This window comes from Lactuca saligna, chromosome 9 (assembly GCF_052625555.1).
Source record: "Lactuca saligna cultivar CGN05327 chromosome 9, ASM5262555v1, whole genome shotgun sequence".
In the NCBI taxonomy this organism is placed as follows: domain Eukaryota; kingdom Viridiplantae; phylum Streptophyta; class Magnoliopsida; order Asterales; family Asteraceae; genus Lactuca; species Lactuca saligna.
The window spans coordinates 49,013,422-49,085,510 of NC_136425.1; the positions used below are offsets into that span (position 1 = coordinate 49,013,422).

At 36.8% G+C, this 72,089-nt stretch overlaps 3 protein-coding genes across 3 annotated transcripts; 2 read left to right on the top strand and 1 right to left on the bottom strand.

Annotated features, from left to right (window-relative positions):
- Positions 1 to 3,491: 3,491 nt before the first annotated feature.
- On the bottom strand, positions 3,492 to 5,131 carry LOC145018357 (uncharacterized). The gene is made up of 4 exons (XM_078976254.1): positions 5,007 to 5,131; positions 4,575 to 4,769; positions 4,397 to 4,495; positions 3,492 to 4,315 (listed from the first exon to the last, which is right to left on the bottom strand). Exons 1-4 carry the CDS (start codon positions 5,070 to 5,072, stop codon positions 3,581 to 3,583), a joined length of 1,095 nt encoding a protein of 364 aa, XP_078832380.1. The 5' UTR covers positions 5,073 to 5,131; the 3' UTR covers positions 3,492 to 3,580.
- Positions 5,132 to 22,652: 17,521 nt separating this feature from the next.
- Positions 22,653 to 29,012, top strand: LOC145015310 (Tetratricopeptide repeat (TPR)-like superfamily protein). Its single transcript, XM_078973766.1, has 22 exons — positions 22,653 to 22,880; positions 23,395 to 23,490; positions 23,571 to 23,777; positions 24,014 to 24,136; positions 24,240 to 24,323; positions 24,413 to 24,463; positions 24,542 to 24,634; positions 24,821 to 24,961; positions 25,032 to 25,112; positions 25,201 to 25,445; positions 25,525 to 25,696; positions 25,779 to 25,894; positions 25,971 to 26,028; positions 26,106 to 26,171; positions 26,258 to 26,464; positions 26,549 to 26,600; positions 26,684 to 27,057; positions 27,142 to 27,236; positions 27,363 to 27,599; positions 27,684 to 28,318; positions 28,395 to 28,598; positions 28,687 to 29,012. The coding sequence occupies exons 1-22, from the start codon at positions 22,878 to 22,880 to the stop codon at positions 28,860 to 28,862; spliced, it is 3,516 nt and encodes a 1,171-aa protein (XP_078829892.1). The 5' UTR covers positions 22,653 to 22,877; the 3' UTR covers positions 28,863 to 29,012.
- Positions 29,013 to 30,861: 1,849 nt separating this feature from the next.
- Positions 30,862 to 33,629, top strand: HD1 (histone deacetylase 1). The gene is made up of 7 exons (XM_078973638.1): positions 30,862 to 31,048; positions 31,515 to 32,490; positions 32,575 to 32,805; positions 32,898 to 32,965; positions 33,073 to 33,130; positions 33,204 to 33,272; positions 33,364 to 33,629. The coding sequence occupies exons 2-7, from the start codon at positions 31,522 to 31,524 to the stop codon at positions 33,457 to 33,459; spliced, it is 1,491 nt and encodes a 496-aa protein (XP_078829764.1). The 5' UTR covers positions 30,862 to 31,048; positions 31,515 to 31,521; the 3' UTR covers positions 33,460 to 33,629.
- Positions 33,630 to 72,089: the final 38,460 nt, after the last annotated feature.

The window sequence follows — 72,089 nt, forward strand, 5'->3', positions numbered from 1 at the left end:
TCCATAATATGATCCTGCTTATCCTCTAATGTTGAAATGGACAAAAGATCATCTAAAGACACAAATCATTGGCAATCCAGCTACAAGTGTTAGCTATAAGTGTTTTAACTTATGCTCAAGAAAAAGAAAGACAAACTTTGATAAACACAAATACGATAGGCATACATTGTGTACGTTTAGCGTACTAGGGAGGACCCTAGTATGATGGGCGTACACCGTGTACGTGGGGTGTAGGGAAGTTCAAACCCTAATTTTTAGGGTTAGGTCCATATTAAGCATCATTATAGTCTCATTTATCATTCCCTCATCAAGCCCCATCTGAGAATTCAACCCTTTAGCAAAACCTAAGTGAGAACAGTGTTTTGAGCTTATTTGTGTGCCTTTTAGTGCTCTTGAAGAAGGAGAAGTTGGTGCAAGAACCTTGAAGCTTTGAAGCAACTTAGATATAGTATTTCCCACTTGCTAGCAACCTCCTGGAAGTAAAAATTTCATATCTTGATCACTCTATCTTGTAGATCTAGTCATTTCTTCATTTAGGGCATTTTTGGTCCCAAATATGGTGATTCTTGAGCATGGCATGCTCTTAACCCAATAAGCCATCCTTTTAGACGTTATGAGGGGTCTTGAGTCATAAAAATGTGCTCTTGATGCTTAGTTTTACTACATGCATGCTATAGAAGGTCTTAAGGCATTAAGATGTTGAGATTTTGTGTATTAAGCACTTAATGGACATGCAAAGTCATAAAGTTGGAAACTTTATGACTCTTGCTGGTATTTTAGCCTTGGATCTGTAATTGGATGTGTTAAGTCGAAGAAATAAGCACTTAATAGGTTAAGAAGGGGACTGTTGCATATGTTGGGCGTACCGAAGGGTACGCTGCATGTACGTTGATCTGGCCCCGACGCCTCAGATAGCTAGTACGCCCCACGTACCTCCAGACTACGCCCCGCGTACAAAGCTTGAGTCTACTCGGTTGTGTTGACTCGTTGAATTTGACCAGTTTTGACCAAGGGTATTTTGGGGGAAATTTTATCAATTTAGAATGGAAATGTCTTGAAATTTTGGATTTGGGTTAAGCCGATATTTGGGAGCAGAGTATCGATCAACTATTCGTCAGACTGTGAGGTGAGTTTTCCTCATTGTACTTACGGGTCGAAGGCACCAAGGCCGGCTCATTAGATTGATATCCTGGTCTACCGTATGTTTCTATGTTGTAGTGATATGTTAAATCTGTATCATGGTATATAGGATGTTGCTATGATGTAATGTTTAGTTAGATCTGTATGACTACCTGTAGGCTGTATATGCTAGCTATTGATTGTTATGGTATATGTTGATATGCGATGGTGTACTGGGTTGAGGCGGTCCTGCTTTGTGTTGAAGGCCAAGATACCCAAGGCGGTCTGGATAGACCGGAGGCCTGCGAGGCGGACCAGGTCGAAGGTCCGGAGAGCAATCCAGATAGGTTGAAGGCCCAGTGAGGCAGTCCGGTCTTGTTGAAGGCTCTGTGTGCATGTTGTTGTTTGCTATGTTTATGTGGTGGTACTTTGGGGGAACTCACTAAGCGTTGACTTACGGTTTTAGTTTTGTTTCAGGTACTTAAGAGGATCGTGGCAAGGCGAAGGCATGACCGTACACATCCTTGGTTTCATGTTTTTGATCTTGGGAGACTCTGTTTTTAGATAATGTTTTGGAAACAATGGTTTTGTAAACACTTCTTTTTAGTAAATAGGTTGTTTTGAAAAGTTTAAACTTGTTATGATTTTTGAGACGTTACATTCTCTATAACTCTCCAAAGCCTATCTGAACCATCATGTCATCCAAAAATTTACAATTGAGATTATCAATGGCTCTCTTAAAATCGGCTTGAATATCATCATTTTTTCTTCCTTTTTTTAGCCAACCTCACCACTTCATGTACCATTAGAGGTCCTTCCACAATGTTTCTGCCTTTACAAAGGCAGTTTGTTCTTTGGTTATAATCACAGGCAAAACCTTTTTATGTCTCTTGGCTAAGGTTTTTGAAATCACCTAACTCACACATCCTATAAGGTTTATGGGCATGTAATCTGAAAGGTTTGAGAATCATATTTTCAACTATTCAAACGACACTCTCTTTATTTTAACCTACATCATGTTTCATATTTTTACCAAAAATGGACCCAAACGTTTCAATTTTTTGTGCCGCACCACCATGCACCATGGCCAAGGAACTCACATTGGTATGTGCTTGGGTTGGAGTTTCAAATGATAATTAAATTGGTACCCCGCAAAGGTTTTCTACTTTTTGGAGCCGCATTACGGATATGCTTCACAATGAAATGGGTCGTGAACCTTATCGGACACACCACCAACTCAACTCAAAGTGGAAAGATTTATACCAAAAGGTATCGAAGTTCAACGGCATCCATAACCTCTTAAATCAACATTTGAATGAATGATGGTGAATCTAATATTTTAGAGGCGGCTAACGAGCAATACAAATTGGAAAATAACGGGAGGGACTTTATCCATGAAGCAACTTGAATATTCTTTAAACTTGTGTTTTTAGTGATGTTTTTTAAGTAATTCTTAGCAATGTTTGTCGTTTATTAATATGTAATATTTATATATTTATTACTATGTAATGTTGTTTTTATTAATGAATCATGTTATATTTATTTTTATGTTTTTTTAGTAAGTAAAATGTTTAAATTAAAAATTATTATTTGTATTAAAAATAGATGAGTAGGTGAAAGTGAAAGAGTAGTATAACATAGGTTGAAAGAACAAGCGAAAGATCTAGTGAGAAATAAAGTGGCTGTGACATGGTACATAATGGAATACTGGAAAGTATAGAGTATATTACATAACCAAAGTGAATGAAGTAGGCATCTAGGTGCCTTATTTTTTTTTTTTTTTGCCTTAAATGGTATAAATAGTAACTCTTACGTGCTTTCACTTTATCAATCTATTTTTGTAGAATTATCTTTGTAACTTCTCTGTACAATCATTTGGTGCCTTTATTCACTTTCATCACCGTGTGTTCTTCATAATTCAATCTAATTCTATAGTTTGATAAGTGATCTGGTATCTACAGTGTTTATCGATGATTTTGGAACAGAAAATGCAAGTCATATCGAAATGTTGTGGAGATGTTTTACTATGATTTTGTTTTTTTGTTTTTTTTTCATTAATGGCTAGTGTTTTTGGTTTATTAATAATCTTGGAGGAAAACATTTTGTTCCTCATCTTTCATCAAGTTGAAGAGGACAAACATGTTGCATGAATCTGGAGGGGACACAAAACAATGTATTTGTCAAATCATTCAAAATTAATTTTTTGATATCTAAATCAAAAAATATCTGGAAAAAAATTACTTTCTTCCTTTAAAATCATCATTCTGTTTTTGATGAATATGAGTTTCATCTTGTTTGAATTTTGCGTTTCATCTGATTGGAGTTGTAAATCTTGGGCAGAAACTTCAAAACTTCGATATAGATAACACTTTCCAACACAACACGCAACCCAATTTCCGACATATATATATATATGATCATTAATCAAAGAGCTCTATTGATTTCTGTGTAAGATCAAACATTATACTTCCCAACAAAATCTGATGTACTGAAAGAATAATAAAATGAAATTAAAAAAAAAAAAAAAAAGACATTTAAAAGTTACCTTCTGTCTCTGCTCGGCTTCCTTTTGAGCTCGCAACTCAGCCCGTTTTTGGGCATTTTCAGCATTTCGTGTCTTCTTCTCAATTGCCTCGTTCATTTTTCTCTTTTCCTCCAACCCCACTTGCTTTTTCAAATTGCATTCGATCTCTTTTTTAATTAGTTCATCTTCTTTCTTATCAACCTCCACCATAGTTTTTTCCATTTCTTCGTCCTCCGTTATCTCACTCAAACAAATGAACTTTGAATCTCTTACTACAAATTTAACTGGTTTTGTGGTTTTCATTATACGATTAGTCTTTCTAGCCGCTTTCCAGATAGTTTGGTTCTCAGGGGTTGGAGTCGTCTTTTTCCTTTGTTCTACTTTTGAAAACAATAAACCGGATTCGGTTTCACTTGAGATAGAAGAAACTGAATTCGTAGCAATTATTTCGCAGATATCACTCACACACGAAACTGTCTTTTTTCCTTGTTCAACTTTTGAAACTACGGAAGTGGATTCCAATTTACTTGAGATAGGAACTGCTTTCACAGCAATTCTTTCATTCATATGACTCTCAAGCGAAGTTTCAACAAGTGTACTTGGTGTGGTCCTACTAATGTAGTCTTTCCTGAATTCTTCATTTGAGTTCGATTCTTCCATTATTTTTTCCACCTAAAGTAATTAAAGAACATGTTAATCACAAACCACATACTAAATCTGAAATTAGAATATCGAGAAGATAAGATAACGAACCTGATTAACACACGGGTGTTGAAGTGCAACTTTATCTCCACCAGATGCAAAACTCCTTGCTGCAGTCGCATCTTCTTTGTACATATAGAAAAGTTTTTTCTGCAGATTCAATCAACAGAAAATTATAATTATTATATTAGGTTTCATTTTGTGTAAGATGCAAAAATTTACAACAAACCTTGTCATATAAACGTTTCTTCAAACTATATAAATGTGTATAAGCTTTTTGGCAGACTTCTTCTGCAACTTGGAATCGGGCTCGTAGTTCTTTTCCCTTTTCGTATTCTTCATCATATATTTTTCCTATTACTAAGGCACCCATTTCAGCTTTTAAAACATTATCTTTTAAAGAGTCAACTTCCTCCTTTATATTCTGCATTGAATAAAAAATGGACCAAGTTTTAGGAAATCTAACAGCCCTTTTAGCCTCCCTGTTAGCCGTTAGGGAAGCATTATTGTCAATCAAATAAAATTCAAGTTACAAAATAATGAGATCCGGCAATGAGTTATCGAACTATAACAAAATTTGATGATCACTGTAGCTCTAGAAGAAAGAAATAAAAATGTAGATTATGTAGTGTATAAATAAAGTAGTGATTGATATACGTACATTCAGGAGCTCCTTTATTTTCTTTTTCTGGTTTTGAATCTCTATTATGTGCTCCACTTTATGCATATGCTTCAAGAACAAAAACAAACCATGAGTTAGAACATAAAGTAATGCATGATAGAAAATATGCCATATTGTATTTTGGGTAGAAAAAGGAATGGAATCAATAATCATAGCATCATACCCAGTTATCTATATCTTCAGCCTCGGTGACTTGTTTCATCAAATGTAGAATAGATTCTAAATCTAACCCTTTTGATTTACGTAACTTCTTTGCAGCTGTTACCTCCAAGTATGCATTTTTGAGTACCTCGTAATGGGCTTTCAATATTGCCTATTCAAGTATATAATATTAAACTTTATAATAAAACATGGTATTAAAGACTTACAAAACAAAACTCTTAATTACCCTATTCTCTTGAATTTCAGCCCCGATTGCATATCTGCACATTATCTTCTCATCAAGTTGCAACTGAGCATTTTTAATCTGCTCCTTGAGCTCTTCATCATCAAATCTTGGAACCCTGTTATATGGTTGAACCACATCATTCATGCAGTGAGTCGCCTTGTCAGCACTTTTGTTTTGTATATCATCAAGAATTCTGTCTGGAGTGTTAATGGGTTCAGCCTCCGTGTTCAAGACTTCCGACACAAGATTTAGGTTATTGGGATCTTTCTCATGAACACCGAATGAGCCAAACTGAAAATTTATTTCAGGGCACTCAAATGTATCTGGGAAGATTACTATGGGTTTCTTTACTTCAAATTCACTTTGTTTATCATCAACAACATCAACACGCTGATGCTCTGTAACTTGAGGAACCCCATGTTTTTCAAATAACATCTCCCCATTCTTGTTTTCTGGCTGTTGGGTATTTGTTTGAGTTTTATCAACACTCACTTCTACCAAGTCTGAAATTATAGTCTCATCTCTAATTTGATCATCGATAGCTTCTGTCTCAAATTGTTCAGTGTCTTTGGCCATTTGTGTTGCATAATCTGGGCTCAAAGTATCCGTGTCTTGGGATTTTGAGTCCTCCAATGGTTGAGAAGTCTCAGTTGTAATCAAACTACAGTCTGTGTTGGTTATTTTCCTAGAATCAATATCAACTGTTTCCACTACTACATTTTCTGAATCATTTACCTTCTCCACTTCAAGATGATTCCCATTTGTTTTTCTTTTAATATTCACTTCTTCGTCGACACCTTTCACCTCACAATCTTTTGCAGTTGCAGACTCAAGATCAATGGAATCAGTCTCCAATCCAGAGACTTCGTTTCTAAAACCCTTGTCAACGATCACCTCAACATGTCCAACGAGAATATCAGAATCACCAGAAAGAAATTTACCATTCTCAGTTCCAACCTCATATACACCGGCCATTATGAAACAGTCACAGTTTGTTTCCAGAAAAAGAATAAGCAACAATAAAATAAAGATCGTTGAATACCTACAATCAAATATAAGAGGGGTTAATTACGACTTACGATTCAAATAATTCGTATACGATGAGGAATGAACGGTGATCACGAGCGTAAAAATAGGAACGAAGAGTTGGATGAAGAACACGCGGGAGAGGAATCTCTATCTTTTCTTATAATTTTCTCGGTATTTTGTTTTTGGAAAGCAACAATGTATATCCTTAATAGAAATATTTAACTTTTTTTGTAATTTTTAAAGTTTTGAATTTATATTATCCGTATTCATAATTTATACTAGGTCTAAACCCGTGGAACTCCACGGTTTAAAAATTGAAAAATAATTATTCTTTTGATAGTGAATAAAAAAAGATATCAAATTTTAGAAATAATGAAGAATAATGATATTGTAATTACCATAAATAAATCAAATATAATAAAGTATCATAAATTAATTAATTAATATGATGGATGAAATGTGATACACGAAAACTAAATAAAAGATGGTAGAAAAATAATGTTTATAAATTCCCAAAAACTTTCTTATAAACAACATTGGAAGTTTTATTTGTGAGACGACCATCCTTGTCTAAAATTAACAATTTTAATAAATCTCTGCTTTGAACTCTAGATAAAGCAACATACAATTGGTCATATGAAAAGACGGGATGTTTGAGAAACAAACCAACCTTGGATAATGACTGCCCCTGACTCTTATTAATGATCATTGCAAAACATACAACAATGGAAACTATCTTGTTCGGAATTTGAAGGGATTTTCTTTTCTGATGGAGTTTAACACATTCTTGGAATAAAAGTGCGGTTTCCAATATTAGTTCCAGATATGATACGTGACTCAATAACACGTTTGCCCAATGATATCATCTGGAGTCTTGACCTATTACACAATCCATTTTTCTGCTCAATATTTCTCAGCAACATGACGAGAACACCAATTTTTAAAACTAACTTATGGTTTGGTAAACCCGATACTTTCAGACCATTTAAAACATCAGGTGAATATAAATTTGCATCAAACTGATCATGGACAAATTCAGATTAACATATACTATCTGAACTTAAGTATTTAACCCCATCTCCTGGAAACTTCGATAGCAAACGGTCATTTATTTACCGAACCACTTCATTTTTTGGAGCAAGTATTGCTCTTTCTTGAAAATAGCTTATATTGTTGTACTTTTCCAAAATTGAAAGATATACGAAGTCGATTAATGAACCTATAGGATTATGTGGATCATTAATGAGACTTTGAAGTAGTTGGACTTTGAACTGTAGATAAAAACATGTCGTAAAGATTTTTTTGGATTTTTTATTATCCAATTTATAATTTTCTAATATTTCTTTCCTTTCTAGTATTAATATAGTACATGTCCTCCTTTGGTTATATCAAACAATAATAATATAGTCAATTAAATGTTATAAGTAACCATGATTATAATTTTAAACAACAAATATAAAATTTTTAAATTTTTTAAGACATAAATTATAAATTAAAAGTATCACCATTATCATTCATGTTTGAAACATCCTCCTTAATAAATAATTATTTTTTTGTCACATGTCAATTTCTCAACAGTTTTGACACTTATCATTTTATGGTATTTTTGAAATAAATATTATCCACTTGTTAATTTTTGGTTTGTTTCATTTTTTAAAATTAAATATATATATATATATATATATACATATATATATATATATATTAAATTGCAATAAATACATTTCTTCATTTCTTATTTTAAAGCTTTACATTAAAAAATATTTTTTGTTTACACTTTAATATTTAATATTTTTTTTAAATCAACCCGTGTAATACACGAGTCTCTAACGTTGTCCTTTCTAATAAATCAAAATCTTTTTGCCATATGTCATCTTCTCCTTCATCTGGACACATGTCGTTTTTCTATAATTTTTGAATTTTCTATTTTCCACTTGTCATTTTATTGTATTTTTTATTTTATTAAATTAAAATTTCACATTTAATATGTAAAGTAATATATATATATATATATATATATATATATATATATATATAAGGTGTTTATTAGAAAGAGTTTATATATGTAATATATTCAATGTATTAAAGCTCATTAATTTTAATAATTTAGAACTTTTTTCATTTTTTTTTATAAATTCAAACTTCTCAAATTGTTAAAATTTCATATGTAATTTTTTTTTTAAAATAAACTCATATAATACGTGGGTCTTACACCTAGTGTGTAATATGTAAAAGATACTTTATGGGCCATTGAGTAGATCACATAAATTCTTATATTTTTTGGTTAAGAAATTAATTAAATGATTTTATTTTGGTTTTCATGTAGCTATATATGACATTTAAAAGACATATATGAACAAACTACATAACTTACACAACCAACGCATCAATAACTAACAATTAATTTAGTATTAACTATAAATAGTTAGCTATTTAAGAATTGCGTTGTTTTTGTCCAGATACCATTTTAGTGATGAATCATACACCAATGTTTTAAATTAATATTTATATGTAGAAGGATTTTTTGTTAAATAAATATTAAAAATATATTTATGGCTCAAATTAAAAGAATATTATCATATATAATCACATGATGGATTCCTAATATAGCATTGTACTTTGAAAGTACATTGCTATAAATGGGAGGACATTTCGTCTAGACACAAACATCGAGAAACACACACACACACAAATTATGGCTTTCCAAATACGTCATAATAGTTTTAAACAACAATGCTATAACTGAGAAGCCTTTTCAATATTACAAAAATAGTTGTGTAACATATAGGCAAATTTCAAATAAAAAGTACTTGACAAAAAGTAAATAATTAATAATATTTTAAAAATATTATTTGGAAACAAAAAATATAGTCAAAAACTAAAAACAAACATATGTTAGCAAATATGGATTCAAGAATTTGAAACAAAATTGACATGAAGGACCTGTTTTAAAGTCAATCTTTATGCCCTGCAACAAATTCAATCAACCAAGATTTGACCAATACAAATAAATATTGATTAAAAGGAAATGAAATTCACCTATAATTCTATCAAAATATCACCATATTGAAGACCAATTATGCAGACCATAAAAGATGTGAAGGAACTAAGCGTCGATGATTCCAATTGTCATTAGCCGTCCATATTTCAATAAAATTAAACATATTTTTGTGAATCAAGAATCTTAAATAGTTGACTTTAGTAAATTACAAGAACAACCCCTCTTCTTTACACGAAACCATAAGTTTGGTCCATTTTGAAATCTTCACGTACTTAAGTTGCTGTAAGATTTGCATGAAAACAATATGTATATCATAGATGACTCCTGATAAACAACGACCATAGATTGATTCAAATGCACTTTCGTGTTTCTAAAACCAAAACATAACAATTCATATAGATTTAGAGTAAAGAAACAACTCTCTCTTCTTTATTAAATGTAACTGCAATAAATTGATGTTATATTTCAAAACAAAATCAAGATAAAAATCAGTAAAAAAAGAACAATGAAACTTATGATATACCTGTAACAATATCTCTAATGATGAAGATGAAATCGGCAACCAACTTTAGGACCTGTGAAAATAAACACATATACACAGTTATAGAGGGGGGATGGTTTCTGGGTAATCAAAATACAAAAGCTCGAACTCAGAAATCCAGGAAAGAATATATGAGAAATCAAAACAAAATAAAATAAAAAGCAACACAAAGATGCTTACCAATTTACCGGTTCCTCTTCATTTGAAGATGCAAAATCAAAACTAGTTTACCGGTTCTGCTTAGTTACTATGTATTCCATTTTTGTCCATTTATCAGCAACATACCACAATCTGAAAACAACCGATATAAAAGAAAGACTAAAATGTACAACCAATCAAATTCACAGGTGCAATAAAAAATGATAAACAACATTGCAACAAAGATTAATAGAAGAACAAAAATTTAACAAATTTGTATCATATTACTTACCATAATCTCATCTACTGTCCATGTTCTTGGCTCTGAAAAAAAAAAAAAGAGTTCTTGACTCTGTAAAATAAAGAAATGAGGTCATCCTAAATGACTTAATAGGAATCCATATTTGATCCTTAATTCAAATGTATATGAAAATTTGAACATAAAAATAGAGTAGAGAATACCTGACACATTGAAGTAGACTTTCGATATTTGCTAGAGAAATAGAAATCGATAAGTGCCCTACCAGGTAAGGGGTTGCCTTTGTGAAACATAAGTTGTTTCTTAAATTTCTCTTGATAATTCTTCGATTGGTGCAACAGTTTCGCTAATCTCATAATAGGGAGGATTTTGATTGGTGTATCATCATTAAGCGAACGATTGCCTGGCATTGCCAACTAAACCCTAGATTCAATTGCAAGATGACTATGACTATATATGAAAATTAGACAAAAATCATGCCAAGTTTTATTATCTCTTTACTTAGGATGAACACGATTGCAAGAAAATAAGATGAAAGGGAAGAAGAAAAAAATTGATTTACCCTTCTATATGATTAAGCCGACTTTATATCTACAATTTGAAAAAGAGAGCAGATGTGACTTTAGGTTTTAATCAACTTCCTACATTCAAAAAAACATAATTTTAAGGGGATAATGAGAAACAACAACATCAAAGTGGATCAAAATCAACCGACATCTTCATTTGTCAAAATCATGCCATCAAATCAAAAAAAACAAAAATGCATACTTAAAAATCATGAAAACAAAATTAAATACGCTTACAGGTTTAACAAAACCACACGTTTGGTTGAAGCTGTATATGTAACAAATTGGAAGATGCGTTCGAGGGATATACAACGTGGAAAGAAGCCCTAGTCCACCGATTTCAATTTTGGATAGAATTACATTCCTGATTTGCTGAAAAACCATCTTGATTTCAAAAGAGGTTAAAGAGAATTCAACTTCGAAATTTCCAATCCCAAAAATCAAGCGATCAGATAAGAAAAATATGGCAGAAAACCAGGAAATGAATCAATACCATATTTAATGCACTGTGAGGAATATAATATCATGGCGGAAGAGATTATATCAAAGGGCAAAGCTGGAACTTCACATAGATGGGGTGAGCGGGAAAATTTGCTAAGGGGGTGCTCAGCTATTGCCACGTGGCAACTGGGTACTGTTTTATTAGAAGAGAAGATTCTTCAACGACCTTTTTTAATTCATCCACATAGTTAACTGACTATTATGCCCCTGAGTTAAAAATAAAGAGATATATTAAAGAGAGAGAAACCCAATGACTTGTTTCCAAAAACACGCCACACGCCTCCATCTTCTCCTTCGGCGCAACGATCATCCTTTAGGATTACAATCTTGAGCATAACATAAGATAAATATAAATATTACAAGTTATTTAATTTTGTAATCAATCCACCATCCATTTTACTACGTAAGATAAAATAAAGATTGCTCTTTCTAACTTGTTGCAATCTTTCGGCGCTACATCAAAAGACTTCATGAGGATCCTAATTAAGCAGCAGGGGCAAAAGGGTCTTTAAACTAAATACTTCATGCCATCATGAGGGAAACCAAGAAATAATCTTGATACTCCATGGCTCACCCAACCACAACCAGTTTGAAACTACAACTTGTAATGGGGAATCACAGCTGGGCAAAAAAAAAAAAACAGCCAAAACCAATATGCAAATTTCAGCAAGTGGATTCTCTGCATCTGATCAACTGTTCCAACTATAAACTTCTACAATCAAATATAAATTCCTTCCATAATAACTAACTAGCATGTAACTGAGTCGACCATACTTGACATAAACAAACCCAACAATATTATGCTGTAACTGTAAACCTACCAAACCTGTAGGTTATGGCTTTTTACACACACAAAAAGAATTGAAACCACACAAAGACCCAACCCCAGACCAATGGGACACAAAATAATTACAAAAATGAAAAGAAAAGGGATCTGTATTGCTCAAAATTATTCCCATATGAAGCCAACCGAAAAGATTTTGATGACGAAGAAACATAATTATGATGATTTATGGACCGAAGCTTAACTGTTTAAAACTCCAGAAAATACGAATGAACAAACTAAAAAAAAAAAAAAAAAAAAAAAAAAAAAAAAGATATAAATTGTCTATACTGTGAATTTTACCCAGCTCCAAAAGAAAGAAACCTCAAACCTGGATGGGATAATAATAAATAAATAAATAAAGCGTGAACAAATTTCCGGAAAGTATTCAAATGCGTTTTTTTTTATTTAAATGGGGGGCATAATTGTCACTTATCCATAAAATTATGTGGCCGAATGATAAAAAAATTATGAAAGAATCATCACCTTTTTATAATATATCTATTTTTTATATTTTGTTTTAATTTTATGATCATGCTCCATTTTTATTTTATTTTTATCATGTTTATCTCAAATATTAGAGAAATTATACAGGAGATCTTTCGGATGCCATCCTATATTTTTGTCTCTTTTTTTAATGGAGATCAATATGCGAAAATATCTTTGTTAACCGTTACCATTATCTAATTTTCATACAACGTTTATTAATAAGATTTTCTAAATAAGAAGTATTAATTAATCACAATTATTACCATAATTAAATGTTAAACACATTAATTATAAAAAATATTATCATAATTAAATATAAAATTCATTAATAATCTTTATAATTAATGCATTTCACATATAATTATGATAATAATTGTGATTAATTAATACTTATTATATGTGCCTTTAGGGCACATATTAGATAAAATCCCTTAATAAATAAATAAATATCTACTCTAATAAATAAAAGTTTTTACCACATGTCATCTTCTCATTTATTTAAATACATGATATTTTCTAAAAATTTTAAAATTTCTATTTTCCACTTGTCATTTTATTGTATTTTTCATTTTATTAAATTAAAATTCAACATTTAATATATAAGGCAATATATATATATATATATATATATATATATATATATATATATATATATATAAGGTTTTTATTAGAAATTGTTTATATATGTAATGTATCAAATACATTAAAGCCTCATTAATTTTAATAATTCAAAAAATTTCTTATTTTTCTTATAAATTTAAAATTTTCAAATTATTAAAGTTTTATATTAGTTTTTTTTTTTTAAAAAAAAAAACCCCATGTAATACATGAGTATCACACCTAGTTGTATAATATAATAAGAATAGTAACATTATTTGTCCCTAAAGTATCGTCTTTCCCTTTATTAGACCAGAAGACATATGTGTTATTTTAACTTCATTTCATTTCACCTCTTTTACACTTCAAAATCTAAGAAACAGTCAACTTTCATTTCAATTTTTTTTTTCATTACCAAATTCATAAGAAAGAATTATATAGACGTTGCAAGTAAACGAGCAACAAACTGTGCCGCAACTATAAGTTTTAATATATATTTTTTATTTTTAAATATATTTTATATCAATATTATACATTTTTTTGTCTAGAATTAAAAACCATATATGTATGTGTGTGTGTGTGTGTCTATATATATATATATATATATATATATATATATATATATATATATATATATATAATTTAATTAAATATTATACAAAAAATTAAAAATAGCATTTTCTAGCCATGATCGATCACAATCAAATTAGGAGAGAGCTAGAGTGTGGGAGGCTACTCTGCGTGGGAAAACTCTTACTTAAAGCCCACTCAGGATGTGATGTTCCCTAAAGTGGTGAAAATCCACCTCATCAAACTGCACACATCTGTTCAAATGCACGGTATGGTCTTACTATGATATGTATCTTTCTGGTTTTTGTAACCTATTATATACAAGAAAAAAGATAAAACTATTGAATATGTAAGTTTTTTTCCAAGAAATGGTAAGAGAATTAATCAAATCATCAATATAACCGTAGATTTCTCAGGCCCTACCTGTAAAATCAGCAATATAGGTTGTGTAATTGCCACAGTGAGATATGTAATCCACTTATTGAACTCTGAAATTGATTGAATCTGATCATATACTATGTAAGTCACTTTTCATTTTAATACATACATTTTCGCAACTTTCTATCTAAAAAAATAGAAGAAAAATGACAACAATCTACCTCAGACATTAAGTTTATTTGTCTTTTATAAGTTTCTTCTATTTATTTAGCATTTTTTATGTTATTTGGTTAAATTTGGAGTGGCAATATAATGAGCTTCTGATATTTCTTGGTAATTTCCAATCGTTGCACTACAAGAATAACTATCAATGGCGACGACACCTATCCTGATGACTAAAGTCAATGCTAAAAGTACGGTTATGCTGACGACATGTCATTGCCATAGCTTTTGCCAACTTTGACCAAAAATGTTTGACCTGAAGCGTTATGTTGACGACATGTTGTCGCCATTGATCCTACGGGAATGACAAAATTTTTCGCGGTCTTTTGAAATCCTATGTCGAGAAGTCGTCGGTATAGGTTACGACAAATGTAATTTCCATTTATTTTAATTCCATGGTGTAGAAAATCGAAACGACGCAGCTTTGGGAAAGCTATCCCGACGACTTGTCGTCGGCATGCCACGTGACCATCCGCCTGAAATATCTATCTTGACGACTTGTCGTCGGCATAGCTTTTTAATTTTTAATTTTTTTCATTTCAGCAAATAAATCAAACGACGTCATTTATCTAAACCCTATATCGACGACAAGTTGTCGGGATAGGGTTTCACCTTCTGGATCAAGTCATATGCGACCTCAGTTGCAGCGATACACCCCTCCCTTTTCTCTCTTGATTTTGTCCGGCGATTTCGTCCTTCCGGACATTCGTTTCACCGGCGACATCAAGCAACACATCCATCTCGTTTCCCATTCAATTTCCAATGTCCCATCCCCACCCCACCTCTCTTCTAATTTGAGTGATTCTGGTTCAAAGTTGCCACCACCGACGACCACAAAGTCCATCGGTGACCACCTTGAAAGAGTTTATTCACTGGTAATCACTGAATTTCGATATCATTAAACTCGGCCAAAGTGGCTTTAATTACTAGAACTTACAAAGAGATAACAAACTATAGCTAGTAAAAAGGAAAAACTAGAAAAGCGGAAATAGCTTAAGACTTGGTATTATCACGTGTGCAAATCCCACTTGACTTGACCCAGCCAACTTTATATGAATTCTTTTATTCTTGAGGTAACGACATCTAAAGTCCATCAAACCCTCCCTCAAACATGACTAGGTTTCCATGTCTTGTTTGCCTTTGAGAGAATAAACACCCAAGCTTTCTCTTAACCTTAGAAAATCATCATGATGCAATGACTTGGTTAAGATGTCTGCCACCTGCTCCCTGGTATCAACATACTCCAATGCAATTGCTCCATCAGCTACCAATTCTCTTAGGAAATGAAATCTTACTCCAATGTGCTTACACTTTCCATGGAAAACAATATTCCTTGACAGCTGTATGGCTGAAGTGTTGTCACATTTTATCACACTTTCACCCTTCTGATGCACACCAAGGTCTTCCAGTATTTCTCGAGTCCAAATAGCTTGACAGGCATATGACGCAACAACTACATATTCAACTTCTGTGGATGATAGAGCTACTATTCTTTGTTTCTTTGATGACCACGAGACAACTGCTCCATCCCAAAAAATCACATTTCCAGAGGTACTTTTCCTGTCAGTGAGATATCCAGCGAAGTCGCTATCTGTAAAAATTTCCATCTTGCCCTTGCCTCATTTCTTGTACCAGATCCCATAATCCAAAGTTCCTTGTATGTACCTCAGTACTCGTTTGGCTGTTGCAAAGTGAAACTTAGTGGGTTTAACCATGAACCGACTTATGAAACTCACTGCAAACTGTATGTCGGGCCTTGTGGTAGTGATGTACATTAAACTACCCACCAATTGTTTAAATAAAGTTTCATTTGCTGGTTCACCTTCATCATTCTTTAGTCTGCATCCTGGAACTATTGGGTTTATGATTGGACTGCACTCTAACATCTTGAAGCGGGTTAGTATTTCAACTGCATATTTTCTCTGTGAAATGTGAATCCCAACTGAGTTTTGTATCACTTCAATGCCCAGAAAGTACCTCATCTTTCCCAAGTCTGTCATCTCGAACTCAACCTTCATGGAGCTCTTGAAATCATTCATCATCTTCTCATCATTTCCTGTGAAAAGTAGGTCATCGACATACATATTAACAAACAATAGCTTTCCTCCTGCCTGTTCTCTAATGAATAAAGTGTGCTCAATCTTGCTTCTAGTAAAACCGTCATGAATAAAGTGAGCCTCAATGCGACTATACCAGGCCCTAGGGGTCCCCTAAATTTTAGGAAAAATCCCCTAGCACCCTAAGGAAGCCCCGAGGCTCCCAGAGTCCCGAGAAAAAGGGTCCTTCGGTTTCAAAACGCTGCTCCAAATACAGTTCCGGTTTTCTTTAAAATCTGTTGTAAGTGAGCTACGCTTACGCAATTTTTAATATAGCTTTCAAATAATTATAAGAATGTTATTAGGTCCTTAAAATAATTCTTTGGGTTATTATTATGAGTTATATTGAGTGTTATTAACGCTTATATAAAAATAATAATAGTCAGACTAATTTATTTGTCGCGGCTATCGTTAGACTAAACCCTAGTGGTATTAGTACTAGGTTTTATCGAAGGAAAATTGTTTTGAGAGTATCGAAGCGCTATCCGAGTGCTGAGTCACCACCTTTCAAGTGAGTGCATAGTTACTTTTAGCTTTCACATAGATATGAAGTATTGTATATAAATTACATGATGTGTGTGCATATTATTTGTATACTTGCTATCTATGTTGGATGAACGATTTTATAAATTATTTTTTTAAACGATATAAACTGTATATGTATTTTATATCTACAAAATGTGTTTGGTAAAACATGGGTAGATGTAATAGTTGTTGTGTGACAAAATAAAATAATGAGAGGCCTCGTTATAGATGTTATTGATGATCCAGTCATCTAGCGGAGTATAGATTACGACCACAGACTATTCTAGACAGTCCAACGGAACGCTAGCAGGCTCGCAACCTGTAGGTGTTTATTTGAACTGTATCTTTATTTGAACTGTGTGCTCACCAGGTGTACTCCATCCCCATATGGTTGCCTTAAGGACATTTATTGCTGAGGAATCCCCTTAGCAGTAGTGTCCATCCCGATGATAGTCCTTAGACTAGGTCCCTTGTGTTAGATGTTTTAGGGACGTAAAGTGAGGATAACGGGAATGGGTAATCGAGTTTGTTTGGTGTGATAAAGTTAATAAACTTATTTATTGTGGGTTGAAAACCATATGTGCTCACCAGGCTCCCAAGCCTGACCCACTCAGTTTCTTGTATTACAGGTAGTGGCGCATGAGCATAGATGTGATGTCTTGGGATGAGAGATTTATGGATTTTAGGCCTGTAAATACGGAATAATGTAGTAAGGCCTATGATGTATTGTTTATGCTTATGATCTGTATCGAACATGACATCCCGAGTCTTTTTAATGAAATACATTTCTACGGAAATGCTTTTGAAATATCCTTATCATATTTTGTTTTGGGACAAATTCCGCACACTTTATTTAAATTGTTACTCTGATTTTTAAGCAAAGCATAAACAAAATCGGTATTTTCTAGCCGTGAAAATAGGGATGTCACATTTTTAATAAACAAACTAATCAAAGTATGTTGCTATTAACATAACTACAAAGGTTATTAATAGCAGCATATTTTTATTAGTTTCTTTATTAAAGCATTCTATTTTTATTTTTTTGTTTATATTTAAAATAGAAAACAAACTAATAAAAGTACGTTGTTATTAAAAGTATGATGCTATAATAGAAAAAACAAAATAATATTTAATTACATTGCTATAATTGAAAAAAAAAACAAAAATAAGATGTTATAAGTACTATATATGTGAAAAATAAATGAAAATAGAATGCTTTAATAAAGAAACTAATAAAAGTATGATGCTATTAAAGAAAACCTAACTACAAAGGTTATTAATTACAATATACTTTTATTAGTTTGTTTATTAAAGCATTATATAATTAACAAACACGTTGAATCATTGATTTTTAGTTTAAGCCTCTTCTTTATAATCATCAAGAGCCTAGAAATACCCGCCCGAAATAGATTTAGAAATTAACATCGGGTTGTCCTCGTTTTGGGACTACATTTTGAATACTTTATCTCATTTAGGATGTAAATGTGTATTGTAGGATTATTTGTTTAAGAAAAAATTGGGTTTTCATTTCCTTTTTTCTCATCGGGTATATGTTTCTTTATATACTTGGGAGCTAAGGGGAAATGTTGCTAATTTTTTCTCAAACAAAGAGCCATGCACTACACATTCACATATGAGATAAGGTATTCAAAAAATGGGTTTAGAAGCCTACACTTGTGAATATTATATCTGCTATGTCCGATGTTTACTTCTCAGGTGTGTATTTCTTTATATACTTGTAAATACTCTATCCATTCCGTCCAACTTTTTTCTCACACAAACAGTCATGCAATACATATTCACATATAGCCAAAATACAATTAACTTTCAATAACTATGTGTACAATGTAATTTTTAATAATGAAACAGTAACAACGATCGATAATAATTGGATTTGTGAGAACTGAACGTCTCCAAAATTCTTAGAATGTCTTAAAAACTTTATCGAGATTGATGGGAAACATGTCGACTCTTAACACAAAGTGTGTTGCCCGTGTGTAAAGTGTGTGAATATGTATCGAAAGTTGTTGAGTACGGTTTATGCCTACATAAAGGATTATGGGTTTCTAAAATCGTATACTACATAGCATTATCATGGTGAGAAACTTCATACGTTAGATTTTTGCTACAATTCGACTCTAAGAAAAAACTTCATACGTCGAGTGCATATTCTGACTCGTCGAGTTCCTTCATGTCTTAGAAAATCGCAAAAAGCTCGAGGCAACTCGTCGAGTTCTTTAGCATCCAAAAAGTGGGAAAACCCGAACCAACTCGTCGAATTGGCAGAGCAACTCGTCGAGTTTTCCTTGCCTTAATGAATTCAGACACTTCCAAGCAAAACCAAAGCCCCAAACTATAGATCTGGTCCCTTAGGACTGAAATACCACGTAAAGTTGCTAGCTATATGGCCATGCATGGCATCAAGAGGGCTAAAACACTCAAATAAGGCTTATCAAGGGATCTAGGGCATGAAGGAGGGCCAAAACTTGATAAAGTTGGCAACTTTAAGTCCATGGAGACCACAGGATGTCCAGATCTGAAACCATGGCTTCATAACATGCTCAAATCCAAGAATACTCCCAAAATAAGTTAATAATGGCCATAACTTTTAAAAGAAGAGATCTAGAAAAAAGGATGATCAAGATAACGAATTTATACCCCCAAGTGGCTGCAACAACACTGCAAATCTCGGATCTATAGCTTCTCCCTTCACTTTGCACCACCAATTTCAAGCTCCTTCACGAAAAGCACCAAAGAATACTCTTTAAGCTCTCAAACACTCAAAATGGGAAAAAAGGCACGATTTGGGTTTTCTCTGGACTGAGGGGACGATGAGGGGGGCTAACAATGAGAGTTAAGGCCTTTAAATAAGGTGCAAACCCTAAAAAATAGGGTTTTCATGTTCAGCCTTCAACTTGTCAAGTTGGGGCCTTCCAACTCGTTGAGTAGACATTGAAAGATACGCGGGCATTAAATACTCTACACGGCGAGTTAGAGCCTTCCAACTCGTCGAGTTTCCCTGAAAAATATAAATATAAAGCTTTAAATTCATACCTGAAGATTGGGATGTTACAATGCATATACAGTCTTCAGCATGACTGGACCGCCTCACCGGGCCTCCAGTCTATCTGGCCCACTCTCAGAACATTCAACATGTCTGGACCACCTCACCGGGACTTCAGCCTATTTGGATCGTTCTCCGGGACTTCGACCTGACTGGTACACCCCAATGGGCCTTCAGTCTATCTGGGCCGCCGTGAGTCTGTTGGCCTAGAGCACAAAGCAGGACCACCTCAACCCACCCGCAATCACACAATCATCACATAGATATTAAACGCTAGCTAGCACATACAATAATCATACAGGTCTAACAGATCATCAATCATAGCATCATCCTATACACTAGGATACAAATCTAACATATCACTACACATAGCATCATACGATAACCAGGACAACAATCCAAAAGGGTCGCCCTTGGTGCCTTTAACCCTGTTAGTATAGTGAGGAAAACTCACCTCACAAGTAGCATTGACTGACAAGATCCAATTCTCAAATCACAGCTCCAAACAAAACCGCCTACAACCACCATGTGACTAGCTCCATCAAAATCTTGAATTCCCAAAAATACCCTTAAAGTCAAACTTGGTCAATTATGGTCAAATTCAAAGTCAACGGTCAAGGTCAAAAGTCCATGCTGACCCAACTCGTCGAGTGCATCTACTGACTCGTCGAGTTCCTTTCAGAATTCAGAAAACCACGAAAACCCGAGTCAACTCGCCGAGTCGTCAAGACAACTCGTCGAGTTCATATAGTGTCCAGAAGATTAAGGAAAACCTGGGCCAACTCGCCAAGTTGGCAGAGCAACTCCTTGAGTTTCCCTTGTCTTAACTCATTCAACCATCTCCCAAGTGAGTCTAATGATCCAAACTATAGATCTGGTCCCCTATGACTGAGATACCACGTAAAGTTGCTAACTTTACGTCTATGCATGACATCAAAGGGGCTAAAACACTAAATCATAGCTTAATAAGAGGCTTAGGGCATGAAGGAGGGCCAATACTTGATAAAGCTTGGAACTTTAGGCTCAACGAGTCACAAAATATCCAGATCTGAAGTGGAAACTTCAAACAATGCATCATTCCAGGAATGACTCCAATATGGACCAAGAATAACAATATCTTTCCATAAAAGTATATCGAAGCAATAAGAGGCCAAGGTATCGACTTTATACCTCAAAATGGTTGCCACAACAGAGTAAACACTGGATCTACAACCTCTCCCTTCAGCCAACTTTTTCAAGCTTCTTGTTCCTTCCAAAAGAGCACCAAAAATCACTATCCAAGCTCTTACACACACAATGAGGGCAAAAACACGAACTAGGGTTTTCTTTGGATAAGGAGGCGATGAGGGAGGCCAACAATGAGAGTTAAGGCCTTTAAATAAGGTGCAAACCCTAAAAATTAGGGTTTTCATGTTTAGCCTTCAACTCGTCGAGTTGGAGCCTTCTAACTCGTCGAGTAGACATTGAAAGATACGTGTGCATTAAATACTCTACACAACAAATTGGAGCCTTCCAACTCGCCGAGTTGCCCTGAAAATATAAATAATAAGCTTTAAATTCATACCTGAAGATTGGGATGTTACAATTTTCATATATTAAATTGATTATTTATAAGGCTGAACGGAGTCGTGCAACACCTACTGACTCCACATCATGAAAAATTGGGGGGGGGGGGGGGGTAGAAGTTCGGAAGAAGAAGAGAGGGAGAATAGAGGGGTTGTCTGCCGAATGGGAAAGAAGGAAGGAGGAAGAATGGAGAAAGAAGAAAGAGACTCAACACATTTCTACCAAGTTTGGGCTCCGAGCTTGGCATGCCAAGTTCTCGACCTAGTATTTACCGAGTCCACATCAGATCTGTCGAGGGTCGCCGAGTCCCACTCCGCCCAGCCTAAAGCTATAGAAATAGGGTTGTAAACGAACCGAATGTTCGACAAACTGTTCAACGGGAAGTTCGTTTATTTAATAAATGAACAAACATGAACACAAATTTCTGTCTGTTTAGTTAAACGAACGAACATGAACAATGGTGTCGTTCGTTCAATTATGTTCGTGAATGTTCCTTTACGTTCGTTTATGTTCGTTCATATAAGTTCCTTTTATGTTCATATATGTTTAATTATGTTTGATTATATTACTATATTATATGTCCATTGATGTTTATATATGTTCAATAATGTTTGTTTATCTTTGTTCATTTACGTTTGTTCGTTTTTATATTCCGTTAGCATGTTCACGAATATATACGAACGAACATGAACAATGTAATTTGTTAAATGGACGAACAAGAAAACTCATTCTTTTATCCGTTTGTGTTCGTTTATTTGTTCAACTAACTTAAATGAATGAACATGAACTAGCCCCGACTCGTGTTTATTTGATTTGTTTACCGTATAGAAACACTTTCATAGTCCCGACCCGACCCGGAGCACATGAGGAACACCGGAAGTCTCAAACGGTCAAACATTCAAACTATCTCGTCCGCATCCTTCTCTGAAACTGCATTCTGCAGCTCCTCCGCTCGTCCCGGCCGGCCGCCACTTGCTGCAGTCGTATTTTCGTCTCTACATCCCATCACATAGAAGTCTCTTTTTCTGTCTGGCTTCCTCGCATCCTCACTATCGCACACTCGTATCGCACAGTGCGTTGCCCTAAGCGGATCCTGAATGGCAAGTGTCGAACTTTTGCTTCCAAAATTTCTTACTACTATTGACTAAATTTTCATTTATTATCACCAATTTACATAATCACCATAGTCTAAAGAGGAAGAGAAAGAGAATTAGGTTCTTCAAACTTTGAAACCCTAATAAAATTGCTGTAATTTCAGCTTACTTATTACTGTTAACTTAAGCGTTTTCTTATTGCTCGAAGGGTTTGATATCGTAAATTGTATAATTTGCATGTGTTCTTAATTGTCTTTGAAATTCGGAGCATTTTGTGCTCTTTAAATGACGGTTTACTAAGTGCATTATGCTCGTCATTTGTTTTTTAACTCTTATGATAGAACCTTGTATCAATAATCATTGAGCTGTAGGCATCAAATTAGCAATTGTGTATAGGTATTCCACCCATCTGTCATTATGTATGAAGCTGTATAAGCTTATGTTTATCAAGCGTGTTCTATTTCTTGTGGGATAATGATTATGTATCTCACATCTTATTTCATCTCAATTTTAATTTTAGGCTGAAGAAATGGACAGTCAAGAAGACTCTGTTTTCACACAGTTAACGGAAGATGTTGCTGCCAACCCGGATGATCCTTCCCTCCATTTTAATCTTGTAACAAAATCTTTAACCTCTTCACTGAATATAACTTAAAATTCTAGGTTTCATTTCAATAGGTTTTGTAATGAATTCAGGGTTTGTTCTTGTGGGAGGGGATTGGGTCAGAATCTAAGGAAAAGGCAGCAGAGCATTTTGTGATTGCAGCAAAGCTAAACCCACAAGATGCAAATGCTTTTAGGTATTTGGGTCATTATTATAGCAAAGTTTCAGTTGATACTCAGAGAGCTCTCAAGTGTTATCAGAGAGCTCTCACTCTTGATCCTCAAGATTCTGAATCTGGGGTTAGTCTTATTCTTAATTTCTCACCTATCTTTATACATTCGTTTGATTTCCTTTTTTGTTTATTTATGTTTTCCTGTTGCAAGATTTTTCCAACCAATTCAAGTTTATTGATTTTGGACCTAATTGTTCATAAAGATTCCACTAAGTTTTATTTCAAAACTCAAAAGTGCAAAAGTTTATACACATATAGATGGTAAGGAATTCTATATCGTGTCCCATTGTACTTTGTTTGCAGGAATCAATGTGTGATTTGTTGGACAAAGAAGGAAAAGAGAGCTTGGAGGTTGCTGTCTGCCGTGAAGCTGCAGGGAAGTCGCCAAGGGCATTTTGGGCATTTCGTAGACTAGGTTTTCTACAGGTGTTTCATCATCTTCTTTGCTTATCTTTTTTTCCATTTATGGCTTAAAATTTGGGCTCCAACTCCCGCATGTTTTCCATTGACATTTAGGTATTTGTTGCAGGTCCATCAGAAGAAATGGTCTGAGGCAGTTCATAATCTTCAGCAGGCCATTAGAGGGTATCCTACATCTGCAGATTTATGGGAAGTATGTACTCTCTTCTCATAATTGTCTATTATACCCTTCTCTTGTTGGTATTACTCAAGATTGCTCCCTCATTTTTGTCTTTACTTTAGGCTTTAGGTCTTGCATATCAGCGATTGAGCATGTTCACAGCAGCTATTAAGGTACTTTTCCCCTACAAATGTTCATTTCTCCCTCATTTGTCCACTTACATACATTTGACTTCTTTTTTCATTGCATAGTCATATGGTCGAGCTATTGAGTTGGAGGAGTCACGAGTTTTTGCAATGGTTGAGAGTGGATATGTCTTCTTGATGCTTGGTTCACATCGAAAGGTAATATTTTGCCACATGTAGTTGCAACTAACTAACATTCCTTGTGTGATTCTGCTATTAGTTCACTTAATTTTAGTTTGCTTCTCACTTACTCCCTTATACCTATAATCTTACTTCATTGATCATGGTCATAACTTATAACAATACATCTAATGTATATTTCACTAACTAGCTCTATGGGTGAAGGGAGTTGAGCAGTTTCAGCAAGCTTTACAGATATCACCTGAAAATGTAGCTGCACACTATGGACTTGGGTGTGGGCTTCTTGAGTTATCAAAGGAATGTATAAGTTCAGGTGCATTTAGATGGGGAGCTTCAATATTAGAGGTAAATTAATTCCAATAATTGTGTCAAGTTTAATACAAAACATCTAAAAAAAATCCTTATAAAATTTTAGGAGGCATCAAAAGTTGTTAAAACTGGTACTTTCTTGGCAAAAAATGTTTCATGCATGTGGAAGTTGCATGGTGATATTCAGGTATGCCCATATATATTATTTTTTATCTCGTTATGAAAGTTCTGTTATGTATGGTGAACTTGGTATATGACACTTTTGCCCTTGATAGCTTACATATGCGAATTGCATCCCATGGATTGATGAAGACCATGTGTTAGAAACAGAGAAAGCTTTGACTGATTCCATTCTTTCATGGAAAAACGCGTGTTCTTCAGCTGCACTGAGTGCCAGGCGTTCATATCAACATGCTCTACATTTGGCTCCATGGCAAGCTAACATCTACACAGATATTGCCATCACTATAGATGTCATAAACTATTTTAAGGAGGAAAAGAAACATGATCCTATCCAAAAGTAAGTACTTTCACTTGAGATCTTGTAACCCAATTAAATCTTGTTTAGGTACAAATTTTCTTTTCCTTTTCATGTGCAGGCAATTACCTGAGAAAATGATTTTAGGTGGTTTATTACTCGAGAGCTCCAATAATGAATTCTGGGTTGCATTAGGATGCTTATCACATCATGTTGAGTTAAAGCAACATGCTTTTATCAGATCATTGCAGTTAGATGTATCATTAGCTGTTGCATGGGCATATCTTGGGAAGGTAGACCTTACATTGAGTAAATCTCCTTATTATTTTTTTTTTATTGTCTATGAAGCTATGACTAAATGTTGACTTTCTACAGCTTTATAGAAAACAAGGCGACAAGAAATTGGCACAAAATGCATTTGATCGTGCAAGGAGTATTGATCCTTCACTTGCATTACCATGGGCTGGCATGTCAGCAGATATGTCCATTAGGCAAGTTCATCTCTTTTTTCAAAACCAATAATAGCAATGTACTTTTCACCTGTATTTAAATAGTTTCTTTTCTCAGGGCACTTAAGGCAGATGAAGCTTATGATTGCTGTTTAAGAGCTGTTCAAATACTACCTGTACTCTCTCTCTCTCTCTCTCTCTCTCTCTCTCTAGTTTTGTGAAGAAGTGTTCTGAAAACACCGTTTTTGTGCAGCTTCCAGAATTTCAGATGGGTCTTGCAAAGCTTGCTTTACATTCTGGTGAACTTTCATCTTCCGAGGTACTTGTTATATGCAAGAAAAGGGTGGTAGTCTTACAACGGGTCCCACATTCATAATTACACTTACATACCCTCATTTGTCACAGGTATTTGGACCCATAAGCCAGGCTTTGCATCATGCACCCCAGTATCCAGAATCTCACAATCTTCTAGGGCTTGTTTGTGAGGCAAGATGTGATTATCCATCTGCTATTACATCTTATAAGTTAGCACGTTATGCACTCAACACTTCTTCTTGTGACACCTCAAAACTCCTTGATATATCAATTAATTTGGCAAGGTCACTCTGTAAGGTAATTATTTAATTTCCTTTCTTATATATTATATATTTTCACAATACATTTAAAATTTTATGCCTTTATTTTACATTGATGCAGGATGGTAAAGCTTATGAGGCAGTGCAAGAATGCGAAGAACTAAAGAAAAAAGGTTTGAATCTTCATGCATCTTTTTTATTTGCCCACTTTTTTTTATATATATGTTAAGGAAAAACAACTGTTTTTAAAAATCAGGTGTTCTGGATTGGGAAGGTTTGCATATATATGCTTTATCTTCATGGATACTTGGGAAGAATGATCAGGCTTTGTCTGTGGTGAGGATTTTAGCTGCAGGTGTTAAATCATTGGAACCACAAAAGGCATCCACCTCCATAAGTTTTATATGCAGATTGCTTTACTATATTTCTGGTCAAGAGGCAGTGATGACAAGCATTTTAAAAATGCCAAAAGATTTGTTTAAGAGTTCAAAAGTTAGTTTTGTGGTATCTGCTATTCATGTTCTGGATCAAAGCAATCAGCTTGAGGCAGTTGTTTCAAGTAGCCGATCTTCCCTCATAAGTCATGATGAAATTACTGGAATGCATTTTTTGATAGTATTAAGTAAATTGGTATGTTTTCCTAACCCTCATTCTTTTTTTGATTTAGCATGCCAAACTTGAATATGTAATGGATTTATAATTTGTTTTTTGCAGGTGAAAAATGGTTCAGAGCATTGCTTGGGAATTCAGAGTGGAATTGATCACCTTAGAAAAATCCTCCATAAGTACCCCAACAGTTATTTTCTTAGGTAAATCATGATTGACATAATCTATGTTTTGAGTTATCCATCATTTGTAAACTTCTGATGATCAGTAATTTGATTAATTTCTATCTAATCTTGTGAGAATTTCTAACAAAAGTTTGTTGCTAACAGGAATGTTCTTGGTTATCTCTTAATATCTAGTAAAGAACAAAAAGATGCACACTTGTCTACCAGATGCTTTACTGTAAGAAGCAGCCAATCAGAGTGTCCAAAAGAAGAAGGTCTAAAATGCGCACCTGAAATCCTTGGTGCAAGTACAGTTGCTTGCTACACCAACAATAAACACACCTTTCCCACCTGTAAAGACCAATCTACCCCTCAACACGGATCACTCAAACTATTACAAAAGTACCACGCTTTCCATCTTTACCCTTTACAAAAATTTACTTCTAATCCATGTGTAAAAAGCTTGTACAACTCTGATTTTTACAGGTGGTGGCATCAAGAACCATGGAATAAAAATGCAAGATACCTTTTAATCCTCAACTACATTCAAAAAGCACGCGAAGAGAGATACCCTCAACATATAAACACAGGACTCGAAAAGTTAATTACTTTAGCTCTTTCAGACGAATCCCTATCCTGCCCCTATCAAAAGTTCCAGCTGTCACTCTGTGCATCTGAAATAAGTTTACAAAGTGGGGACCACGTTAACTGCATAAAACATGCTAAAAACGCTTCAAATCTTTCTATCCCGGATGACTATCTCTTCTTTGCACACTTGCAATTATGTCGGGCATATGCTGCAGAAAACAACCATGTCAGCTTACATGAAGAGTACACAAAATGTTTAAATTTGAGAACCGATTATCATATCGGATTAATCTGCCTCAAATACATCGAATGTCAATATGGTCTACTAGGAGATGAGAATATAAACATAATCGAATTGAGATTTGAAGAATGTTCAAAAGATATAAAATATTCATGGAATGTATGGACAGCTGTATGGAAAATGGTCCAGGGGTTGATTTCGGTGTCAAATCGCGATTTTGTTGCTGCAGAAGAGTTTTTTGCATATGCGTGTTCTTTAAACGGTTCTGAAAGCTGTTTGTTTTTGTGTCATGGTATTTATTTGTCATTACTAATTATGTAAATTTTTTGATGGGATTATACATTTATACATATGACACTGGTTTACAGGTGCTATTTGTATGGAACTTGCGAGACAACAATGCAACTCGGATTTCTTGCTGCTTGCTGTTGGGAGTTTGAAGAAAGCTAGAGACAATTGTTACACAAGTTTACCTATTTTGCAACTTTTATTAGGGCAAGCAGAAGCAAGTCTTGGATATAAAGGGCAATGGAGTCAATATCTTAAGTTTGAATGGTCATCTTGGCCTCCAGGTTTGAATTTTCGTTATTTACTGGTTACTGAACGGTGTGCAAAAGACGTAAATGCCCTTGTCATTCTGATTGTTGAAAATATGTGCAGAGATGAGGCCGGGGGAGATTTTTCTTCATATGCATTTGGTTTCAAAACAGTTGCAAGAAGGTGGCTACTCTGCATCGAGAACAATACATGGTAAAAATCCATTGAGATGGATTCTACAAGCGATACATTTGAATCCATCTTGTTCAAGATATTGGAAAGCTTTACAGAATTCGTAAATACCTTACTTTACTTATGTTGTCATGTTGGATTTTAGACAAGTGTGTTTGGTTAATGCATTTGTTCGAATGATTTACCACATGTAAAACCGAGTCTTTGGAATCTGAGTCTAGAGAAAACCGAGTCTTTCGAATAGGACACATTTACAATGTCTAAATCTTAAATCTTCTAACCCTAACATTTAATAAACTGTGTTGTTGGATAAAAGATTCCAACTCAATAAAAGTTAAACAAAAAGTTAAAAGAATTAAGTGTTTACAACCTAGAATGAGACTATACATTTACCCTTGTCAAAATTTGCAACTTAATCCATGCACTTAAAGCCTTCGCTTTTAAGCTCTCAAATAACATCTATTTAAAAAAAAAAATACTTCACTCATTCAACTTTAGAAAATAGGCTCTTGAACACGTATCTACTATAATAAATGAAGGTTTTTTTGCCACATGATTTCTTTTCATTCATTTGGATACATGATATTTTCTAAAATTTTTAAATTTTCTATTTTCCACTTGTCATTTTATTGTATTTTTCATTTTATTAAATTAAAATTTCACATTTAATATGTAAGGTAATATATATGTAAAGTATTTATTAGAAAAAGTAATGTATTCAATACATTAAAATCTCATTAATTTTAATAATTTAAAATTTTCTCATTTTTCTTATAAATACAAACTTTTCAAATTGTTAAAGTTTTATATATATATATATATATATATATATATATATATATAACTCATGTAATACATGGGTCTCACATCTAGTTATGTATAATAATTGATTTACAATTATTAGGGTGATTTAATGTTCTTTAAAAAGATTTAAATTATAATAGAACTAGGTTACAACTCCTGAAAACCACATGTAAGAAAGAAAAACATTCTTGATAATTTAAAATTGTAATGAATAATCATATATTTGTAAAGACATAAACCGTAATTTAACAAATTTTTTGTTATCGCAAAGAAAAAATATAATATGGAGCTTTGTTTTCTTCAAAACATAAACTTTCATTTAACGTTTATGATTAATTAATTATATAAATGTTTTATATATAAACATGATAACATTTCATTTAATCCTAATTTGTTATGTGATTTGATACATATACAACAAAAACGTTAAGAAAAACTTGCTTAACTACATCTTAAAATCAAAGTCATATCTTTTTGTAACATAAAGCATTTTATCAGGATTTTAAACTTAGATTTATTTTTTATATTATTTCTATATGTAAACATCTTATATCTAACTAATAAAAAATAATTATTACCAAGTTAGTAATAGTTTTTTCTATGGTAAGAATACAACATATTTGATATATATAGTTTTAAATTATTTGTTAGTTGGTTGCAGGTTAATCATATTTATAAACTTTATATACTATTTAATAATCATATACTTTTAACAAATTATAATCCAAATCATATAAGCTTTTATAATATTTCTATAAAACATCAAAATATCATAACATGAAATTCTATTACTCTTGCGTAATAATGTTGTTTATTATAAATAAAAAAATTATATAAGTAAAAGAAAGTAGATTAAAGTTAATGGATTGGCAAAATTTATGGTATTTTTGTTAACAAATTTGGTGGAGGTGTATGTATTGATAACATGGATTGTTTACAAATCTATTTAAAGGTCACCACATCAATCCCTTTATAATCGGCAATCAAAATCAAACCGAAATAAATGCTTTATGATAAAAGGGCATACAAACCGGAAATTAAAATAAGTCAAGGGTATGAAAGTAAATTTACATCGAAGGAAAAATGAATTCTAGAAAACCCATACAAATCTATTTAAATGATTTCGATAGAAGATTGGTTGTCTGCAAAATTGCAACTAACATTTCCTTTTTTAGAGTTTGGACTTGGACCTTTCTGATTTGCTTATAATTTATAAATGACCCAATCCTGATAAAAAGTCCAAAGGCTGTGCGTCGGCCCATTTCTCCTGAATTGTCCGCTATGCCTATTACTACTCACATTCGGTCACAGTGGTAGCCATTAGCAAACTTGGAAGAAATACTCATATTCAAGGAGAGCGTAGCCACCGGATCTTTCTCGATTGTTCCCATTCTCTTCGTCACCGTATTAATCCTTGTAGTTGCAGGTATTTGTTATGCAAACCTGTTCACTCGTTCAAAACTGGCCGGATTAACCACCGCGGTTGCAGGTGTTTCTCTTTTATACTTTTTTATTGTGATTTTGTTTTCGATTTCTGTATACAGTACTTCAGTGCATAGTTCGGTGTATGATTTACGTTAATAATTTGTTCCTTCTTAATTTTGATGTATTGTTTGTGTTATGAAAATTTCTGGGTTCGTGGCCTTCTCTAATTAGGGCCTGACTCGGATTTTGTTTTTTCGAATTGCTATGTTCACTAAGTAGGGACGGGTAGATAAATCTAGTCGTGCTATAAGTTGAGTCGTGAAACTAGGTTAGATTGTTTTCGTTTAATATTCTTACGCCTGATACAAATATACATTCAGTTTGAAATAAAGATCTAGAAGACGAAAGCTACAAACGTCGTTGTTAGAGCTTAATATGATGAGTGGAGATCTCTCTTTGTGTACTAAGCATATTAGGTCAATACTCCACAAGCTGAACTAAATTTGCCTCTAACGAGCTATCTTTTTCAGATTTTAGATGGAAACTGGAGGCAATTCCTTAGCATCTGGGCCAGATGGGGTGAAGAGAAAGGTGTACTACTTCTATGACCCAGAGGTCGGAAATTACTATTATGGACAAGGTCACCCAATGAAGCCACACAGAATTCGCATGACACATGCTCTGTTAGCCCACTATGGTTTACTTCAAAACATGCATGTTGTAAAGCCTGTTCCAGCTAGAGACAAAGATCTTTGCAGGTTTCATGCTGATGACTACGTTTCTTTTCTAAGAGGCATCACCCCAGAAACACAGCAAGATCAATTAAGACAACTAAAAAGGTTCAATGTTGGTGAAGATTGCCCTGTGTTTGATGGTCTATACTCCTTCTGTCAAACCTATGCAGGTGGCTCTGTTGGAGGAGCAGTGAAATTAAACCATGAGTACTGTGATATAGCTATAAACTGGGCAGGTGGACTTCATCATGCTAAAAAATGTGAAGCTTCTGGTTTTTGCTATGTCAATGACATTGTCTTATCAATTCTTGAACTTCTGAAAGTGCACCAACGTGTGCTGTATGTAGATATTGACATTCATCATGGTGATGGTGTAGAGGAAGCTTTTTACACTACTGATAGAGTCATGACTGTTTCTTTCCACAAATTTGGTGATTATTTCCCAGGGACAGGGGATATAAGAGATATTGGGTATTCAAAGGGAAAGTATTACTCGCTGAATGTCCCTCTTGATGATGGAATTGATGATGAAAGCTATCAGTCCTTGTTTAAGCCAATAATTGGTAAAGTAATGGAAGTGTTCAGACCTGGTGCTGTTGTGTTACAATGTGGTGCAGATTCTTTATCAGGAGATAGATTGGGTTGTTTTAATTTATCAATTAAAGGGCATGCTGAATGTGTGAAGTATATGAGATCTTTTAATGTGCCTTTATTGTTACTCGGTGGTGGAGGGTATACAATACGCAATGTTGCTAGATGCTGGTGCTATGAGGTATTCTTGTTTTTATTTTTTTAATAAGTATATGGTGTGATTAAATAAAGATGTATATAATGCAATCTTGATTTGGTTTTGTAGACAGGAGTTGCACTTGGGGTTGAGTTAGAAGATAAGATGCCTCAACATGAGTATTATGAGTACTTTGGTCCTGATTATACTCTTCATGTTGCTCCAAGTAATATGGAAAATAAGAACTCTCGCCAGCTGTTAGATGAAATTCGCTCAAAGCTTCTAGATAATCTCTCTAAACTACAGCATGCGCCAAGTGTCCAGTTTCAAGAGCGCCCACCTGATACAGAATTCCCAGAGGTTTGTTATTTGTTACAAAAAATTCAATTTTTGAATTTGTATACGATCTAATCATGAGAAGCTAACAGCAAGTCAATTTTTCTTGTATTCAGGCAGATGAAGATCAAGAGGATGACGATCGAAGATCAGATGATTCTGATGTTGATGAAAATAACGAGGGGTAAAATTGTCTTTCCCCCAAACATTATAAAGAAAAAAAAAACAGTTTCTTCCTTAATTGTCAATTCTCCTCCCTGAATTCTGATATTCTTGTATTTGCATTTGTAGTAAGCCTTTCCTTGGACGTGTGAAAAGGGAACTCCATGATATTGAGTCCAAGGACATGGTATGTGCATAATAAATTAAAGACTGTAGTGTTTCTTTTTTGGACTTATGGTTTCATTTTGTATAAAATTCAGGATGATGTGAAAGAAGGTGAACGAGCTAATAGAGAGATGGATGCCTCATTTGCTGAAATATCCATAAAGGTTAGCAAACAAACACCTTTCTATTTTCATAAAAGAAAAAGGATGAGTATTTATGTAGTGTTTTTAAGTGTTTGTTTGTTTGTATTTTCAGGGTTCAAATTCAGTATCAGCACCTGCAGATGTGAAACAAGAACAAGGAAACTCAAACAAGCCGGATCAGCCTTCTACTGCTGAGATGAATTTATAGTGTATGATGATGTCAATGTCATGTTTTGACTTTAATTTTTATGAATCTATTTTAAATTTGTGTTGAGGATTGGTGTATTATGTTGTACAAAACTGACTGGAACATGTGCACAAGGTTGGTAAGTTAAAAAGATGAGTAGATGAAATTAAATGACAAATGTTTTATTATCATTTTTGGTATTGACTATCCTGATGAGGGTATGATTTACCTTTAAAATTATGACAAGATCACATGATTCGTTGTACGCTTGCAAAATGTATCATGTTCTCAAAAACACTATGCATGTGTTAGCCATTCTAAAAGAAATGTGCTTGTGCAAATAAGGATAAGTCCATATCCCTCCTCTTTTCTTGCCCAATACCACTTCTCAGCTAACTCTCCTTCCTCTTCATTGCCTATCTGGCATCGATTCCGACACACATGCATCGATTCCGAGCCCAAAACTCAATTTAGATTTTGTGTATTTTTTATCTCTACTTTTTCATTTCTTGTTTCTTATTTGAATACATTTGGAAAATCACATATGTTAATAAAGAAATAATCAAACCCAATTTCATAATCTACATGGGAGAAAAGAAAAGCTGAAACATTTTGTTCGTCAATGGTCAAAAAGGGGAAGGAGGAATAGGGAAGTTGTTCATCGCATGTTAGATAAAGCATTAGTACTAAATGATTTGCTTTTGGTTGCAGTTTTATGAAGAACATGGATAACATGGATCTGAAGGAAAAAAATATAAAATGTATTGGGGAACTTGTATGTTATGTATTTCATGGTTCTAGCTTCTTGCTAGAGTTGGTTTTTATTTATATCATACTAGTTAAATACATGTGCGTTATGCATGAAGAAATTTATATTGTGAAAAATATAGACATATATATATGATGGTTTTTATTTATATTATACTAATTGAACACCTGTGCGTTATGTATGAAGAAGTTTATATTGTGAAATATATATATATATATATATATATATATGATGGTTTTTATTTATATCATACTAGTTGAACACCTGTGTGTTATGTATGAAGAAGTTTATATTGTGAAATATATATATATATATATATATATATATATATATATATATATATATATATATATATATATATATATATATATATATATATATATATATATATATATATGATGTTAAATATAATTAATATGATAAAAGGGATGTTTATTAGAAGACTTGACATTTAAGACTTATATTATAATATTTATATTTAATCGTATAATTTTGATTATCTTTGTTGTTTTATAAATTCCGATATACGAATCTCCACGAAATATCATTTCAAGTTTCACGTTCGTTTAAGATTCGACAGATTTTATGAATATGATTTTGGTTGAGATTGATAAATGTGATAAAAATGTAATAAAATAATAGATCATAGTCTGAGATAAAAAAAACGTGCTCAAAAGCGATTTACGAGGTTCGTAGCTATTCCAAATAAAGTAGAGCACGATTTGTTCCAGGAAAATCAGATAAATACTGATTTTATAATTTAAAATGAGCATAACTTCTTCATACTGTCACACCCCAAACCAGGATGGCGGAAACGTCCAGGGGCAGATGACGTCATGTACAGTATCATAACAATTGAATAATAGTAAAGAAAGCAACATAACCATCATAAATATAATTAGCAGAGTTACATCATTGTAAGTGTTATATATTTTAAAAATCAATTACAATATGATGACAAAAGATTTGTTTGACGCCTTAGCGTTATATCCTCAAAAGCTGATGGTTACATGTTTTACTAGATCCTTGAGAATACAAGTTGTTTTAAAAATATCAACAATTAAGTTGATGAGTTCATAAGCATTTTTGTATTAGAAATTTGTCGTTTGTTATTTGAAAATGTTAGTGTGTTCCTCTAGAAAATCAAATATTTTTCTGTTAAATGTAATATAATCTTAAATACCCCAAGACTGAAAATGTATAAATGTTGTTGTACTGTGAAATAGTATAATGTAGTTTTATTATTGAATAAAACTATATGAAAATGAATGTTTCCTCAGTAAGTTTTGCTATATTAGAAAATTGTGTACTGTAATTACATTTGTATTAAATCATTTGTATGTATGTACGTGAAACCACCAACTATATTGTAAAGGAGTGTAACTGTAGTTTTATTATTAAACTAAAACCATTGAAGTTATATATATCTCGTAAACCAAAATGTTTAGTTGTATTGTATCCTTGGAATAGAAAATTAGTATATATGACTCATAAACTATACATATTATAGTTTAAAGTGTATGTTTTCTTGAAATGAGAACCTTTGTATTTTAACAACTTTGTATATTTATGTTCTTGAATTTGAAATAAAGATGTTTTGTGTAATTTAACATTTTTGTATAAACGGTATTAAGATATTTGTGAAAATATCCTTTTGCTCAACACTTTACAAAAGGTTTGAGGCGGTCCTGCTTTGTGTTGTAGGCCAAGACACAACCTGAAATTATTCCGTCACCGTAACCCGTTTTCCGTTAGTAGAACTTGTTCTTATTAAACTTTTCCGTTAACATTAGGATCAAACAAATAAAAATTTGAACTTTTATTATGACTTCATAAGGGTCGGAATAAATTAGGAATGCGGGAAACACCCTAAATATCCTTTTAAGAAGTTTTAGTTACAAACAAGTTAAAATACGACCATTTAATCGGGTACGACCATAAACCCCGTTTAACGTCGGTATCGGGTAGAATTCCACCTGGCCACAAACTCAAACCCTATATATGGGTTGAGTGGTCACCAAGTTAGAACTTTTACCATTCTAGTCTCTCTCTTTACTCTCTCTCTTCAAGGCCCGATTCTTCTAAAAATCCACAAGTTTCAGCTTCCAAACTGTAAGTACTCTTACCCTGGATTGTTCTACAACTCATTACATGTCATTACAACTTGAAAATCATCCAAGAAGGTCAAGAGTAAGGAGTTTACGGCCCAAGAACACTCTAGGGCCGTAAACCCCTAAAAGTGTGCCAAAATGCCCCCAAATCTCTACCTTAGGCTTAGAGGCTAACTTAGAACATACCCTAGAAGTGTTTTAGACATTAAATCTTATGTTTAGAGGCTTAAAAGAGGGTTTACGGCCCAAGAACACCCTTAGGCCGTAAACTCCCTTAAACTTTGCAAATTGAGCCTTTAACCCCCTATTTAGCCTTGGACCTTCACATAGAAACTTGTAGGAGTAAGCTAAGGACCTCAAAAACGAAGTATAAGGGGTGTCCAAGAGTTCACGATCGTAAACCATGGGTTCACGACCGTAAACTCCCAAGGAGTGGTCCTAGGACCGCAAACTCCAAGGGAGTGTCCCTTTTGAACCCTAAACACCCCTCAAGCCTTGGAATTTGCCTTGGAACCCTTCCTAGAGACACAAGAGACTTGAAATGTAACACCGTAAATTTCAAAACAAATTTTCATTTAAATATAATGGTTTAATTCTTAAAAACACTTTTCTTAAAATCTCATTCATAATCAAATTACAAAACATAACTCCATTTTCACTTGCATAATAAACCAAGATCCTCAAAATATGACTCTTTCGCTGGTGTGTACAATCAAACCGGTGCCATCCCGTGATCCTGAGAGAAACCTGAAACACATAACACAAAACACTGTAAGCACGAAGCTTAGTGAGTTCCCCAAAATACCACATATAACACATATTAGCCACTCGAGGCTATAACTTTGTGGGTCCGTGCACCCAAACTCTGTGAACCCTCAGGTTCTAACTCTGGGAACCTTCCGGTTCTAACTCTGTAAATATGCACAACATAAATCACATAGAAATAATGCAGTACAACACATAACATATATAGCATACAAATACTCTATCACATAACTATGGTTACCTACTCAAGGTAAAGTATAGTGAGAAGACTCACCTTGCGTATCTCGGTAATTTGTAAATCCCTGAAATCACTAGTGCTCGATCTCCTGAGCTATAGTCCTCCTATAACACAATACATCTCTAATTAACACTTTCCCAACTAAGGTTGACTAACTCTATCGATTCCACACTGGTCAAATCTGGTCAATGGTCAATGGTCAACCCTAACTCGCCGAGTTTGGCGCGGATTAGCCGAGTTCCTACAAGGACCCCACTTCCTCTGAGTCCCTTCCGACTCACCGAGTCACTCACCCAACTCGGTTACTCAACCCCTGGTTCTAAATCTATGAACAACTCGCACCAAATCGTCGAGTTTGCTAATAGACTCGGCGAGTGCCTTCCATGCACAATCCCAAACGACCTTCTGAGGTCAGGTCTGTTCCACTAACTCATAGATCCAGTCCTTCCAAGCTTATTTATCACGTAAAGTCGCTATCTTGATGTACATACAACATCTATATGACCATATATGATGATGTAGCCCCAAATACCACAACTCAAGGTCATAACCTCCATTGCTCTTCATAAAGCTTGATGAGTGAGGCTCTCTGGACCTCTATGGATCCAGATCCAAAGCCTCATCACTAGAAAGGGACTATTTGGGCATCAAATCAACCCAACAAAGGCCACAAGAAATCCTAAATCCAACTATACTTCATAAAACATAAGATGAGCCGAATTAATACCTCAAGTGCGATGATCTAAGCTTCAAATCCACAGTATAGCAACCTCCTTTGCTTCCTCTTGGTTAGGACCTCCTTCTTCTTGCTAAACGACACCACAAAGGTCAAGAATGGCTTCCTTTCTCTCTCAAAACGCTCAAGCACTCTAGGGTTTCTCTCTATGGACTGGTGAGTACAAATGACGGCCATAAGGCCCTTTAAATAGGCCCCAAACCCGAGAAATTAGGGTTTCATTAAACAACGCTGACTTGCCGAGTCCACCAATGCGACTCATCGAGTCCGGTCATTAATCCAGATGAGAAATTGCGTCTCTACTCAGCGAGTCTACGCACCAACTCGCCGAATTCCTCTTCAAAACTCAAAATAAAAAGAATAAATATAATACCTGAAATTCCGGATGTTACAATTCTCCCCCACTTGAATTCGACTTCGCCCTCGAAGTCTCATCCCTGAAATAGCTCCGGATGCTGCACACGCATCTCACGCTTCGGTTCCCAAGTAAGCTCCGATCCTTTCCGATGCTGCCACTGGACCTGCACCAGAGGCACCTCCTTGTTCCTCAGAACCTTGATCTTCCGATCCAAAATCGCAACTGGTCTCTCCACGTAGTTCAAGCTCGAATCCGCCTGAATGTCCTGTAACGGCACTACCGCCGACTCGTTGGCTATATACTTCCTCCACTGAGACACATGGAAGGTATTATGAATCCGCTCCCATTCTGCAGGTAGCACCAAGCAATATGCTACCTTGCCCACCCTCGCGATCACTCTGAAGGGCCCAATATACCGGGGCCCTAGCATGCCCCTCTTCCTGAATCGAATCACTCCTTTCCTAGGAGATGCCTTAAGGAGAACATAATCACCGACCTGGAACTCGAGCTCGGATCGTCACCTGTCTGCATAACTCTTCTAGCAACTCTGAGCGGTCAACAACCTCTTTCTGACCTGCTGAATCTGCTCCGACGTCTAAAGCACGATCTCTGTACTTCCCATCACACGTTGCCCTACCTCTCCCCAGCAAATGGGGTACGATACTTCCTTCCCTACATCAGCACAAAGGGTGGCATATTGATGCACTAATGATGGCTGTGGATGTAGGAAAACTCTACCAAGGGAAATTACGGGCCACAATTTCCCCCGAAATCTAATACACATGCCTGAAGCATATCGTCGAGCGTCTGAATCGTTCGCTCGTTCCGAAGTGTCCACAGACATCACCTATGGCAAACTCTAGCTCATTCCTCATATTCATCTTCGATACTGATCACCATGTCAGCTTTTGGCCCCACAGCTGAACCCCCAAAGGTCACACGTAACATGATCCAAGATGCCTCACTAACTTCCTCCCCGTGATCACTATCACGGCCCAGTGACACGCAAGTCACGAAATTCTCTTTCCCTCATAAAAAAATACAATCCAATCGTAGGTCGACTCAGCTCCAACCTCTGGCGTCTGTTGTGCATATTCTCCTGCGCGCCTCGCTGACCCTCCCGACAAAGACGGAGACTCCAGTATCGCCCCATTTTAACCACTAGGCTCCATAAACTCAACACTAGGGCTACTCAAGACTAAAACTCTTCTGCATCATGCACTTATCGGAGATCACTCCATCATCATACTCTTTTTCCGTCTAGTGGGTACTACGGCTTCCTGCAACATTACGACAGCCTCTGACTAGTGATAATACGGCTCCCCGTAGTACCACGACTCCCTCCCTCTGACTTGTGAGTACTACGACTCCCTGTAGCATCACAACACCCTATGACTGGCGAATACTACGGCTCCCCGTAGCATCACGACCCTCTCTCTCTCTCCCTCTCTGACTTGTGAGTACTACGGCTTCTCGTAGCATCACAACACCCTCTGACTGGCGAATACCATGGCTCCCCGTAGCTTCACCCTATACTCTCATTCTCATTGCAACGCCACACTATGTTCACTAACTCCTGCACCGAAGACTATCATAGATAGTTACACACACTTGCCCCGATATTCATTACAGACTCTGGCGGCAACCGTCGTAACACAGAGTCTACCTCAGCGGAGATCCACTTTCTTGAATAATCCCTCTTGATGACAATACACGAAGGGCTCCCACTGGAACCGTAGATACATGATACTGTTGGGTTTTGTGCAATATAACACTTCCTAAGTGTGCATGCAACCCTAATAAACCTTGGATCTATGTTTGTCTAAATACATGCAAAATAATAATTTTCCAAGGTTTATAACCTATCTAACATGGCATGGGGAACATTTCAACATAAAGAGTTAGAGGAGATTACATACCTTTTTGATGAGTTTGGTTCTTGAGGAGTTTGAGGGCCAAGCACCAATAGTGTGAATGCCTCAAATGGAATCACAAAACACCACAAACTCTTGGAAAACTTTGTGAGAGTGTATACACACTATAAAATCGGTCACACACAAACACACATACTAGTTACACTAGTTTCACTAAGGCTCCATTTCATGCTCCATAAGCATGCTTATATAGTGTGCATGGTTAGGGTGAAACCCTAATAACCCATGACCTTTCCTTTCCAAGGATCCATGGGTTAAAAGCTCCATGGATCATCCATGGACTTCCATATTAGCTTAGCCCATTAACAAATGAGTATTAGCCCACACTATATAAAATATAATAGCCCACAATTAATTAGTCTTCCTTTTAATCTCTAAATTAATTCGTAATTAATTTAAGACTAAGACTAATTAAATAACATGACTTCATATTAATATATTATAACTTATAATATATTAATAATCATATGTGTATAACTCTCATAAAATTATCCATAAATAGTTTGGATGAGATGCAACCCAAATGGACCATGCCGGGTCGGGTCAAGTATATACCAAATAAGTTATGGACTTAGACACCTTATCCAACAGATACATCACTAGTCGTCTTAAACCCAAGACTCTAAATAATTCCGTAATCGGGACGCTATACGCGGAAACCACGGAACACCATAACAGAGCATCACAATGTCCTGCCGCTACCACTGATTCCCGCACTCCTAACACCATACATATACATCAATACATTTCCTCTAAATCCCATAATAATTTCCTATTTCACTCAATGCGCAACTTCAGTGCATCCAAGCACTCAATTGGAATACAAGGAAGGCGCTAACTCTTCAGAACACAATGATGATCCTCTGAAACCCTTTCCACTACTGCTAAAACTCCAAGCAAGAATACACATCCCAGCCCGAGAGTTGGCTACTCAACAATCTTCTACCCATATTACAACCCAGAAGTTCTTAACTGCCCATACCATCATTTCGAGTCTTCCGCTTGAAACGACTCTTACCACTACCAGATTCCTGACCATTGACCACCTGCCGTGGAGACACCCATCTTTTTTTTTCAGACATATACCACATGCATTATCTCGTCCTGCACCTTTCCTTGATCACCAATGATCCTGATCTCATGAATTCAAGCAGCAGGTTTCTGTATCCAATCCCCTAACCTCTCTTGCACAAATCTCTGGTTCTCTCGATAAACCACCCGGTTCTCCCCCACTTAGGGTTCGAACCATCACTATCTGACACATCAACAATCTCACGAACTATTTTCACTAGCAATAACGCACCTGCCCCTGGAAAGTGCTACACAACGCCTGATAATCCCTTTTAAGGAAATCCATCGATCTCATATACTTTGAACCTTAGATGAAATCCTCAAGAACTTCTCATCACGACTGCCTCTAGTAGTTCCAAGTCTCGTACCAATCCAAAACCAAACAACTCAACTGTCCAATAATATCACTGACCCATAGACTGGACCACAAAATCATCATACCCCCCACCTCGACTCATCAACCGACGTACCTTCACATGGATCTTCCCATGAACAGGGACCCACTCCCATATTCAATACTCAATATAGATAGAAAAACCACTGCACTGATAATTTCAACTGGACTCCCCACTGATACCTCTACAATACGCCCTACTATACTCAAATAGGTGTAATATGCTCCTCGACTATCTCAGTCCCAACTGACTATCTGATCATAGTAAATTACTGCCTCGCGGCACACATGCTACCTTATACTCTTATGGAAAATCATCCTCAATGACAACTGCAGGGTTTACCCCCAAACCCAAAACTTAAACATCTTGCCTCTCATGTTTCGTACACGAACATAAATTGCACCACCCATGTCATAGAAGGTGACATCTCCTCTATCGACTGATTGCTCAACTCAGACCGAAATTTTCCCCTCCCTCTAGCTCCTTACCAAAATACTCTGAAAGGCTCTCGACCTCCCTCTCAAGGGACGTCTCTTTGAACTCAATCATGGTCCACTGGCCTAAGGCCCATATCATCCAATCTCTACCTCATCAATCATGACCGGATAACCGAAGAACCACGAGCATCATTCACTACGAACCATGGTACTCGTCCCATGACATTTCTTCTCAATATGTTCCGATGTATGATACACGAACCATAACCTCACTCCTCAATCCGCTCCGATGTATGGTACTCGAACCATAACATCACTCCTCAATCCGCTCTATGTATGGTACTCGAACCATAACATCACTCCTCAATCTACCCAAATGCATGGTACTCGAACCATAACATCATTCCTTAATCCGCTCTGATGCATGGTACTCGAACCATAACATCACTCCTCCATCTGCTCTGATGTATGGTACTCGAACCATAACATCACTTCTCTATCTGCTCTGATGTATGGTACTCGAACCATAACATCACTCCTCAATCCGCTCCGATGTATGGTACTCGAACCATAACATCACTCCTCATTCCGCTCATTAGAACCTTCAGAATACTCCCTGTATCAAGTATGGGTCCTCTACTTTCAGTCGTACGGGCCCATACTACCTACCACATCTACCCATACTTTCCACACGGACTATCCCGGAGCTCCTAAGTAGTTGCTCGACCTTCTCATTCAACAATTCCGTCGTGCGTGCTCGCTCCCCAACGAAATTCTCTACTCTTCCAGCACACTCATCTGGCTAAGGTTACTCCCTAGGCTCTTCCTAGATTCTCACACTTCTCTGCCATCAGTTGCTGAAAAGCTCCTGATGATGCCAGCCATCTACCTCCTGAATATCGTCATATTCGCTTGGTAGCTGACTCCCATCATCGAGAGTTCCACAAATCATGAAGCAAGTAGCATTCGAGCATCGAAGAATACATAGGACTCACTCTGGGTGATAACCCCGCTTGCTCTGCTCATCCTCGAAAGTACTACCGAACTCTGCAACTCTTCCCATCGCGGGTTCTAACTATTCTTTCGCTAAGTACCACGAGACTCATCTAGGTATCTCCCCCATATTACTCCTCTACTCCGACCCCCCTAAAGGATTCCATCTAAATATTCTCGCTCATCACATACTCAAAAGCACATCGCATATAACAACAATTCCTAGGCTAAGGCATCACAAATCAGGTCACTCTAGTCCTAAGATATGAAATACCTAGCCTGTCTCTAGCATGCAATAATATCTCATAAAGTGCATCCTAAGGATCTCATAACACAGAAGCAATGGTATTTTGGGAAATCACCGTTCGGGCTCTGGCTGATTGTACACACTGCTCTTTCTCGCTTTCTTTTTGAACTCTTATTCACTTTTAGAAAATTATTTCTTTGAAAACTTTTCTTACTTCCTCAGTTTGAGTCCAGATTTACCCGAAGGTGCATCCGAATCCCTCAAACCAAGGCTCTGATACCAACTTGTAACACCGTAAATTTCAAAACAAATTTTCATTTAAATATAATTGTTTAATTCTTAAAAACACTTTTCTTAAAATCTCATTCATAATCAAATTACAAAACATAACTCCATTTTCACTTGCATAATAAACCAGGATCCTCAAAATATGACTCTTTCGCTGGTGTGTACAATCAAGCCGGTGCCGTCCCGTGATCCTGAGAGAAACCTGAAACACATAACACAAAACACTATAAGCACGAAGCTTAGTGAGTTCCCCAAAATACCACATATAACACATATTAGCCACTCGAGGCTATAACTCTGTGGGTCCGTGCACCCAAACTCTGTGAACCCTCAGGTTCTAACTCTGGGAACCTTCCGGTTCTAACTCTGTAAACATGCACAATATAAATCACATAGAAATAATGCAGTACAACACATAACATACATAGCATACAAATACTCTATCACATAACTATGGTTACCTACTCAAGGTAAAGTATAGTGAGAAGACTCACCTTGCGTATCTCGGTAATTTGTAAATCCCTGAAATCACTAGTGCTCGATCTCCTGAGCTATAGTCCTCCTATAACACAATACATCTCTAATTAACACTTTCCCAACTAAGGTTGACTAACTCTATCGATTCCACACTGGTCAAATCTGGTCAATGGTCAATGGTCAACCCTAACTCGCCGAGTTTGACGCGGATTAGCCGAGTTCCTACAAGGACCCCACTTCCTCTGAGTCCCTTCCGACTCACCGAGTCACTCACCCAACTCGGTTACTTAACCCCTAGTTCTAAATCTATGAACAACCTGCACCAACTCGTCGAGTCTGCCAATAGACTCGGCGAGTGCCTTCCGTGCACAATCCCAAACGACCTTCTGAGGTCAGATCTGTTCCACTAACTCATAGATCGAGTCCTTCCAAGCTTATTTATCACGTAAAGTCACTATCTTGATGTACATACAACATCTATATGACCATATATGATGATTTAGCCCCAAATACCACAACTCAAGGTCATAACCTCCATTTCTCTTCATAAAGCTTGATGAGTGAGGCTCTCTGGACCTCTATGGATCCAGATCCAAAGCCTCATCACTAGAAAGGGACTATTTGGGCATCAAATCAACCCAATAAAGGCCACAAGAAACCCTAAATCCAAATATACTTCATAAAACAGAAGATGAGCCGAATTAATACCTCAAGTGCGATGATCTAAGCTTCAAATCCACAGTATAGCAACCTCCTTTGCTTCCTCTTGGTTAGGACCTCCTTCTTCTTGCTAAACAACACCCCAAAGGTCAAGAATGGCTTCCTTTCTCTCTCAAAACGCTCAAGCACTCTAGGGTTTCTCTCTATGGACTGGTGAGTACAAATGATAGCCATAAGGCCCTTTAAATAGGCCCCAAACCCGAGAAATTAGGGTTTCATTAAACAGCGCTGACTCGTCGAGTCCACCAATGTGACTCGTCGAGTCCGGTCATTAATCCGGGTGAGAAATCGCGTCTCTACTCTGCGAGTCTACGCACCAACTCGCCGAGTTCCTCTTCAAAACTCAAAATAAAAAGAATAAATATAATACCTGAAATTCCGGATGTTACATGAAAACACACAAATACACTCCTCCCATGAGTTTACGGCCATAAACTCATGGGGGAGGTGGTCCCTTAGCCGTAAACTCACCTAAGGTGAGTATGTGAGGAGTAAACTCCATAGTGAGGCCTAAAACTCCTTCCTTGCAACCCAATAGCCTTCTAGCACTTGACCATAGAGATTTTCTTCACCTTAGGATGTCTATATGTGTTTAATTAGTGTTTTAATCACTAATTACTTGTAAACACATGTCGTCATATGTTACTAGGGTCATAGAGTGTGTACAAGTCTTTACTTGACACCAAACACTTATCCGACACTTCCACCCGATCTACTCGCTACAGGTGAGTTCATACCCCTTAATTAACCTTTTTAAATGTTTTTACATGTTTTAGGGGGTGGGGATACAAGTAAATGCAACAAGTTCTAGTTGCTAATCATATGTGATTTATAACTTACAACCAAAAATGATTTTCTATACTTTTAGCTATTTGTCAATAAAACTGTTTTAAATATGTATCAAACGCATTTTCTAAGTTAAATTGTTGTTAAACTATTTTCAAACTGTGTTTAAACTACTTTTCTTTTAAACTATATCAACATCAATATATTTATATAAATAAGACTTGAAGGACTTAGGACCGATAGCTCACCTTATTTCCTGTTCTTGTTTGATTGTGGTCTTAGGGTATATTGTTATCCGTCCGACGGTCGTTGATTTCTTAGTTATATATCATATATATATTTGTGTTAGATATGAAAGTCTTCATCTTATTCAATACCTTTGTAAATCAAAGGCATGCGTCTCCACACTCTATTTAACTATAATAGGTATAGTTAATACTACTGCTTGTTACCTCTATCACTATGATACCCGCTATAACTACTACTATCACAAGTTAAGACACGTTTAAGAGAATACTCTCTATACTATACTAAAAGTTATTATACTATAATACAAGAGAAACACTAATCCAGAATATAACACACTATCCCTCTATACGACACTCTACTACGTAAATACCATGTAACCAGGGCTTCCCGAAAGGAAAGCAACACTACATGTATAGATCTATACAGGATGGACGCTATTACATCCCGACTGTTAGTTACAGTCCGAGCCGACTAGGCACGGGCCATGGCACTACATGACTACACTACGGATGAATCACTCAGTTTGGTTACATGAGAAATCACATCCATATCCAAATTAACACACTAAGACTTAAAGTCTAAGCTAATTTCCCGAAGTAAATAAATATATATTGAAGTTTGCACACTACTACAGTCAACCAGCAATACTTTTAATCATCTACGTGACTTGTATGAAATTTATTACCTTATTTTTAACACTGAAAGTTTCAATGAAAATACTGCTACACACTCAGAGGATTTAACTTACAAATATACAATTCTGGAAAATATAGGATTTTCTGGGGATTTCTACTACTCTCAACATTTATTTCAGCTTTTATATTACATGATTATAAACATTTTTATACAAGAAATGACACTAAAATCTTATGAACTCACCAGCTTATGCTGATACTCGTTTTCAAAATAACTTGTATTCTCAGGTCAAAGATAGACAGGTACTGGTGCAGCTTTTGAGAAGATGGAGCATATACAAGACCCATCTTTTATTTTTGTTATAATTTTGGTGTCTATTAACTGTACAGAATACGTTTGTATTTACAATTACTATATTAATTCAATGGTTGTTGTCACTTGTTTTTACTATTATTCAATTGTTATGATACTGTACATAACGTCCTCCACCCCAGAACGTATTCCGCCGTTCTCCATTTTGGGGTGTGACACCCGGGGATGACCAGATAGGCTATAGGCCCTACGAGGCGGTCCCGCTAGGCAGTCAGCCTGTGGAGTGGTCTGGATAAGCTATAGGCCCTGTGAGACGGTCCAGTCATTTTGATGGTTCGTAGAGCAGTCCAAATAGGTATAGGCCCTACGAGGCGGTCCAACCAGGTTGGCTGATCATGTTGTATGCTTGTTTGTTATGTAGTATGCTGGTACTTTGGGGGAACTCACTAAGCTTAGGCTTACAATTTTAACTTTATCATTTCAAGTACTTCAGAGGATCGTGAGAAGGCAAAGGTGTGATCGTATACAACTTCATATTTTATGTCTTCGGGTCTTAGGAAAACTCTAATTTGAAATAATGCTTTTAATGACTCTTTTTGTAAACAGTATTGATTCATGGTTGGTTTTGAAAATTTTAAATTTATTGTGATTTTTGGTGTGCTACATTTGAGGTGATACTGCTTCGTGCGATAGACCAGTAAACCTAAGATGGTTGGGTTGAGGCAATATGCCAACAAACCTTGTATGGTTGGGTTGAGGCAATATTCCAACACACCCTGGATGGTTGGGTTGAGGCCACATGCCAATAAACCCTATATGAATGTATTGAAATTGTTATTTTATTATTGGGTGGAGTACTTTGGGGAAACTCACTAATTTTGGCTTACAGTTGTGGATTTCAATGTTTCGGGTACTTCAGATGATTGAGGGAAGGTGAAGGATTGATCGTACACATTATCCTAGTAACTTTTGTGATTTGAGGGAAGTTTTGGATAATCTGATTTGTTATGATATTTTGGAAAAAATGGTTAATTGTTACATGGTCTTTATGTAAAATGACTTTGGAAATCAAAAAAATTAATTATGGTTTTTGGGATGTTACAATTTGATTTGTTAAATGGACTTCAAATTTTTTGTATGATTGATCGTTTTATCTTGTATAATAAACTTTCGATTTTATTATCTATTGTTGACTTATTCATGATTTAAACTAATAACCTAGTTGTAGTAACTTGAATCTTATTTCGTTTATGAATAATAAACTGTTAGGACTAGTGATTTAACAAATCCTAGGGTTAGATAATATAATTGTTAACCTAAATATATAAGAAAGTATTAGATATCAATGATATGCTAGATTAATTGTCAAGAACATTGATAAGAAATTGTTAAATCAATTCATTCATTATTCGATTGTTTAATTAGTTATTTAATTAGGTAATCGATGATTATTGTGTTAGTTGCTTTATAGTTAATTGTATTAGTTTATCGGATCAAGATAACTAGTCTTTATAATCAATAATCAATTCATTGCACTCTACTAAATCAACCATAGGAAAATAGGAAGATTTGAAAGCTAAGTGGAAGTGTGTAGCACCTGGTTCCTGGTATGTAAATCTTATTTGAGTATTTCCCATTTTAGCCTTGGACTCGGCGAGTCATAGGTCCGACTCGCCGAGTAGGGACGAGACTCAGGACACGTTTAAGTTGGCGACTCGGCGAGTCCATATCCTGGACTCGGCGAGTCACTGCTGCTGGATGAAACCCTATATTTCAAGGGTTTACACCCTATTTAAACCCTCATTTCCGCCCCAAACTCGCCCCCATTCACCCTCAGAGCTCCCAACATCGTTTATACCCTTATTTCCTTGAGAGATTGAAGTGTTTTGGTGTGTTCTTGAAGATTTTGAGGAGAAAGAAGAGTAGATCAAGAAGAGGAGAAGGAGGCCAGGCATCTTTGTGTCATCTCAACGTTTTCCTTGAGGTATAGCTCGTTTCCCCTCTGTTTTCAAGCTTGTAGTCTCTTTTAGCTTCATGGAAGTCCTTCTTGAGCTTTTCCCCAAGCTTGTTTGTGCTTTGTGGGTTGTAATAAGTTGTTAGCCTTTAGATCTAGGCATGATTTAGTCCCTGGAGCTTGGATCTAATGCATTTATGGGGTCATATTGCATGAAAGCCCTAGATCTACCTCTTTTGGTGCACTTTGAGCCCTAAAATCCATATTGGTGAATATCTACACGTAAAGTTGGAAACTTTACGTGTGATTCGTGCCCTAGAAGCCCAGATGTGTGAATGGCATGGACTGGAATCGAACAAATCGGTGTATTTAATGGATGCATGGCGACGACTCGGCGAGTCGTTTATGTGACTCGGCGAGTCTGCTCGCGAGTCACCGAATTGGTCCCTTTATGCTGTATCGAGTTTGAGCCGTGAGTCACAGGGGGTGACTCGGTGAGTTGGAAGCTGAACTCACCCATGGAAGGACTCGGCGAGTCAATGCCCTGACTCGGCGAGTCCAAGGCAATCTTCATAGATCAAGAACAGACTCAGCGAGTTGTTCATACAGCTCGGCGAGTCTTAGCATAAGTGTTCTTCGGATGAAGATGAACTCGACGAGTTGTTCATACAACTCGGCGAGTAGGATGAAGGGGTTGAATGTCAGTTTCGAAGAAGAACTCGTCGAGTCATAGCCTAACTCGATGAGTAGAAACAGGGACTCAGGACAATCGTCTGGATAGGGACTCGGCGAATTGGAGAGCCAACTCGGCGAGTCGGGTCAACTGAAAGTTGACTCTGACTTTGACTTAGGGCTAGACCAGGGGTAAAATGGTCATTTTACCCAAAGGACAGTTAGCAGTGTTTGATTGAGTATGTTGTGGGAATTGCAGCCGGAGGATTTCCGGAGCAGCAGCAGCAGTCAGTCAATTCCCGATCAGTTCAGCAGCTACTTTGAGGTGAGTTACCTTGCAGTAGTGGTGGGTCTAAGGCCACAATGCCGGCCCACCAGTAGGAGACGTATGATAGATGATTGTCTTTGTGATATCATCTAGGTTTGATACAACCTGATATGTTATATGCTAACATGATACGTTATATGTGATAGTAGTAGAGTTCGGTTGTTAGGACCGAAGGGTAGTCAAACACCCCAGAAATGTCTGACAGTATGTGACGATATGTTTGTATGCTGGCATGTTATGTTATGCGATAGAGGTAGTAGGAGGGGACCAGTCCCCGAGGATCGGTTGTTAGGACCGATGGGTAGTCAGCACCCCAGAATGGCTTGACATGGGTAGTCAGCACCCCAGAATGGCTTGACACGGGTAGGACGGCACCCTAGAATGGCCGTTTGGGTAGGTCGGCACCCCAGAATGGCCGTACCGGGTAGTCAGGCACCCCCAGAATAGCCTGGCAATATGTATGTTATGTGTTTGTATGGTATGTGGTACGTTGGGGGAAATCACTAAGCTTTGTGCTTACGTTTTACAGTTTTGGTTTCAGGTACCTCTTCTTCGAAGGGGAAGGAGCTGGCGCGGTAGCAGCACATCATGCACACACTCTGGTTTCCGCATTTACGAGATTCACTGGGATTTGTACTTTGATATTTTGATGGGTTGTATGGTTTGGATTTTTAAACATGGTTTACGTTGTGTTATGGTGTGATCAAACAATGTTTTTAATTATTAATGTTTTCTAAAGTAATGTTTTAAAACGAAATTTTCGGACGTGAAAATTGGGTCGTTACAAGTTGGTATCTGAGCCCTGGTTTGAGGGATTCGGACTCACCTTCGGAGGTGTCTGAACTCAAATCTAGGGATTAAAAGAATTTTTTTTAAAAAAAAAAGAAAGGAAAGTGATTTCTAACAAGGAGAAAGAGTTTAAGAAAGAACGAAAGTGTGTGTGATGTGCGCGACCGACCGAGCTCAAGTAAGTTTTCCCCAAAGTACCCATACCAGTTTATGTTATGTTTATCAGCTTTTGCAGAACAGCATGCTAGAATAGGACTAAGGATCTAGGAATGATGCCTTATGTGCCTGCCTTATGCGTTCCACCTATATGTGAATTGCATGCTTGTATAGTGTAGACAGCGGTAGGGTAGCCTGTTAGGGTATGCCTGGTAGTATAAGCTAACACGTTGTGCTAGTTCAGTTCCTCTCTATGAGAGAGGAATTGTTTGAAGTTGTTTCCCTTGTCCGAATGCTGCTTGCTTCGTGCTACGTGGGACTCTGAATAATGGGAATTAGCCATTAGGCGAATACGTCACACCACATGTGATCAGAGTTGAATAATCTTAGAGTACCGGATTTGATCCTACTGCGAAGCTCTTGTTTGAGTCCAACCATTGTAGGGACGAGTCGGGTACTCGAAGGATTATTTGAGTCTCGTCACATATGATGGTGTTCGGGTGATGGCTAATTGGCATTACAAGGAGGCCTGCAGCAGCTGAGGATTGAATCGAGTGGAGCCGGAGATTTCCCTAGGGCGAGCCTGGGATGAGTATAGTAATAACCAGCCTTAGTGTAAGGGATCTGGTGGAGTCGAGGCAGTCCTTGAAGAAGGTACGGATAGATGTGGAAGGTAGTATGGGCCCGTACTACTGAAAGCAGAGGATCCGTACCCGAACCAAGGAAGGCCAAGACAAGACCAGGGAACTTGTAAGTAGCTATGATCCCTCAGGGAGCATCAGTATATCTAATGATTGTTGTGATGTATTGCAGAATGGTGGTACTTCGATCGAGGCCGGTGGACAGCGGTTCTGGAGAGGGGTCAGGTTCGGGATCAGGTTCCGAGCCGATAGATGAGGGACTACGTGAGTTCATCGCGTCAGAGATCACCAGGGGCATCCTTGAGTCGACTCCCATTATCTTCGGGTCGATCAAGGAAGGGATCATGGAGTTGATGGAGGATCTCCTGCGGGCATTCAGGAGCGATTTGGCATCTGGCCAGTCGGGGTCATGCACACTGTCCTTCAAGGACTTCAGGGGCAGTGGTGCGCCGGATTTCCATGGGGTAAAGGACCCCATTGCTGCCAGGCGATGGATTGCAAACATCGAGTCTGCACAGTTAACTAGCTTCTGCCCCGAGGGGTCGAAGGTGAGATATGCAGCGGGGTGTTTACGGGACCGAGCCCGGGATTGGTGGGAGTCAGTGGGTGACTCGTTGGGAGCCTCAGCTATCGAGGCTATGACCTAGTCGGACTTTGTGACCAGGTTCAGGGCAGAGTTTGCGCCGGCTGTCGAGCTTCAGCAGCTGGCCAGGGAGTTTCTGGATATGAGACAGACGACGGAGACTGTGGCGGAGATCACCGCCAAGTTCCAGGAGAGGGCTTTGTTGGTGCCCAAGTATGCTGGTGACGAGGATATAAGGAGGACTCGTTATCACGATATGCTTCGAGCTGACATCCAGGAGCATGTTAGCTTTTCGGCTTGCCCTACCTTGGACTCTATGATCGCCAGGGAGAGGGAGAGGGAGAAGGAGATAGATTTGGAGCACATCCGGAAATGGAAACTAGAGGAAGGACAGGAAGGAGGGGCTTCGGGGAAGAAGCCCAAGGGATCAGATGGGAGGCCGAAAGGCCAGTCAGGACCGGGCAGCTGCAGGAAGTGCGACAGGCCGCACGAGGGGGCGTGCAGGATGGGATCGTCAGGCTGCTACAAGTGCGGCAAGTTTGGGCACATCAGCAGGGATTGCACTGCTCCTGCAGTAGTTATTCAGACATTGGAGTTGTTGTGTTTCCACTGCAACCAGAGGGGCCACAAGAAGGCCTATTGCCCCCTGTTGACAGTTTCAGTGCCGGTGAAGGCGCCAGCTCCAGTGACCCTGCGGATCACGGATGGCCGTCAGGGCAAGGCAGAGGTTCCGGTGGTGAGGAGCCGAGCATTCCAGATGACTACCGAGGAGGCACGCGCCGCGCCCGATGTGGTGACGGGTATGATTCTTTCCTTCTATCTTTTGTTTTATGATGTTATGATATTGATGTTGGATTAGTGTCTAAGTCCATAACTGTTTTGGTATGTACTTGACCCGATTATGAGCATGGTCCTTTTGGGTTGCCTTCACCATAGCAATATGTAGGATGATTTAAGGAGAGAAAGGTTTAAATATGATTTATTAATATATTATGAGAATAATATATTAAAGGAGAAATCATATTGTTTAATTAATATTGGTCAAGAATTAATTAAGAATTAATTTTGTGGTTAAAAGAGATTAATTAAACTTAGGGGACTGAAGTTGTAATTATAAGATAATTATAATTGGGCTATGGATCACCTAATAATATATAGGTTGAACGAATTCTATGGGAAGCCCATTAGAAATCGTCCAAGGGATATGTTTAAGGAGTCCATGGGCTGCTTAGGGCCTAAGCAGTCAGATTAGGGTTTCCTAGTTGTAAACCCTAATAGCCTACATGTATAAAAGGGACCCTTAAGCCCCAAAAACGTGAACAACACTTCCATTAGGGTTTCCAGCCGTTTTTGGTGCCTCTTTTTTCTTCTCCTCTTCATCCAAGTTGCATATGGTGTTTGTGACTCCATTAGAGGTACTACACTTGTGGTACTTGCTTTCAAGAGCTAAGGAAATTCAAGGAACTAGTTGTTATTGCTATATAACAACAAAAGGTATGTATTCTAGCTTTATATATGAATTTCGAAAATTATAGTAGCATGCTAGGTTTCTTTTTGTGTTCATAAATTTGTATAACTAATAGTGAAAACATAGATCCAATACTAGGGTTACATGCACACATAGGATTGTTTGTATAAGACCCATCAGTGGTATCAGAGCCATTGGTTTTTGTTTTCAATTAGCTTTTATTCAAATTTGTGAACTTGACATATTAGGGTTTATGGCTAATAAACCCTAAAGGCTAGGTAATTTTCGCAATTAGGGTTGCAAAACCCTAGACGGCGATTTTTGCTAGGGTTTCCCAAATCCTTTCCTTAGCCTCCAAGATTTTGAAATCTAGGGTTATCCAACCCTTGGATTTCGAAATTACCTCCTTCCCCAAGGTTAGATCCTAAATTTTAGGGATTTGGATAATCCCATATCTTGTAATTATCTTTTAATTGTTAAATATGGTAATTAAAGATATTGAATTATCCCATCCCTTATTTTTGAGATTTAGAGAGGGATTCAAGGGATTAGGATATCTTAGATGTATAATTGGTAATTATCCTCATGATCTAGATAATCCCTTGTGATTTAATAATTTAAATTAATTGTTTAATTTATGGTAATTATTAAATCAAGAGTTTTAATATTTAAAATTTTAATTTAAATGTCTTAAATTCGAAAATTTTAAGTGAGATTAAAACCTAATTGTTTTGAAGAGTTTCAAAACTTGCCCTCAAGTTTTGGAATTTAAATTGTTGATTAAAAGTTAATTTTGAAAGTCTAAATTCCAAAACCCTGATTTTAAAAAGTTCAAATTAAACCCTTATGGTTTTATTAAATTAATTAAGTGTATAATTAAAAGAGATTTAATAAATCCATAATGATTTTGGTTAATTAAAAGTATAATTTAAACCACCTAGTGTAAAATACACCCTTATACTATATATAACATTAAATGTTTAATATTATATATGTATAACTAAAAATTCAGTCTTACCGTTAGTAGGCCTCATTCACGAAGCTAGTCTATAAGGGGTGTTTAAGGAAATTGCCTATAAAATGGCGATTGAATGGGTATCCACTCTTACCCACCGCACTCTTGACTAGTGGAGGGTCGTTAGCCGAACGGGTAGGATAGGACAGGAACCTTCCATTATAAGTATAATGAAGTACAAAGTAACTAAATGCTTTTTCAAATTCCCAAATCATAGTTACTTTAGGCAAAATGTGAAATTGTATGCTAACCCATGGAATTACACTTCGTACCCTTGTCAAACGTTAGTGGAGCGTGTGTGGTTAACCGGCACACTAATTTGGGGATGACATTGGTGGCAAAGGGTGGCTCGATGCTTATCATAGATCAATGGAGCGTGTGTGGCTAACCGGCACATTGATTAGGTGATAGTAGCATTGGGTGCACCACGTGATTCGTATGGTTATTTACACCTTGTTTGTGATCCTCGGCATCCCAGTCACGAATAGTAGGGCATAATCGAGATTAAACATGCCATTGAAGAGTTCAATGAGTCTCAAAAGATCTAGGAGTTTCAATTCATTTAAAACTTAAACTTCTTTTTCGTTTTTCATGGTGGAAATTGGTAAATCGTCATTTACCTACCTTCAAATATTCTGCAACTAGATTACGACATCCCTCTTCTAGGTTGTAGAGTATTGTGTTGGATCCTAGCTTGATGTTTCATTTGGGTGTTGCATCAAGAATTCTAATCAACTTAACTTGAATTTTCTCCCGTTTTGTAGATGTCTGAATCTTACAATGGTCTTCCCAAATCCTTTGGAACAAGATTTCCAAATGAAGATGATGTTCCGAGATACGATCAAGGAAATGAGAGTCATGCTTCACTTCCTCCACCTCCTCCAATTATTCTCCCTGACCCACAAGTTCAAAGGCTTGAAAAGTTCAAGCTCACTCAAGCCCTTTTGGCAAGTAAACACGAAGATGGGAAACTTGTGTGTGCGCACGTCTTAGAGATGAAGTCATACATTGATAGGTTAAACTTGTTGGGTGTCGAGATTTCAAGTGAGTTGGCTGTTGACTGGGTTCTTCAGTCACTTCCTGAATCATATAGTGAGTTCGTTAGAGAGTACTATATGATGGACCACGACGTGACCCTAATTGATCTCACCTATTTGCTTATAGCTGCTGAATCAGCAATGATTTGGCGTGCTGGTCAAGCAAATTTGTCTAGTGAATCAAACTCCCAAACTTCAATGGATACTGGCAACATTGGAAGTCCAGAAAGAACTAAGTCTGTGATTGTCCGATGTGTTGTGCCAAAGGAGTCTATTTGCTTTTATTGCCAAGAGAAGGGGCATTGGAGACGAAGCTGCCCTAATTACCTGAGAGATCTAAGAGATGGGAGAGTCAAGACGTATGGCTCTGCTTCAGGTAAAATCCATTAACTAACTCTTTTAAGTTCCTATTCTAGATTCTTAATACATGATGTGATAATATTACATTTTGATGTTTTGTAGGATCGAAGAAAAGAGAGGAAGCTTGAGAAAAGAAGTGAGCTGAATCTGATCATGAAGAAATGGATTTCGATCGCATTACTTGAAGAATGGATTCTTGAGCTACAACTTGGAGTTAGAATAGATTGTTAACATAGTTTTTCAGTTGAATTGCATTGTAAGGACAAGTTTTTTCCGCAATAAAATAAATTTTGATTTTGTCTTATTTATTTATCCTTACAATGAAATATATGAAAAATTGATGTTCATGTACTTCTATTATTAGCAAAATGGATTTGATTCTTAATTATGGAAATGTCAAAAGTGTACCAAATAGGGAGACTTTCTCATCGCCCAAGTTTCAATTGGACAGAAACTTGGAATCATGCAATGTGTATTGTATGATGAATGGAAAACTTTCACATTTGGGAAACTTAGACTAATTCTTTGGCAAAGTGTCAGTTGAAGGACTAGGAGATCAAGTACACTAGGTTGTGCGTTGATCAAGTCCACCACAAGAGTGACAAAGATATTTGTCATGATTTACTAAAGTTTAGTAAATGTGATTATACTTATAAGATTAAGTGTAATTCTGAGATTGATTGAAAGAGTTTCAATGAATAGTAGAACGAATAAAGAAGAATCGAGTAGGCAGAAAGATAAAAGTTTCTCTTTTCTAGGAAGAAGGGAGAGTACCTTTTATTGTGTTTTATGATAAGTCTTAAAGATTAAGAACCATGTCTCAATAGATCCTCTAAGTGAGTCTTAGTGCAATTGCATGTCTAAGAAGAGGAATCAAGTATTGTAGAAATGGTTAAATCAAGAAGTCAATCACACTTCGTTCCAATATCAAGTCTTAAAGTCAAGATTGTGACATTGAGTGAAAAGTTTTAAGTAGGTTTATAACACTCATCAAATATGGAACTTGGAAAAGTTTTCTTATTCTTGTACATTTGAGATTGGTAAGTTGTGATGTCTTGGATAAGACAAAGACCAACTAGGACCAACTTGTGAAGTGTTCTTGTCTTGATAATAACTGCACTGACTCTTGAATATTTGATTGTCAAGAAATGTTTCTTGACACAGAGAATCATATATGTCAAGAGGTCAGTGGGAGTTTTAATGTTTTGAAAAAGTTTCAAGAACAAATCAAATAAACCTTATCGATCATCACTAGCGGACGAGTTGAGGTTTACAACCTATCGTGTTGACATTATTTTGATTCTGTGCCAATCCAATCGAGTTAATTATGCATGTGAGTTCTATGAATTCTCATTTGAATGCATAAAAAGCAAGGACCTTGATCAATGAAAGTACATTGATAAGAAAGGGTGAGCTGCTTAACTACTTGGAAGACGTGGTGGGCAGCTGTGCTACCATAAGGCAAGAAATCAAGATTAAGAAAGGTCAGTCCATATGAGTTTGAATTTGTCATAAACTTTGGTTTTAACAAATTCACATGGATAGGAACAAATACACCATTTAAATCTAAGTGTCATAAGATTTCCTCCTTCATGAAAATGATTGTGAGGAAATGCTTTCACTGAGAAAGATTTTAAGAAGATAGTGATTGTAAAATTGCATTCTCGAATTCGATCATGGTTACGGTATCCCTTTCCATAATTTGAATTGTGAGGTTTGGCAATTAGTCTTAATTGTTAAGACACACATATGAACTATCTAAGGCAAAGGTGTATAAGTTCAAGAAGCCTTGATAAAAGATTATCAAAGCACTAAGTATTAGAAACATGGACTTAAGAAATTCAATAGTTATTGTCTTTCTGAAAGTTAAGATGTTTATGAATACATGTCGAAGCTAGTGGGAGCATAAGTGTTATGTTTTATAGTAATCATCATGATAGTGGGAGCATAAAAGTTATGATTGTATGATTATTATGGAAAGTATTGCAAGTTAGCAATATTAATTATAGAAAAACAAAGATTCAATTTGCAAAGTTGCATGGGTTGAAAAGTTGTTTTGCTATAATTAAGGGAGAGAATATTATACTCCGTTTCAAAATCTAAAGCTTAGATTAAGAAATTTTAATATTTTCAGTCAAAGGATACATTGTGTGTTCTTAAAACGATTATGATTACGGCATCCCTCTTCATAGTTCGAATTATGAGAACATGACACATAAAATATTATGGCAAAAGATTGGTAAAGTATCATATCTTTATGTAAGACATTATGCATCGTGTCCCATACGCTTTGGGTATAGGATCGATTGCAAATGCTATAGTATTTTACCATTCTAAAATTTTCCAAATGTCTAGCGCATTTAGAGGGAAAAAGGGACTAGAATTGGTTTTGACTAAAATAATTAAACAACTATCAAAGGACAATCCAAAGTTCGACGAGAATTGGTCGCTTGTGAGTAGTTGGAAGTATAGTATTGGAAAATATGGAAATGTTTGCATATTGGATGGACCATATCGACATCATTACAAATAGAAAAGATTCTATTAAGAATGGGTTGTCATGAGGAAAATATGGAAGCGTGTTCATATTAGGAAGTAAATATTGAAAATCTTTGTCTAGATTAGAAACTTTTATGCAAAAGGATGTTCAAAGGAATGTACTTTGAGTGAGAGACATCATATCTAAGGAATTGTCTTGTAACAATCTCCGATAGAAGACTTTGTAATATCATTGGCAATACTGCAATGACATTATGAAGGGATCGTTGCATAAAGTGTTAAGATCTAGCATATTCTATAAGTAACGAGAATTTGATATTCTTACACTTATGAAAATGGATTTGGAGTTGTGAAACGAGAATGATTGGAAATGTGTTCAGTTGATCTATTTCATAAAGCATGGACCATAGGAAACATGGTGTGCATGCTTAGAGCATGGGACAATTGTTGTTGTAATTCAAGCAATGAGTTGATTATCCGAAACATTAAATGATAAATAATGAGTAATCAATATGGTGGATAAATAGAAGGGTTTTATTTACTCTCACAAGTTTGGGGCCATATAGGATTAAGTATTGTTGTTATGTTTCAATTTGCATGTTTTGACTTCCAGAATAACTAGGTTATTCAAACATCCACAGTTGGTCATACGTTGGGAGTAGGTATGAATAAAGACTGTCATGAATTTGTCTGTAGATTGTCTGAAGTGTTTAGACATGGCACAAGTTTGCTGCAGAGTTCGTGAGTGCTTTGATAAGATTAAAGTATTGGATTAAACCCACGCTCACTTGGATCACTTCACGGTTTTATCACGAGTGATTAGTGAGACGATAATATTGTATATTCTTGAAACTGAGACGTGTGAGTTGTTATTTGTTGGTCAGTTACACATTGATAATAAGTAAACGCACCAGTAACTTGGTGTTATAAAACTTATTGTTGTGTGTGATTCGATCAGTAAATGCAAGCGAGCATTTGAGTCGAAGTTTATCCATTCCTTTTACCCAAAGTGGGATAAAAGCGATATATGTGGGCCTCTCGATGATTTAGTGATGACACCTAAGCGCTTGGCCAAGCCGGGACTAAGTTGATGTGTTCAATTGTAGTCTGCTATCAGTCGTCATGAATCGGAAGTCGGGAAATAGTATAGAGAGAATGATTGAAATTCATGTCTTTTGTCTATACGATATCTTGAGAATGGAGGAATATATAATCCCTTATCTAGAGGACACGCTATTGTTGGATTAGTGTCTAAGTCCATAACTATTTTGGTATGTACTTGACCCGATGGTGCATGGTCCTTTTGGGTTGCCTTCACCAAAGCAACTTGATTGGAGAAATGAATAAAGAGAGAGAGGATAATATGATTTATTAATATGTTATAAGAATAATATATTAAAGGAGAAATCATATTTGTTTAATTAATATTGGTCAATAATTAATTAAGAATTAGTTTTGTGATCGAATGTAATTAATTAAACTAGAGGGGCTGAATTGTAATTATGTGATAGTTACAAAATAAGGTAAGGATTATCTTATATATATGGTGAACGAATTTGAGGTGTAAATCCTTTAGAATTCGAGTATGATAAGGATTCAAGGATTATCTTATTGGTTGCTTAATGGATAATCAACTAGATAAGGATAATGACTGAAACCCTATCTCTACACCTATATAAACACCCCTAGGGCCATGAATTCGTGTATCCCTTCCCAAGAGGTCCTAGATACGAATTCTAACCTCTCACCTCTCTCTTTATACCTTCTCCATTTGCTTATGGTGTTTGTGAGCCATTAGAGGAGTGACACTTGTGACTCTAAGCATTCCAAAGTCAATACAAGGAGATTTGGGATTGTTATTGCTACATAACAATCAAGGTAACACTATAAACTTATTCTTATGTTAATATGATTATATGTATGCTAGAATTAGGGTTTATAGTCTTGGATTCAAAGCATGTACAATAGAGAAACCTAGATCCAAGCATTAGGGTTTGTATGAGCACATAGGATGTCTTATGACCAAAACCCATCAGTGGTATCAGAGCCTAGATTGCTTTCAATTGTATTGATGCATATTTGATCGAAATAAGCACTGAAAATCGATTTTTTGAGTTTCTGAGTGTTTGACTCGCCGAGTCACTTGGTGAACTCGCCGAGTCAGCTGTACTCGACGAGTCCAAGCCCAGACTCGACGAGTCAAAGTGTCTGACAGCTCGTTTTCGCGATTTTCTTCCTGTTTTGGCTTTGGATAATTACCATAAACTTGTTTTTGTGATAAAATCCGAATTTTTTCATTATTATGTGATTATCCTTACCTAAATAGAAGATAATTGTCAAAACTTAGATAATCACTTGTTTTATTAGATAAAGTTTGATTATTTGTAATTTAGATTTGAATTATCTTGTGAAATAGTTTCAATTAATCCCTTTAGGTTTTATAGTTTAAATTTGAACCCCAAAAGTTTTGTTGTTTTGAAATTTAAATAGTTAAAACCCTAATGTTTTGAAAAAGGTTTCAAAACTTGCCCTCAAGTTTTGGAATTTAAAAGTTGATTAAAAGTTTAATTAGAAATGTTAAATTCTAAAACTCTAGTAATGTCTTGAAAAGTTCAAATCACACCCTTATGGTTTTATTAATTAATTAATGAGTATAATTAATAGAGGTTTAATAAGTCCATAAAAGTTTAGGTTAACCTTTTAATTGAATTAAAAGTGTAATTGTTAAAGTTAACCATATAGTATTTTAAAAGTATAAAGTACACCCTATACTATATATAACATTAAAAGTCTAACATTATATATGTATAAGTAAAAGTCAGTCTTACCGTTAGTAGGCCTCATTCACGAAGCTGGTCTATAAGGGGTGTTTAAGGAAATTGCCTATAAAATGGCGATTGAATGGGTATCCACTCTTACCCACCGCACTCTTGACTAGTGGAGGGTCGTTATCCGAATGGGTAGGATAGGACGAAACCTTCCATTATAAGTATAATGAAATACAGAGTATCTAAATGTTTCGCAAATTCCCAATCTTAGTTACTTAGGCAAAGTGAATTGATGCAATTCCATGAAATTACACTTTGTGCCCTTGCGAAGACGTTAGTGGAGCGTGTGTGGTTTACCGGCACACTAAATGGTTCTAAGCAAAGGTAGCAAAGGGTGACTCAATGTTTGTCATAGTTCGGTGGAGCGTGTGTGGTTTACCGGCACATCGAATAGGTGATTGTAACATGTGAGGGCACCATGTAGTTTGCATGGTTATTCACACCCGCTTTGTGATCCTCGGCATCCCAGTCACAAACTAGAGGGGCATATCGAGATTTAAACATGCCATTGAAATGTTCAATGAATCTCAAAGGATCTAGGAGTTTTCATAGATTTAAAACTTAAATTTCTTTTTCGTTTCTCATGGTGAAAACTAGTGAATCGTCATTCACTTACCTTCAAATGTTCTGCGATTTGGGTTACGGCATCCCTCTCCCGAGTTGTAGGATATTGTGTTGGGTCCTAGCCTTGGAATTTCATTTGGGTGATTTACCAAGGACTCAATCAATCAACTAACTTGAATTCGTTTTTCTCCCGATGTCAAAGTTCGACAACTATGGTCTTCGCAAATTCCGTGGAACAAGCATTCCACATGAAGATGATATTCCACGATTCGATCAAGGAACAAGAAATCATGCTTCACTTCCTCCTCCTCCTCCAATTATTCTCCCTAACCCACAAGTTCAAAGGCTTGAAAAGTTCAAGATCACTCAAGCCCTTTTGGCAAGTGAACATAAAGAAGGAAAGTCGGTGTGTGCACACGTCCTAGGGATGAAGTCACACATTGATAGACTAAGAATGATAGGATCCATTGTCGGTGAAGAGATGGCTGTTGATTGGGTTCTTCAATCACTTCCTAACTCGTATAGTGAGTTCGTAAGAGAGTACTATATGATGAACCGCGACGTGACCCTTATAGATCTCACCTATATGCTTATTGCTGCTGAATCAACAATGGTTTGGCGCAATAGAAAAGCAAAGTTGATTGGTTAATCTGCCTTCGAGACCTCTGTGGATATAGACAATGGCAATGAAAGACATGCAATGATCGAAAAGTTTGATCATAAGAGAAAGGCGATGTCTGAAATAGTTCCATGTGTTGTTCCAAAAAGAGTCAATTTGCTTTTATTGCCAAGAGAAGGGGCATTGGAGACGAAGCTGCCCTATTTACCTAAGAGATCTAAGAGATGGGAGAGTCGAAACGTATGGCTCTAATTTAGGTAAAATCCATTGACTAACTCTTTTAAGCTTCATTCTAGGTTCTGAATACATAATGTGATAAGATTACAATTGATGTTTAGAAGGATCAAAGAAAAGAAAAGAAGCTTAAGGGAAGAAGTGAGCAGAATCTAACCGTGAAGGAATGGATTTCGATTGCGTTTCTCGAAGATTAGATTCTTGAGCTACTACTTAGAGTTAGAATTAGATTGCTAAGAAAGATGTATTCGCATAAGTTTTTCAATGAGTTGCATTGTGAAGGACAAATTTTTCCGCAATAAAATAAATTTTGATTTTAAATTTTATTTATCCTTACAATGGCATGTATGAAAAAATTGATGTTAAAATTATTAGCAATAATGGATTTGTTTCTTATTGTGTTATGGAAAGTCAAGAATTTACCAAATAGGGAGAGTTTCTCATCGCCCAAGTTTCAATTGGACAGAAACTTGGAATCATGCAACTTGGTTGCATGATGAATGAGAAATTTCATATTTGATAATTAGACTAATTCGTTGACAAAGTGTCAAGTGAAGGACTAGGAGATCGAGTACACAAAGTTGTGTGTTGATCAAGTTCACCATAAGACTAACAAAGATATTCGTCATCATTTACTAAAGTTTTAGTAAATATGATTATACTTACAAGATTAAGTGTAATTTTGAATTGATTAAAGGGTTTAGATCAATAGCAAAACGAATAAGAAGAATCAAATAGGCAGAAAGATAAGAGTTTCTCCATTCTAAGAAGAAGGGAGAATGGCTTTTATGCTTTATGATAGGTCTTAATGATTAAGAACCATATCTCAATTGATCCTCTAAGTGAGTCTTGGTACAATTGTATGTCCAAGAAGAGGAATCAAAGATTGATGAAATGGTCAAATCAAGAAGACAATCATACTTTGTTCCAATAACAAGTCTTAAAGTTAAGATTGTGACAATGAGTAAAAAGTATTAAAGGTTTATAACATTCATCAAATGTGGAAAGTTGTGATGTCTTGGATAAGACAAAGACCAACTATGACCAATTTATGAAGTGTTTTGATACAAGTTACACTAACTCTTGAAAATTTGTTTGTCAAGAAATGTTTATTGACAAAAGAATCTTATATGTCAAGGAGTCAGTGGGAGTCTTAATGGTCTCGAAAAGTTTCAAGAACAAATCAAATAAACCTTATCGATCATCACTAGCACACGAGTTGAGGTTTACAACCTATCGTAAAGACATTATTTTGTTTCTGTGCCAATCCAATCGAGTTAATTATGCATGTGAGTCCTATGAGTTCTCATTTGAATGCATAAAAGGCAAGGACCTTGATCAATGGAAAGTACATTGATAGGAAAATGTGAGCTACTTAACTGCATGGAAGACGTGGTGGGCAGCTGTGCTACCATGAGGTAAGAAATCAAGATTAAGAAAGTTCGATCCATATAAGGTTGAATTTGTCGTAAACTTTAGTTTTAACAAATTCGCATGGATAGGAACACATACACCGTTTAAATCTAAGTGTCATAAGATTTCTTCCTTCATGAAAATGATTGTGAGAAAATGCTTTCACTAAGAAAGATTTTAAAAGATAGTGATTGCAAAATTGTATTCTCAAATTCGATCATGGTTACGGCATCCCTTTCCATAATTTGAATTGTGAGGTTTGGCAATTAGTCTTAATTGTTAAGACACACATATGAACTATCTAAGGCAAAAGTGTATAAGTTCAAGAAGCCTTGATAAAAGATTATCAAAGCACTAAGTATTAGAAACATGAACTTAAGAAATTCAATAAGTATTGTTTTTCTGAAAGTTAAGATGTTTATGAATACATGTCGAAGCTAGTGGGAGCATAAGTGTTATGTTTTATAATAATCATCATGATAGTGGGAGCATAAATGTTATGATTGTATGATTATTAAGGCACGTATTGCATAGTTGGCAATATTAATTATAGAAAACAAGAGTCATACTTTGCAAAGTTGTAAGAGTTGAAAGGTTGTTTTGCTATAATTAAGGGAGAGAATATTATGCTTCATTTCAAATCTAAAGGATTAGGTTGCGAAATGTTGATAAATTTAGTCAAAGGTAAATAGTGTGTTCTTAAAATTTCGATTGTGATTACGGCATTCCTCTTCGCAATTCGAGTTTTGAGAACAGAGCAAATAAAACATTATGCGTCGTGTCCCATACGCTTCGGGTATAGGATCGATTGCGAATGCTTTAATGGTTGACCATTCTAAAATTTTCCAAATGTATAGTGCATTTAGAGGGAAAAGGGACTAGAATTGGTTTTGACTAAAATAATTAAACAATTATCAAAGGACAATCCAAAGTTCGACGAGGATTGGTCGCTTGCGAGTAGTTGGAAGTATAGTATTGGAAATTATGGAAGTGTTTCCATATTGGATGGACAATATCGACATCATTACGAATAGATAAGATTCTATTAAGAATGAGTTGTCATATGGAAAATATGGAAGTGTGTCCATGTTGGGAAGTAAATATTGAAAATCTATGTCTAGATTAGAAACTTTATGCGAAAGGATGTTCAAAGGAATGTACTTTGAGTGAGAGACATCATATCTAAGGAATTGTCTTATAACAATCTCCGATAGAGGACTTTGTAATATCATTGGCAATAGTCTTTGTGACTTTGGTGCAGTGACATTACGAAAGGATCGTTGCATAAAGTGTTAGAATCTAATATATTCTATAAGTAACAAGAATTTGATATTCTTACACTTAAGAAAATGGATTTGGTGTTGTAAAATGAGAATGATTGGAAATGTGTTCAAATTTGTCTATTTCGCAAAAGTAAGAACCATAGGTAAACATTGTGTGCATGCTAGGAGCATGGGACAAGTGTTGGAATTAAAATGCGAAGTTGATTACCCGAAACGACAAATAATGAGTAATCGATATGGTGATAAATAAAACGTGTTTTGTTTATACTCAAAGGTTTGAGGCCATATGGGATTAGTATTATTCTTGTGTTTCACCTTGCATGTTTTGACTTCCAGAATAATTGAGTTTATTAAGAATAATCGAATTATTCAAACGGGCCACAGTCGTTCATATGTTGGAAGTAGATATGAATGAAGACTGTCGTGAATTGGTGTGTGGATTGTCTAGAAGAGTATTAGACATAAGCAAATGTTTGCTGCAACGTTCATGAGTGCTTATGAATATGATTTGAGCATTGGATTAAACCCACGCTCACTTGGATCACTCCATGAATTGTATTACGAGTGATTGGTGAGACGATAACATCTTATATTCTTGAAACCGAGATGTGTGAGTTGTATCTTGCGAATCGGTTGCACATTGATAATATGTAAACGCACCAGTAACTTGGTGTTATAAAACATATTGTTGTGTGTAATTCGGTGAGTGAGTGCAAGCGAGCATTGTATCAAAGTTTATCCGTTCCTCTTATCCAAAGTAGGATAAAAGCGATATCTTTGGGCCCCTCGATGGTTTAGTGATGACATACGTAAATGCTCGGCCGGGCTAGGGCTAATTTGATTTGTTCAATTAGTCTGTTGTCATAAATCGGAAATCGAGAAGTAGTACAAAGAGAATGATTAGAAATCATGTCTCAGACGATATCAAGAATGGAGGAATATATGATCCCTTATCTAAGGACACGCGTATCTGATATGATCAGAGTTGACAGCGGCTTTGGAAAGCTACGATTGCAGATCAGGATCTGAAGTCATACGCAGAATAGTTGTTAGACTTATCCAAGTGGGAGACTGTTGGATTAGTGTCTAAGTCCATAACTATTTTGGTATGTACTTGACCCGATGGTGCATGGTCCTTTTGGGTTGCCTTCACCAAAGCAACTTGATTGGAGAAATGAATAAAGAGAGAGAGGATAATATGATTTATTAATATGTTATAAGAATAATATATTAAAGGAGAAATCATATTTGTTTAATTAATATTGGTCAATAATTAATTAAGAATTAGTTTTGTGATCGAATGTAATTAATTAAACTAGAGGGGCTGAATTGTAATTATGTGATAGTTACAAAATAAGGTAAGGATTATCTTATATATATGGTGAACGAATTTGAGGTGTAAATCCTTTAGAATTCGAGTATGATAAGGATTCAAGGATTATCTTATTGGTTGCTTAATGGATAATCAACTAGATAAGGATAATGACTGAAACCCTATCTCTACACCTATATAAACACCCCTAGGGCCATGAATTCGTGTATCCCTTCCCAAGAGGTCCTAGATACGAATTCTAACCTCTCACCTCTCTCTTTATACCTTCTCCATTTGCTTATGGTGTTTGTGAGCCATTAGAGGAGTGACACTTGTGACTCTAAGCATTCCAAAGTCAATACAAGGAGATTTGGGATTGTTATTGCTACATAACAATCAAGGTAACACTATAAACTTATTCTTATGTTAATATGATTATATGTATGCTAGAATTAGGGTTTATAGTCTTGGATTCAAAGCATGTACAATAGAGAAACCTAGATCCAAGCATTAGGGTTTGTATGAGCACATAGGATGTCTTATGACCAAAACCCATCAGCTATCTGATAAGATCAGAGTTGATAGCGGCTTTTGAAAGCTACGATTGCTGATCAGGTTCTGAAGTCATACGGAAAATAGTTATTAGACTTATCCAAGTGGGAGACTGTTGGATTAGTGTCTAAGTCCATAACTGTTTTGGTATGTACTTGACCCGATTATGAGCATGGTCCTTTTGGGTTGCCTTCACCATAGCAATATGTAGGATGATTTAAGGAGAGAAGGTTTAAATATGATTTATTAATATATTATGAGAATAATATATTAAAGGAGAAATCATATTGTTTAATTAATATTGGTCAAGAATTAATTAAGAATTAATTTTGTGGTTAAAAGAGATTAATTAAACTTAGGGGACTGAAGTTGTAATTATAAGATAATTATAATTGGGCTATGGATCACCTAATAATATATAGGTTGAACGAATTCTATGGGAAGCCCATTAGAAATCGTCCAAGGGATATGTTTAAGGAGTCCATGGGCTGCTTAGGGCCTAAGCAGTCAGATTAGGGTTTCCTAGTTGTAAACCCTAATAGCCTACATGTATAAAAGGGACCCTTAAGCCCCAAAAACATGAACAACACTTCCATTAGGGTTTCCAGCCGTTTTTGGTGCCTCTTTTTTCTTCTCCTCTTCATCCAAGTTGCATATGGTGTTTGTGACTCCATTAGAGGTACTACACTTGTGGTACTTGCTTTCAAGAGCTAAGGAAATTCAAGGAACTAGTTGTTATTGCTATATAAAAACAAAAGGTATGTATTCTAGCTTTATATATGAATTTCGAAAATTATAGTAGCATGCCAGGTTTCTTTTTGTGTTCATAAAGTTGTATAACTAATAGTGAAAACATAGATCCAAAACTAGGGTTGCATGCACACATAGGATTGTTTGTATAAGACCCATCAATTGATATGTGCTCTGTGTGTCTATATATATATATATATATATATATATATATATATATATATATATATATATATATATATATATATATATATATATATGCATTAGGATCGTTCCATGTGAACGGCATCCCAGTTCAGGTATTGTTCGACTCGGGTGCATCCCGATCGTTCGTTTCTCTTGCGCTTAGCAAGAGGTTTCATGAGACTTCAGGCGAGTTAGATTGCCATTTAGGGGTAGAGATTGCTGATGATCGATCGGTGCGAGCATCGATGGTGTTTCGAGATTGCGTTCTGCGACTGTTTGAGGAGCGTTACCTGGTAGACTTGGTTCCCATTCCATTGCGTGGGAACAAGGTGATTATTGGCATGGATTGGTTGAGCCCTAATGGGGTGGTGATAGACTGCGCGCAGCAACTAGTGCGAGTCAGGACCCCAAGCGGGGGAGAGTTAGTGATTCATGGCGAACGTCCGCAGTGTGGACCCACTGTCTGTTCAGCAGCGAGGGCTAGGCGCTATCTTCAGCAGGGATGCGCGGGATATGTCGCGTATGTGATGGATACCCGGGAGGCGGGTAAGGCAACCGTGAGCGAGGTCCCGGTGGTTCGAGATTTTGCAGATGTTTTCCCGGAGGAACTACCTGGGATACCTCCGGAGCGACAGGTGGAGTTCAGGATTGACCTTATTCCCGCTGCGGCTCCGATAGCCAAGGCACCGTATCGGTTGGCTCCTCCCGAGATGCAGGAGTTGTCTACGCAGCTGCAGGAGCTGCTAGACAAGGGATTCATTCGTCCAAGCAGTTCGCCTTGGGGAGCCCCGATTCTATTTGTGAAGAAGAAGGATGGGTCGCATCGGATGTGTATAGATTACCGGGAGTTGAACAAGGTGACGGTGAAGAACCGTTACCCACTCCCAAGGATTGATGACCTCTTTGACCAGCTCCAGGGAGCCTCTTGGTTCTCCAAGATTGACTTGCGTTCGGGTTATCATCAGATGAGAGTCAGGGAGGAGGATACGCAGAAGACCGCGTTTCGGACACGTTATGGCCACTATGAGTTTGTGGTGATGCCGTTTGGGCTCACCAATGCTCCTGCCGTGTTCATGGATCTCATGAACCGCGTTTGCAAACCGATGCTGGATCGGTCTGTGATAGTCTTTATCGATGACATCTTGGTTTATTCCAAGACTCAGGAGGAGCATGAGGAGCATCTGAGGGAGGTGTTGGAGACCCTGAGGAGGGAGAGCTTGTATGCCAAGTTCTCCAAGTGCGAGTTCTGGCTGCGCGAGGTGCAATTTCTTGGACACCTCGTCAACCAGAACGGGATTCTGGTCGATCCGCCTAAGGTCGAGGCCGTGATAAGATGGGAGGTTCCGAAGTCTCCATCCGAGATTCGGAGTTTCTTGGGATTAACGGGCTACTATTGAAGATTTATCCAGGATTTCTCCAAGATAGTCGTACCCCTGACGCGGCTGACGAAGAAAGCCGTGGTCTTTCGGTGGGGACCCGAGCAGCAGGCTGCATTTGAGATGCTGAGACAGAAATTGTGTGAGGCGCCGATCCTAGCCCTACCAGAGGGCGTAGAGGATTTTGTGGTTTACTGTGATGCGTCCATTTCAGGGTTGGGTGCAGTTCTGTTGCAGAGGGGGCATGTCATTGCCTACGCTTCGAGGCAGCTCAAACCTCACGAGGCAAACTACCCGACGCATGATTTGGAGTTGGGGGCCGTGGTCTTCGCCCTCAAGACTTGGTGACATTACCTCTACGGGGTTCTTTGTACCATCTACACGGACCACAAGAGTCTGAGGTATCTCATGGACCAGTCGGTGGTTGGATGTGGTGAAGGATTATGATTGCAAGATCCTTTACCACCCGGGGAAGGCCAACGTGGTGGCCGATGCGCTTAGCCGCAAGGCGGCGCCGATCAGGGACGTATGGATGAGGATGACCGTAGTGACTCCCCTATTGGAGCGAATTCGGGAGGCTCAACAGGAGGCTGTGAAGGAGGAGCATCGGAAGAGCGAGCGCGTGGTGGGTCAGGCGTCCTCCTTTGATTATCATAGTCGGGGTCTATTGACACTACACCATAGGGTGTGGGTGCCGTATCACGGGGGCGTCCGCCAGATTTTGATGGATGAGGCACACAAGTCCCGATTCTCTATTCATCCCGGGGCGACGAAGATGTATAGGGATCTCTGTCTGAACTATTGGTGGCCCTGCATGAAGCGGGATGAGGCACACAAGGTCAAGGCCGAACATCAGAGACCGCATGGTAAGATGCAGCCGTTGGACATTCCACTGTGGAAATGGGAAGATATCACCATGGATTTTATTACAAAGCTTCCCAGGACCGCGCGTGGAGTGGATTCGATTTGGGTCATCGTGGACCGACTGACCAAGAGTGCTCACTTTATTCCGATTTAGGAGAGCATATCGGCCGAGAAATTGGCCGATATCTATATCAGGGAGATCGTGGCGCGGCATGGGGTGCCGGTATCGGTGATCTCGAATAGGGATGTGCGTTTCACTTCCAGATTTTGGAAGAAGTTTCATGATGAGTTGGGCACTCGATTGCATTTTAGCACCGCCTTTCACCCGCAGACGAATGGTCAGAGTGAGCGGACCATCCAGACTTTGGAGGACATATTGTGGGAGTGTGTGTTAGATTTTGGTGGTAGCTAGGATACCTATCTTCCCTTGGCTGAGTTCTCATACAACAACAGCTACCACGCGAGTATTGACCGACCACCATTCGAGATGTTGTACGGGCGGAGGTGCAGAACCCCGATATGCTGGGGTGAAGTTGACCAGAGAGTCATGGGAAGCACCGAGGTGGTGCTAGAGACGACCGAGAGGATCCAGCAGGTTCGGAGCAGACTTCAGACTGCTCAGAGTCGGCAGAAAAGTTACGCCAACAAGCGTCGATCCGACTTGGAGTTCCAAGTCGGGGATATGGTTCTCCTGAAAGTGTCGCCTTGGAAAGGCGTCATTCGATTCAGGAAGCGGGGCAAGTTGGGCCCAAGATTCATCGGGTCGTTCAGGGTTGTAGCCTGGGTGGGCAAGGTGGCGTATAGGCTGGATCTGCCAGCTGAGCTCAGTCAGATCCACAACACTTTCCATGTTTCTCAGCTGCGGAAGTGCCTAGTGGACGATTCAGCAGTAGTACCGTTGGAGGACATTCAGGTTGATGACAGCTTGAACTACATTGAGCGCCCAGTCACAATACTCGACAGGAAGTCGAAGGACTTGAGGAACTAGAGGGTAGAACTAGTGAAGGTGCAATGGTAGCACCGCAAGGGTTTGGAATGGACTTGGGAGCCGATGGACGAGATGATGGAGCACTACCCCGAGCTGTTTCAGGATCGAGCAGCAAACTTCGAGGATGAAGTCTAAAATAAGTGGGGGAGATTTGTATCACCTGGTTCGTGGTATGTAAATCTTATTTGAGTATTTCCCATTTTAGCCTTGGACTCGGCGAGTCATCGGTCCGACTCGCCGAGTAAGGACGGGACTCAGGACACGTTTAAATTGGCGACTCGGCGAGTCCATATCCTGGACTCGGCGAGTCACCGCTGCTGGATGAAACCCTAAATTTCAAGGGTTTGCACCCTATTTAAACCCTCATTTTCGCCCCAAACTCGCCCCCATTCACCCTCAGAGCTCCCAACATCGTTTATACCCTTATTTCCTTGAGAGATTGAAGTGTTTTGGTGTGTTCTTGAAGATTTTGAGGAGAAAGAAGAGTAGATCAAGAAGAGGATAAGGAGGCCAGGCATCGTTGTGTCATCTCAACGTTTTCCTTGAGGTATAGCTCATTTCCCCTCTGTTTTCAATCTTGTAGTCTCTTTTAACTTCATGGCAGTCCTTCTTGAGCTTTTCCCCAAGCTTGTTTGTGCTTTGTGGGTTGTAATAAGTT

Coding starts and splice junctions, on each gene's coding strand:
- LOC145015310 (XM_078973766.1), top strand. Junction 24,324..24,412: donor CATCTGCAGATTTATGGGAA/GTATGTACTCTC, acceptor TCTTTACTTTAG/GCTTTAGGTCTTGCATATCA. Junction 27,600..27,683: donor TCACTCAAACTATTACAAAA/GTACCACGCTTT, acceptor TGATTTTTACAG/GTGGTGGCATCAAGAACCAT.
- LOC145018357 (XM_078976254.1), bottom strand. CDS start 5,072: ATGCATAAAGTGGAGCACATAATAGAGATTCAAAACCAGAAAAAGAAA. Junction 4,496..4,574: donor AGAAACGTTTATATGACAAG/GTTTGTTGTAAA, acceptor TTGAATCTGCAG/AAAAAACTTTTCTATATGTA. Junction 4,316..4,396: donor AACACCCGTGTGTTAATCAG/GTTCGTTATCTT, acceptor TAATTACTTTAG/GTGGAAAAAATAATGGAAGA.
- HD1 (XM_078973638.1), top strand. CDS start 31,522: ATGGAAACTGGAGGCAATTCCTTAGCATCTGGGCCAGATGGGGTGAAG. Junction 32,966..33,072: donor GTTGATGAAAATAACGAGGG/GTAAAATTGTCT, acceptor TTGCATTTGTAG/TAAGCCTTTCCTTGGACGTG. Junction 33,131..33,203: donor ATATTGAGTCCAAGGACATG/GTATGTGCATAA, acceptor TATAAAATTCAG/GATGATGTGAAAGAAGGTGA.